This window comes from Microchirus variegatus (assembly GCF_963457635.1).
Source record: "Microchirus variegatus genome assembly, chromosome: 17".
In the NCBI taxonomy this organism is placed as follows: domain Eukaryota; kingdom Metazoa; phylum Chordata; class Actinopteri; order Pleuronectiformes; family Soleidae; genus Microchirus; species Microchirus variegatus.
In genome coordinates, this window is record NC_139818.1 from 13,763,425 (window position 1) to 13,815,157 (window position 51,733).

Consider the following 51,733-nt stretch of genomic DNA (forward strand, 5'->3'; position numbering starts at 1 on the left):
AACACTAATGGTTCCAGGAAGAACCATTTTGATCCAGAGAACCCTTTAAAACCCCTTTCCTGAATAAAGGGTTTTAAAAGGGTTCTCGTGGAACCCTCCAAAAGGGTTCCAGGTGGAACCTTTATAAAAATGTTCTACCTGGAGCCAAAAAGGGAGGACAAGCCAAAGAACCTTATATGATTCTACTTAGCACTTTTATTTCTAAGAGTGTACCCACAATGCCCTGCGCCAATCGGGACCAAGTTTCCAAGCAAAAAGGACTATGTTTGGATTTTAGAAGGGCTGGTGTGCACGCCCCAACCCTAAGTGGCGTGCACATGTGGCCCGCAGGCCAAGAGTTTCTGCCCTGTGAGCTAAATGATTCAGTCTTGTCTTGACAACTGTTGGCTGGATTACCATGAAGTTTGGGACAAATGTGTATACATTTTCTCCAAAGGGTAGAATCCTGGTGACTTAGGGCCCATTCTCTAGTAGCATCTTGTGTGGTTTTGCATCTGTTGGGTCCGTTGTTATTAAGCAGTCACAGCCTGGCAGCTGCTCTGATGATGCTCAAGGTTCATTTCATTGTAAATAAAGATCAGTTTAATCTACTTCTTTGGCCCAAGGGTCAAAAGCTGCATAGAAAGTGTTTGCTGCATTCCAGAAAGTGGAGATATTTAACCACATTGATGCACCCAGGGCATTATTGTGTTTGCCTGGATCTGGATTCGAGCACTGGTCAGAACAAGGGCCTTTCTGCATGTTCTCCCCATGTGTGTTTGTGTGTGTGTGTGTGTGTGTGGGTTGTCTCCGGGTTCTCCAGCTTCCTCCCACAGCCCAAAAACATGCAATATGTGGATTAGGTGAATTGGATGCTCTAAATTGACCGTAGGTGTGGATGGTTGTTTGTCTCTATGTGTGTCCCTGTGATGGACTGACGATCTCTCCAGGGTGTGACCCCACCTATCTCCATATGTCAGCTGTGATTGTGTGTGCATACGCTGCATGTGAACAGTTGATCCTTGTCATGTCATGGTGAATCGAATTCTTTCTTCTTTTTATTTCATCTCTTCATTTTCATTTAAACACCTGTGAACTGAGCACATACCCATCAGCCTCAGCTGTACCGAAGGTTGCACGCAGCCGAGCGTCGCTGTCATGACTGCGGACTTATGCTAACTATTCATGCACCTCGTCCCTGACTCTTTGAATCGCTGCAGCAGCAGCAGCAGCCTCTGTGAAAACCTCTGAGCTTCTCAGTCCACAACCTACAACCTGCAGCTGCTGCTGCCACCTCAGACTCCGTTTACGGAACGCACGTTACTTTATTTCGATAATATTTCGTGTTTATTCATTCCCATCATGAAAGGACAGTGAAGGTGCTCTCTGCAGCTGAAGGTCCGCTGACCCAGCTGACCCTGACAGGCTAAAAGAAAAACACATATGCCAAGAGAGCTGCCTTCTGAATGGCTTTGTTAGCCGCGAGGAAGAGGTGGTGTTTCTCTTTCTCCTCCTGTTAGTCTCCTGTCTTTTTTTCTCCCTCACCTGCTCCCCTTGCTTTTCACTTCTCTTCTTCTTCCACCCACTCCTGTCTTTTCACAGCGAGGTCGCTGCTGTGACCTTGGGTGACCAGGTGACTCGGAGCCTCTGAGTTTGATTGCAACGCTGCAAATGAGAGTTTAAAGGAGAGCAATTTTCATACATGGTGAAATATAAATACTGACGGCTTCCTGAATTGTGTGTGTGTGTGCGTGTGTGCGTGTGTATTAAAGCATATGATTTTTTGAATGGAGTAATTTAGCAGATGAACGGGTGGCCATTGTTAGAGGGATAATCTGGCTCTTGCTGCTCAGATACGTTAACATGCAGCAGATTAGACCAGATTACCCCCAACCACACCAGACAGTACAGAGGTCAGCCCTCCACCCTGTCCTCCCTCCCTCCCTCCCTCTGTGTAAAACCAATAAGTGAAAACAGGATCCTCTCTTCACTCATTCTTCATTTCATTTCATTCTCTCTGGCCTTGTTTTGTTTATTCTCATATGATTGCGCCCTGCGTTTTTCATTTGTTTCCTCACATCTTATTTCTGTTCTGCCTCCTACAGCCTTTATTTTACCCATTTAACCTATATTGTTTACCCTATTTGATATATTCTCTTTTAAATGTCAGCAGATTAACCACACCTTCTGTTTTGTTCTATACTCACCTGTTTATAACACAGGAGGATTTATTAGATCAGATTTTGAGGCTAAAACTGAGGCTCTGTTTTCTGTGTCAGATAAATCTGAAACACAGTTTTTCCTCTTTTAATACGTTTCGCATGCACATGTGTAAGTGTATTCGCTGTGTGTCTGAGCATTTTGTATCTAATGGTTACATTAGGGATGTATTTATTTTTCTATGAATTAAAAACAGACCAAAAATAGTGAGATTACGCTTACAACACACAGGATATTTTGATGTAATTACTGTCTTTAGGTTTAAATTGTTAATCAAATTGAATTCTAAATGTGTGTGTTTCTTTTGCACAAACTTCTCCCCTCCAGATGTTTGTCTCGGCCCACACAGCTGGACCAGACGTCAGCCCAATAAACACGGCAGGATTAACGTCGAGGTGCCGGGTTACAAACCAATCAGCGTGCAGGATTAGTTGCTCAGGTACAGTTACTTGAGTACCTGTCCTTCTCCCTCATGTTTTTTTTTGTGACGGAGGTCAAGATGTGTAGTGTGGTGACCACACACACACACACACACACACACACAGACAAAGAGAGCATCATGCAAAGCCACATCCATATGTTTACATGTAACCCATCTTTCCTTCCTGTGGACCGGGAGTCTTACTAAACTCTTTTAACGTAATGAAAACAGGATTAAATGCATTAGATTTGATTACATCCTTATAGTTTTGGATCACCTTAGAAAAAACACTGTAATTCCCTTTGTCCCCTTTGCACGATAACATGCATATAAATAAAATACACAAAAATGACACAGATTAAAATAAAACCTCCGCTATACAACAACTCTAAAATGAAGTTATGGAATGATGATTTTTATGGCATCTTGTGAAATAATTCACAGAGAAACAGAAGATCGGGAAAGTTTGTGGAATCTGACACCCCTAAATCTTCGCAACAACTCTGAGACGTTTCAGACGATCGCCCTCCCACTTTCTCCACATTTTAATTTTCATCCTCTTTGCCCGACACAATTTACCTCCCTCTTTTCCTCTTTTTGGGAGGGGGTCCCCGCAGACTCTCCTGGAGACCTGTAAGAGCACAAAAGCACAACAAGGACTCAGGAAGTGATTAGTGACTTAACGAGGAGGAGGCTTTTCGGGTGGGAGTTAGAGGGGGGAGTGTATGGCCTCTTCCATGGGTGAGGGGGGGTTAAAGTTTCAGGGCTTAAGAGGTCACTGTTAGGTTGTGGAGAGGTTAATTAGGAGCAAGGCTTTTGTTTGTGAGGGGATAGGGAGATGCTGAAGTGATTCACTTCCTCACCGTAGTCCTTCAGCCACCCCGGTGGTGTCACTCACCTTCTTTTTTTTTGGAGCCAACTCCGCATTCCCCCCTCCTCCCCGCTAATTGTTCTGTAGGTGAAAAGAGATGTAGCTGAATTGAAGTAATTGTCACCATTAAGACACTTGTCTCCTCATCACCGCACACACACACACACACACACCTCTAGAATGTGGTGTTCCTGAGTGTGTTTGCCGTGTCCTTCCTGCCTCGGCGAGAAGAATGTCTTTTCAACTTGGAAAAGCCCTGGCCATGACTGTCGCTCTGAGTGTGCTGTGGGTGTTTGTCCATTGTTCTGCTGTTACGACACACAGAGAAACACGCTGAGGTCCTCTCTGCAGACTCAGGCATCTCAAGTAGACCAAGAGGAGGATCTCAGCGTGAATGAGACAACACAGAAGTGACACTGAGTCTGAAACCACTTTCTTGGCCCGAGACATGCATCTTTGAATTCTTTTGAATCACCTTTGTAAACATTTCCCCTCACGTCTTGCACCTTCTTTCTCACCCCTGTACATTAAGAATTTAAACTCTTTTACTTGTAAAATTCCTTAGCTCAGTTAAAAACTACTCAGATCTGTAATTACAGATACAAAACCCTACAACTATCATACAACTTCATTCTAGAAATGTTATAAGTGCACGTATATGACAGCAGGGACCAGATGCATCATCCACGGTGAAATCTGGCAAACAACTCCTCACACTGACTGCACCACATATCGGGACATCTGTCTCTTGGGATAATTGGCATTAACCTCCTAAAGCAGGGTGACCCCCTTTTTTCACACCCCACACATCTGCACAGGGCCATTTGTAGAAGTGCAGTATGTGAGTGGAAGACGAAACACTATCCAAATGTATTTGTATAGCAGGTTTAAAAAGCAACCGAGTTGACCAAAGTGCTGTGCATCGCAGAAATATATAAAATAGACAGGATATGACAAAAAAAAATGCAATAAAATACACAGTAAATCAATAAAAATACAAAATATATATTTATAAAATTGCCAACATTGTCAGGGAATGCCAAATAAGAAGAAGTAGGCATTAGCTGAGATTTAAAAACTGGCAGTGCGGGCCACAAGTTTAATGTTTTCCCACAATAAAGATATAAAATAGTATTTTTTAAATGTTCTATCCTACTAGTTTTCCTTGCTTAAGTTATCAACCTGCACCAACATGTCATATACCAACCTGTTAAAACACAATAAACACTTATCTTTCTTACTCTAGCCTTCAACTCGCTCCTTTTTATTCCACCTTTTTTATTTTTATTCTATTCCACCCTATGTTGTATTTTTACTGTTTTATTTGCTTTTTTAAATTTTATTTTCCTTTTATTGTGAAGCCATTTGAGCTGCTCTCCTTGTATGAAAGGTGCTACACTAAAAAAGTCAAATTTATTTATTAAAATAAACACATTTTGCTATAAAATAATTCAGTTTGAGGCAGAATATCTGCTCTGTACTTCACACATAGGCCTCTTTACACACACACACACACCACACACACACACACACACACACACACACACACACACACACACACACACACACACACACACACACACACACACACACACACACACACACACACACACACACACACACACACACACACACACACACACACAGTTAAAGTTGATTGAATACGCTTCTTCTCTATTAGACTAATGTTAGCTGATGGAGATATTGTATATGGGCCTGATGTTAATCCAAGGTAACTGAATGGAGCCCGGAGTGTGGATTAGTGTTGCTGAATTTATGGATATTAGTGAACAGAAAACTGATTAGAGTGATGGGGCAACACTTTGAGAAACATATGCTTTCAACTCTGGATGATGAGATTTCCTGCTGTCACCCTGGGTACAATCCACATTACTGCCATTAATGATGCGAGCAGCTTTACAGGAGAGCACCGAGGGTTTATTTGTCACATTTTGTCAGGCATTCATTTCCAAATAGTCTCTCCTTTATCATCGTCGGCATCAGTGCTCCTTCTTCAGAGGGTGGTTTCAATGATGGAATGCCAACAAATGTCATATAAAACCTAAACATAGATAACTACATTTTTTTTAGGTTTTTCCAAAAGGTTAAAGTTGAAACAGACCAACAGATTAATGAGGACATTATGATTCCGTTGAACCCTGTTAAAAAGCCTATTTTAGAGAAAATTGAGCCAAAGTAGAATGTTTGTGTGCTTTATTATGTCCATTGTTCATCTTATCTAATACAGGACTTCTGTTGATGTTTAATTCCTTTTGTTAAACCATCTGTTCTGTGATTTATAAACTAGGTAACGTTAAAAGATCAGCTCAGATGGAACTCGGGTGTCCAGCCTGTGCACACAGGGATAGAGGGAGTGTTTGACTGACACTGTTGTTATGACAACCCCGCATCAGCTGCGCAGTGACCAATGAGAATTGAGATTTAGTGTCCCTCCCTGACTCCCAGGTGAACTAAAGAGTCCGGTTTGTGTCACACTCTTTCCAAAACTCGCTGCGTCCCTTTCCTCTCTTTCTCGGACTTTTCTGAAATCAATCACCAGATGGTTTTCAGGACGCCGCTCGACTTTTTCTCAGCATCCCGTCTCCTCCTGCCGCACTTCGCGGATGGGGCCCCGATTATGTCCCACTCCCGCTCCCCAGAGGACCCTCCATCCGCCTGCGCTCCCGTGGCTCTCCCGGGACTGTGCTTCTCTGCGGCGCAGATCGCCAGCGTGTGCGAGACTCTGGAGGAGACCGGGGACATCGAGCGGCTGGCCCGTTTCCTCTGGTCACTCCCGGTGACCACAGACGGTCGAGACTCTATCTCTGAGCACGAGTCCGTGCAGCGGGCTCGCGCCGTGGTGGCCTACCACACCGGGAGTTTCCGCGAGCTCTATCACATCCTGGAGACGCACCGGTTTACGCGCGCGTCGCACGGTAAACTGCAGGCGATGTGGCTTGAGGCTCATTACCGGGAGGCAGAGAAACTCCGGGGCCGCCCGCTCGGACCGGTGGACAAGTACCGCGTTAGGAAGAAGTTCCCGTTACCGAGGACAATCTGGGACGGAGAGCAGAAGACGCACTGTTTCAAGGAGCGCACGCGGGGACTTCTGAGAGAGTGGTACCTGCAGGACCCGTACCCGAACCCCGGGAAAAAGCGGGAGCTGGCGCACGCCACCGGACTGACACCGACTCAGGTTGGGAACTGGTTCAAAAACCGGAGACAGAGAGACCGGGCAGCAGCAGCTAAAAACAGGTGAGTTATGGAGAGAAGGCAACACTTGCACAACTTTCAATAAATTACTTTCTAGATTAAGTAAACTCCAAAAATATCTCTTCACTCTCTTTATCAACTACTCGCTAATTATTACTCACGCACTCACTGAAGTAATATCTTCTCCACCAGCAGCCAAGGCTGTGCGTAAAAGGGCCATTCATGCGTAAAAGCGCATGAACGTCCATTCAGCTTGTAGCTTTTTGTTTTCTCTCTGTCAATGTGCCCTGGCCTTTTTCTTCCCCCTTTCTCGCCCTATAATTTGCTTTAGGGTCAGTGTGTGGGGTCAGCCGCCCTGTTGGTTCAGGCAAACTGTGCGTGAATGGTGAGCAATTAAAGCCATTCACGCACTGTTGCTCTGACTGAGATCGTTACATTTCTGTGACAAAAATTACATCTAATTTCTATCTTAAGTAAAATTCGTTTTTACAGCTGCGTTAAACATCTCTTATTGTCTTTTATTTTCAGATTGCAGCATCACATGTGTCCAGGTGGTGCGCGCGCTCTCATCGGAGGAGATTGCAGTCCGGACGGGAGCGCAGAGCGCGCCGATGGCCAAACTCTTCTTCTCTCGGTGACGGACAGTGACTCTGACTTGGATGTCTGAGAACTTAAAAGCTGTGAAATGGACCTTTAGAGGCCTCTGGTGCCGTGGGAATAACGGATAGAGGAGGATGATGATGATGAAAAAAGTCTGGTCAGGGTTTGAAATCAACTTCACGAGTTTCATCAAACCAGAGCATCAGACAAAAGATGTGAATCATTCAGGTTTGTGTCAAAGCTGCTGGTTTCTTGCAACCATGGGGACCACCAGCTGCTCGTCCACTTTTTTTTATTTATTTCTAAACGCATCATTGGATGAAGACACATCTGTTGACCAACCTGAATGAACATACATCAAACAAACAGTTGGGCTTCAACTCAGGGACGAACACATCAGAGCTAATCACTCTTATTTTCTGTAATTGTGTGCTTTTCTTCTTCTTCTTTGTTGTTATGGAAATAGTTGTTTCTGTAGAAGCTTCTGTGGACACCTGGATATGCAGCTCTTGACAATCACACCACACTGAAGTCCACCTGCTGTTTTGTATGACGAATTTAGTTTATTGTTTCTTTACCTTGAATTTTACTTTATTTAAAGAGAGGTCACGCTTCGCTCTGTATGTTCTGTTCAGTTTCATTCTGGATAAATGTTTTTTTTTTTGTATTTTATATATAAATAAAATTATCTAATTTATGACTGAGATTGTGCCCTGTGTTTTAGTAACGTGTGTTTGTGGTCAGCAATTGGTGGCCCGTGGGCCAAAACTGAAATTATTTGCTTATCTTCACAAAAAAATTACATTTCACATCGAGTTCAGAGCTTTTATTCTGAAAAAAATAGGAACAGTTAACCTCAACTAAAGGTTGGAAAAACGCTGCTGTTGTCATGGACAGCCAGGTTTGGGGAGTAAATGTCCTTAAAAGATCTACTTGAATATGTTAAGCTTGAAGAAGAAGAAGTTAAAGGGGGTTAAGGCAGCAAATATGGGCTTTTGTTTCTGACTGAGGACGTTTGAAGACACTTTGCCTGATGTTTTCGCCCAAATATTCAATTGCTTTCAGAAAAATTGGCCCTCTGCCACATTTACTTGCTGATCCCTGGTTTGACTGCACCACTGAGACTTGTTTACTTGCTTTTATAGCAATTTATATCTCTATGTTTTTGTAACCTTTTCCCCCCCATTTTTTCCACAGTCCAAAAACATGCAGATTTGTGGATTAGACAAATTGGACATTGACCGGTGTGAGAGTGGATGTTTGTCTCTATGTGGCCCTATGATGGACTGGTGATCTATGCAGGGTTTTTGCCTTTAATGTCAGCTGGCATTCATGCGGAGGATAAAATGGTAAAAGATGAATGAATGAAGACACAGCAGTTACACTTATTTATTTTCTATAGTGCACTTTTATATGTAGTTTTATATTAAGTTGTAGACAAATATCTGCTGTGAAGAATGTAATGAGTGACACTCTGGCAGCTTGCTAATATATAAAACCACATTTCAGTCACTTTTCAGTCAAAATGCCAACGATGACATAATTTGAGAGACAGACAGAAAAAGTATTTTACTGTTTATACAGAATAATATGGATTGAGGCTATAAATTTGAATATGGAAGTGATGCTTTGATCAAATAAATGGGTTGTTTGCTTAAAAAAACAAAAATCAAAAACTGACTGAATGCAAAAATGTGTTTTAAAACTCAGTATTCTATGTGTGTGTGTTACAGGATCTAAGTAAAAATTTAATTTCTTCTCCCGGGGTTTAGTAACTGTGCTAACTGAAAGGAAAAAAAGGTTTAATGATGGGTGTGTAACTTCCTTGATATAGAGAGGTCAAACTTGACACAGACAACATTATTTATTTATTTATTTATTTATTCCTTCATTCATTCATTTATCCTTTATTTAGCCAGGACGGTCCCATTGAGATGCAAGATCTCTTCTTCCAGTGAGTCCTGGTCAAGAAAGCAGCACAACAAGACAATTTCAGAACTCACAACAGAATATAAAAGTTAAAAAGAAGTAATTAAAAAAAAAGAAAAGAAAAGAAAAAATCCCGGCACACATCATTCCACACCAACAGACATATTCATTCATTCATCTCTCAAACAAAACTGTCCTCTATTTTACTGATCTGCAGTGATCAGTTCTCAAGCACTCTAAACTCAAATGTGCAAACACACGTACATAGAGAGAGAAGATATAGCAGCACCACCTAGTGGTGGAAATGCAGATTGCGCACCAGTCGTAATGAATGAGCACTAAAATGCCCAATTTTCGTTCAAATCAATCTGGTTTCATTCTAGTATAATTTAGAGTTTTAACATTTATAATAATATACTTCTACATAAATTTATTTATATTTATTTTTTGTTCAATGTTTGAATAAGGACTTTTTCCAAAACAGTATTTAAATGTTTTTTTTATAGTTCTAATCTTCAAGGTCTGACTTTGTTCTACACCTTAAAACATTCATTTACAAGTATAACATACATAAACCAACAATACAGTGATGCAAAACAGCACATCGAAAAATACAGACAGACCAAAATACATTCATTCACGAGGCGCATGATTGGAACACATCGTTCCCCCAATACGTCACTTCCTGGAAGTGACTCGTCATAGGAACCAGCAGGTGGCGCAGCTGGGCTGAGAGTCATGGAGGATCAGTGCAAACACAGTGAAGTTAGAGCAAGCAGACAATAACAACAGACTTTAAGTCGAAACAGAAGATGGAGGAAGTAAAGCAATAATATATTATATCTTTCTTTTTTTTTTTTTACCATTTTACTTTTGTTACTATTTTACTGTTTTACTTCTATTTTTTTTTTTCAAATTGATTTTATGATTTATAACTTTTATGTTGCTGTGTCTTTAAAACACACACTTGGTTATCTTTAAATGTGCTCTACAAATAATAATAATAATAATAAAAATTATATTTTTGATTTAACGATCACAAGCTGTTATTTAAATAAAACAATCTTTATTTCAGTTTTTTAAAAAGTGCATTTCAGAAAACACATGACAGTACTTGTTTTGAAGTTAGTAAAAAAATCAGCAGTGCTGCAGCACATCACAAGTCCGAATGTAGTATAAATATACTGACATCATACGTTGGTATGCACTAGAACAATGTAATGATAGAGTATATTTCATGCTGCACTGATAAAGCTGTATATATATATATATATAATAATAATAACAGTCATGGGTTTCTGAGGCAGATCCTGGCCTCTTTCACAGTGATCTGATCATGTGAAGCAGAGTGACCGTGTCAGACAACAGGCAGGTTTGGAAACTAGGTTTTTGTCATGTTGTAAGACACTGTTGCAATAAATGTGTAATAGTGTTGCTATGCCACATGTGTGTGTGTGTGTGTGTGTGTGTGTGTGTGTGTGTGTGTGTGTGTGTGTGTGTGTGTGTGTGTGTGTGTGTGTGTGTGTGTGTGTGTGTGTGTCCAGATAGAAGAGGTGCTTTCTGACTGAGAGGGGTTATGGAATTCACCCGCAGGCATGGAGTGTGTGTGTGTGTGTGTGTGTCATCATGGCCAGACAGCCATGATGACACACACCCCCCCCCCCCCCACACGCACACACAAAACCAACCCTGACCATAAAAAATCTCCTGACCCCTAAACAGAGTTGTAATAACAAATACTTCGTCACTGTACTTAAGTACAAAATTCACGGATCTGTACTTTATTTGTATTTCTAGCAACTTTTAAGTTTACTCCACTACATTTCCTTTAACCCTTTAAGGTACTACTCAACCATTTGGTCGACCGCACTTTAAGTCACTGTATCTCATTAGGAAATATGCAAACCGGGTTTATTATGAACAGACGTCTCAACCGTTTGGTAGAGGCCTGTATCTGAAATACTGTAGGCTCTAATTTAAAAATAAATACATATTTATTGTCGTTATTGTTATCATAAGTAAATAAAATAATAAAAAATTAAACCCAGTTCCTCAAAAACTAGGTTCTACCTCATTAGGACCAGGTTTTGGTCTAAATGAGGACGACTGGTTTATGCCAGTGTTTATGCCTGAAAAGGTCCTGAAGAGGACACACACACACACACACACACACACACACACACACACACACACACACACACACACACACACACACACACACACACACACACACACACACACACACACACACACTCTCTCTCTCTCTCCCCCTCTCTCATCCGGCGCGAGAGCCCGGCAGCGCGGGTGACGCGTTTTGCGCATTTCCTGCAGCTCGCGCTTACTCGCGGATTCAGGAGAGTGGGGACGGGAAACGAGGGAGGGGGGCGCGCGCAAGGATCGAAAGCAGAGGAGAAAAAAAAAGCCAACGGGAGTGGATCACTGTGATGTGTTCAGGCTGATCGCGAGCCCCCACACAGCCGCTGCGTTCGGGCATTTTAAAGGCTCTGCAGTCCCGACAGAAGGCGCAGATACCGCGGCACCGTGAGGTCGAGCCAAGGAGCTTATCGCAGCGAAGAGAGAGGGACACACGGAGAGAGGGAGAGCCGCGACGGGCTGGACACGGAGCACCAATCCCGGATGGCTAGGCGCGGCAGCTCGCGCTCTCTCCCACCCTGACCTGGGACAGACACACAAGGACCGCGCAGAGGCTCCAGTGGACACAACCGGAGCCCGTTAACGTGCACCTCCCTCCCGCCCAGACGTTTGTATCCCGGCCCGTTTCCTTATTTACTTGAAATCTGGTCTGGCGCACTGGTCTGGTCCTGTAAACAAACAAGAGAGGGATAGAGGGAGAGGGGGAGAGAGGAGCTGTGAAGGGTGTGAGTCTGTGTTCGTACTGCGTTTTTCAGACCCGTCGGCTGTGTGCGTGTTTAAGTGTGTGTGTGTGTGGATAACACAGTGTTCTGATATGGCTGTACTAGACTGAGAGTCAAAGGAGCCAGCGGCATTATGGGATGTAGCAGGACTGTGCAGTGACCCCGCTCATTGGAAGGAAACAGTCTGTGTACAGGAGCAGGAACAGCCTCAACACACACACACACACTCGCACACTCTCTCTCTCACACACACACACACACACATCCCTGTATAGCCTGTAGCCATGCCTGTGTTCAGTGGCCTGTTGAAGGTGCGAGTGTGTGAAGCTGTGGACCTGAAACCCACTCCGTGGGCCCTGCGTCATGCTGTGGGAAAGAGCGGATCCTTCCTTCTGGATCCTTACTTGGCCCTGAACCTGGACCAAACCCGGCTGGGCCAGACCGCCACCAGGACCAAGACCAACAGCCCGGCCTGGCACCAGGAGTTCTGCACTGAGGTCCGCGAGGGAAGGAGTCTGGAGCTGTCCGTGTTCCACGATGCGCCCATTGGTTATGATGACTTTGTGGCCAACTGCACCATCCAGCTGGAGGACCTGCTGCAGAATGGAACCAGGCACTATGAAGACTGGGTATGTGTTGGCTGCAATGTGGTTCCTGAAAGTTAGGGATGAGCCCATACAATACTATCAGTATCAGTCCGATCCTGGCCAAAATTAGTGGAAAAATCAAAAGCCAATACAATCTGAAAACCCTTAATAACACACCTAGAAAAGCACAGGTGACATGTTGCCACATGTGCCACCACTGTCCTGTGGCCAGGATGTAAAATATTCAGTGAATTCAGTCATTACAAACGTGTTAATAACAGCTAAGTGTATGTAAAAGAGGTAAAAGACAAAGCACTGATTGGTTGATAATGACACTGCAGTCAGGTTCTGTGCCCGCGCAGGTGAAAGTAAACTCGATAAACACCATGCTGAGAGACAAACACAGGCCTCATGTGGTCAAACATCGAGGGTCTCCTGCTACAGACCTGCTCCTGCACTGTCTGCATAGCACATTATGTGGTGCATACTCTGTGCTTGCAGGCACTTGTAGGCATGAGACTGAGGATGCAGTGTGCAGAGGAACTGGGCCCCATATAGTATCTCCTCACCACGATAAGCATGTTTTATTGAGCATGCAGCAAAAATCAGGTTGTTTTAGACAAAAAAACCCCTCAAAACTGATCCTTCAGGGAAACAAACTCCGTACACAGAATTCTTCTTAAGAGGTTCATAACACTGTCGAGTGAGGTCATTGCTTTGCTCATGAGCAGGGATGAAAAACTGTGATGGAGCTGCACGATATATCAAAACATCTTTATCTAATATATCGCAAAGACTGCACACACACACACACACACACACACACACACACACACACACACACACACACACACACACACACACACACACACACACACACACACACACACACACACACACACACACACACACACACACACACACCCTTATACCTGTGGTTGGGCAGAGAAAAGACAATTGCAACTGGATATAAGTTGTTATTTTTCCATTTATATTTATATTTCCCTGATGTCACACAGTCCTCAAAGACATTATTCAGAATCAGAAGGATGTAAATGTCTATCGTGACTGAAAATCGTCTTAGTCGTGGCTCAGCACACAGAATAAACTCAAATAAACCTATACGTCTAAAACAAATACCTTGTTCCCAGCCTACGGAAAACATACCCTACATATGCCTGTGCGTGTATGACTGCCCTTAAATGTTTATTAAAACATGCTTAAATGCCTTTTCGAAGAAGCTTTGAACATACGCTTTACATTACACATGTTGAATTTTGTATGTTGCTGCATCCAGGAGTTAAGCGTCATTTATGAGAAATCTTTACTTCCATCAGCACCACCCTCTTCTCTGTGCCACAGCAGTGTGTTCATTAATGGTGAATTCAATTGTCTGCTGTCACACAGTATCTGTCCCTGTGTGGCTCAGCTGCATGTCCACCCTGGTCTGTTTCAGCACGTGACATGTGTGATGTTGTCTGCTGTCACTCAGACATTAGAAGCTATGGAGGAGCTGTTTCGCAAGTTTCTCGTCATTCCCCTTATCTGCGAGCCGTTTCGACTCGCTCTCGATCAGATATGTGCCCCAAATTCCTCCTGCTGTTTTTGGACGAGAAGAAATCAAATGTGCCGTTGTCTTCTCTGCTGCAGAATTAAACCAATCACGCTGACGGAGTTGTGCAGATGTTTGGAGATAGTGTGTGCTGTACATTAGCCACTGAGAATGATGGAAGTTCCTTTCATTTGTCATAGTTTCTTGTCATGTAATTTCATTTGTGCAGCGGCTGTATCATGTTGGAGTGCCACACGTGGATCAGTATACGAGGGCATAAAGAGCTAGTTGTTTTCGGGGTCCGCGAGTTTTGTCTCCAGTTCGACCATGTGATCTCTTTCCACTGCTTCGCATTGTTGCCGTCTCGTCTTTATGCTTCGATGAAAAGGCCCATGAAGGTGACATCGAGACGAGCATTGTGCGAGACGAGGACGCGCAGTTTAGATTACCACACAAACTGTGTTTTGTATGTAGACCAGTAGCTGCAAATGAACACATGATTTTCGCGTGTGTTTCCACTTTTAAACATGTTTTAAAACGTGATTATAAACATGTGATCATAACCTGTTTGGTCTGCGTACAGCAGTAGCACTGTTTCACGGTGATGTCAGAATGGCATTTTTGTTGCCTTCAGCTGGATTAACATATGACCAAAACAGATAGGACAGCAAAACAAAATGTTCATTGTGGTGAATTGATCTGAATTATGAAATCTTAGCAAGTTTTTTTCATACTGTGCTACAGTAAAAACTTGTTTATGCACATACTGTAAGTGTATATGAGCTAAAAGACTAAATGTGCATAGTATGGTTCCTCAGGGGAGGTTTTTAATTGATGTGCAATTATGTAACCTCACACTATATCATTGTACACTAGCATATACACAGTATGTGGACACAAACACACACACATCCATCCACAGTAAGGTCAGCATATGGATCACTCTGTCGATTGAGCGCATCCCATTGATCATATAGCGTCGATACATCTGCCTCACAGCGACATCGTCCCTCCAACTTCCCCTGCCTTCTCCTCCCTACATTACTCCATTACTCACTGCTTCTGCCTCCTGGGTCTCCCACTTCCTCCTCACTAACCTGCTCTCATCTTCTTCAAACTTCTTCTTCCCTTCATTTACCTTACTCACATTCACTGTTCAGTCTCCAGTAGACCTGTGCATCTTCACTGCTCTCTCAATTTTATTATGATTTTGATGATAATAAAACGACCCCGCGATCCTCATGTGGAGGATAAAGCGGTAGAAGATGGATGGATGGATTACATTGATTTTATAGTAAGTCATTTGGCTCTCGCTTTAATGCAAAGCGACTTAGAAGGGTAGTGAACACACAAACAGGAAGAGCACACATCTCTACATGGGGAGTTAGGTACAGTACCTTGCTCAGGGGCACCTCAGCCCTTGACCTGTCCTGGGATTTGAGGTTACAAGCCCAATTCTCTTCCTCTTGTTTGCTCTTCATGTCAACAATTCAATTTGAGTCGATTCCACGATGTATTGGACGCACTGCATCCCATCTATCATCAATCAACACGTATATTGAATCATTAAACGTGCCTTTACAGGTGAATTTGAAACATTCCAACCCCCCTCCCCCCTTCAAAATAAAGTGCTTCTGCAGTGGAGCCACAGCTTCCAGTGACTGGAAAAATCAGCGAGCAGGCAAAATTATTCAGTGGCTATAACAGGTTACGTGCTGTCAGTGCACCGACGCTGAATCATCCATGTCAGCGATGCAATGAACGAGCGATTCTTTTCCACACCCCGATGGTCACCTGTCAGGAAGGAGGAAGTAAAGTCAGCAAATGAATGTGAGCAGTATCATTTTAATGATTTCAAAATAAGGTGCATCGCCGCAGTTAATAAAAGTGAACACTGTCACTAATTACATTTAGAATTTAATTTAAAATTAGACCCTTATTGTGTAGGGGGTAAGGAGTCAGTTCATTAGTTATTTTTCATTATCCATTAATTAATTAGCCTTTATTATTATTATCATCAGGAAAATCTCTAAAAGTTGTAAAAACAATAAAAATCCAAGTGCGATCCCCAAATTTTGGCATCTTCAAATTTCATTTATTATCATTTATCCATAATAATCTTTCAATCTTTATCATGTAAATTCAAATGGTTTAAACGAGATAAGTCAAAAACGTCACGCAGCAGATATTAAATTGACAGTGATTTAAACCCGAGAAAAGCAGGCGCTCGATGCGTTTAATAAGATGAAAAAAGACAATGTTTTGGTATTTTTGCTTGATACATTTAATCTCCAAACCTTACTACTGACAATTTCTCTGGTGATCAAAGTATTGCCAGCACTCAGAAGATATTTCTTAAGCGTGGGGGTTCCCCCCCCCCGTAAATCTGTTTTGACAGTTAGGTTAAGAGGTCACACAATTGAGGGTTAGAAGCGGTTGCCAAGTGAACATACCGCACGTACTCTGGCATGCACACCCAAGTGACAGGTAACACAAAGAGGGCAGGTTTGTTTTCGTGTCTCAACAACGGCCACATTGATCGGAGTGAAATGTGTCACACGCATGTTCTTGGACCAACTTTTTCTCACTTTATGTAATCCTCTGACTTTTCCACTTCATGCCACCATCAACCGGAGTTACAGGTTATCTAATACTTCCCTTAACTGGTGACACTGCCTATGTTGTTTGCGTATTCCTTACTTTAAAATTGCCAATTTGAGTTTGAAAACAGTGAATCCTTTGTAGTGCTAATCGGCAAATGTTCTGATGCAGAAACGTTAGCGCGAAGTGCATTCCAAGAATTTATTCCACAGTGTTTACAGGCATAAATTGAAAATGTAAAAGAGTAAGAAAACAATATTATGATAAATAACCTTCCTCATTATGACGCCGTATAAGCCAACACTGACCCACAGTGAGAATCCGAGCAGAGCGTAAGCTTCTTTCTCTTCAGACAAACACAGAGATTCGTGTACCTCTGCTCTGTCTTTCTCACTTCCTCCGTCCTTCTGCTGTCTTTCTCATCTCATCTCATCATCTCTCCCTTGTCTCTGCACTCTGTTATTCCCATCCTCTGCTCTTCCTGTTCTCCTTTGTCTTCGTCCACCTCTCCCGTGATCCGCCTCCTGTGGACCAAAGTGCTGTGGGCCAGGTTGCTGCTCTGCTCTGTGCCCCCAGTGAAATATTAACCAGGCTTTGATGCTTATTAATTGTCCCACTCAGTAATTGAGATGCTCTGCGGAGCCCATCCCCATGGCGACAATGACAGCCTGTCCCCTTGGTGACAGCCTCTCACCCACAGGAACACCAGGGAGAAGGATGGGTAGGTGAGAGTTGGGGGGGGGTAAGATGGAGGGAGTGAGTGGGGATAAGAAGAGAAGAAAAGTGTAGAAGTAGAGCACGGTCTTGGTGGTGGTGTTTTTTTAGAATTCAGAATAAGATAAAGCTTCAGAGGTAACTTTTGGTGATATTATTGTTGTTGAAGTTATTATTCTGTCTGTCTTTGTTTTCTTTGAACAAATATGACGTAATATTATTTTGTACGCTGCGTCCTTCATTTGAAAACATCATCTGTCAAGCAATACTATCAGACCTGACTGAGGGAGCATTTGTGTGCTCATACAGCAGCAATGCAGGGGTGCTGAATGACTGGGTTATCTGAGCTGTAGAATTCAATACCGAAACTTCTTGTCGATCTCCATCCTGTTTGCAGTCGTCTCACTTTACCAGTGCAGTGTTGCTGTTGTCTCCGTGTCTCTTAACATCAAACAAATCACTTCCTGTGTCCAGTGTAGGACAAGATCTAAACACCGCTACTCTGAGAAAGCCAGAGAGAGTTGTGTGGAGCGGGACAACAAGCTCAAATAACCCAGTCTATATTCAGCGCCCTTGCAATGCCGCTGTATGCACACAGATGCTCCCTCAGTCAGGTCTGATAGTATTGCTTGACGGATGTTGTTTTAAAATAAAGGAGGCAGCGTACAAAATAATATTACATCATGAACATTGTGTGAACTTATTTGACAAGGGTTTAATTGTGATGGACATTTATTTGTATTTGATGCAATATGTGCCTTGAAATATTTCTATTAAATGTTAGAGACAGTTTTATTTTGACCCCTTTTACTGACATGCGTGCCCACATTTATATACCACCGTATAGGACAGTTATAACTTCTGAGGCAAATTCCCTATGAAACATCAGCGTGAAATAGGGAATATTCAGATCACTGCTGTTTTTTTGCCAAAGCTTTGCCAGACAACGATTCCATGTTGCTTCATGATGTCCTCAAACTAGGTCCTCGGTTATTGTTTTGATTGAGAGACCCCTCTACTAGCAGGAATCCCATAATATGTGTTGTAAAGTTCAGTCGTACAGTTTTAAACCAAACGGGTTCTTGTCACAATCGTTCGACTCACAGCGTAATTACAGAGATTGTGTGTCAGCGAGACGCAATGCCACATCATTTCTACTGGGCTCATCAAACTCAGACCTCAGACAGGTTGATACAAGTTCTCCAGGTCGAAGGCACAAAGACACAAAGTAGTTGTGAAGCTACAACCTTAGATATCCACTATAAATCAGTCGTGGGCTGTAAAGCCTACCATACCATAACATACCACTGCACATTTTACAGCACAACACAATGTAAACTGTCCTGTTAATCCATGTCTTGCTGCCATATATATATATATATATATATATTATCAGTTGGATATCTTATAATGTAAACAACATTGAGTTCACTTGCAGTGAAATGTGTTACATAAATACATTGCCTTTATGTCGAGGTGAGCCACATGCCACTGTAAACAAAACTGTGTCTGTGCATTCCTGTGGTAACAATGGTATGTCAGTGGCAGAGCAAGGCGGCGGACGATGGCAACGAAAGTCCTGGGTCACGACTTTCAACTTAGCACCTTTGAATAAGATGTTCAGGATGAATGGGTTATATTTGGCTGCCGTCACACAAGTTATTGCACAGATTTATGTTTTTAAAAAAAAACCCTCGAGGTATTTTGACTTGTATCCAACCTGTTGAATAACCCTTTGATTGGAGCGCACTATCTATAGACTCAATCAATCAGACTTTATTTATGAAGCACCTTTCATACAACACATTGTAACTCCAAGTGCTTCACAAGATAAATATAAAGCCCCGCCCCCAACTCACTCATCACCGTCCCTCACATTGAGCAGATGAGGAGACACTGGAGACTAGATATATGTGATGTTAATGGAAATCAGGAGAACTAAAATAAGAGATATAGCACTTTTATAACACATATATATTATTTTACATATATAGCACTTTTCTTAAAGGTGCCATATGTAAGAATGTGGCCAAAAACAGTTACTACATTCAAATTCAAAATTCAGAAGTCTTTTAGGATACGTTTTTTGACGTAACTAGCAACCCGAGGTTGCTCGGCAGCTGAGACTCTACTGACTGCAATGATTGGTAGACGGCGGTAGGTGGCACCATATGCCAAAACATGATTTCAAAACATAAACAAGATTTGCAGTCTGCAAAATATTTTTTTAATGCAAATATTTTGGCTGTACTGTTGTTGTTGAGTTCAGTTTGTTATATGAACATTATTCCTGAGTCTCTGTGACATATTAGGAGGATTTTATGGCCAGTTGCTTTAGATTTATTACATATTGCACCTTTAACTATTGCTACAAAGTGCTTAACAGTCAAATCAAACATAATCTTAATATTTCAAGGTGTTTTGCCAGGTAAGGCAAAGAAAGTTAGAAAGAAACCCAACAGTTCCCACTATGAGCTATAATTAGGCGATTAGAAATCTCTGTCAGAACCAGACTCAAAGATCTGCAGCCATCTGCCTCGGCCAGGTTGGGGGTCAGAGGAGAGAAAAAGAAAGACATTTTTAAAAATGGGGGGCAGAGGAGTGACAGGGCAGAGACTAAGGAGAGAGAAAGTATATTAGAAACACATAAATAAGTCAGATAAAACAAGAGAAGGGGGAAGAAAACATATTAACAAATTAAGGTCAGTAAATAAAGAGCACATAGGAATGTCACAAGGATAATAATTAGATAAGTAAGACAATATAAAAGGACGAGAGAACACACACCAGCACAAGAACGGCACAGCGAAAAGGACAAAACAATAAAAGCAAAAAGGTAGAAATGGCAAAGAGGAAAAATGGGGGGCAGAGGAGAGACCAAGAGATGTGAGAGAGGGAGAAAACAATTAACAGACGATAAAACCATAGAACAGTTAAATAAGTAAATTATGATCGTCCGTGCCTGCACAAGGAGAGAGAGATAAGTCTTAAGATGTTTTTTTTTAATTGCTGGGCAGCTCTCACATGTAAGGGAAGGCTGTTTCACAGCTTAGACAAAGGCTCTATCGCGTCTGTTTTTCAGCCGTGATCTCAGCACGTGCAGGAGTAGCTGGTCAGCTGAGATCAGAGCTCTGCCTGGAGTGAGTGACTTCAAGAGCTCTCTATGCAGGTATGTAGGTGTCAGGACATGAAGACATTTAAAAAGAAGTCATAACTGATGAAGACCAACACAATTACAGTGGTCTAGTGGAGAAAATCTTTCAATGGAAGGCAGACTTTCACCCTGACAAGGAGCCGTAATTTACTACAGAGCTTATCTACTCTTTCAAGTTTAAAGGTGTTGTCCACAAAAACACCAAGTTTCCTTGCAGCTGTGTGACAGACTGAGATGAACAGGCCAATAGCACTGTGATAAACATCTAAAAGTTAAGGTTTTCCAAATAAGATCACTGTATGCCCCTGAGACTGAATGGAAGCTAAGCTGTTTGATAACTAGAGGAGAAATACCCCCAAAAACTATTGGTCCCAGGATAGAGCCCTGAGGCATCCCACAGGTAAGCGTAGAACTGGTTGAGGAATATTGACCTAGATGAACAGAGACGCTTCTGTTTGATAAAAACCAATTAAAGGCTGTGCCCCTAATGTCCACACACAACTCACAGTGAGACAAAAGAGCGTTATGATCTACTCTATCAAAGGCTGCAGTCAGGTCTAATAGTATTAAGACAGCAGAGTTTCCAGAATCAACAGTTAAAAGCAGGTCATTAAAAACTGCCGTGGCACGGCTTAAACGCAGAGTGAAATGGGGGTCAAGATTCTTCTTCTTGATGTTTAGTGATAAGATTGTGATAAAAGGTTCTGGTTTCTGTTAAAGGAACAGTGTGTGCATCTATTGGCGGAGTTGAGCGTTGTAGGTGAAGGTCTGTCACCCCACCCTTCCCTTCCACATGTAGGAGAAGCTATGGTGGCCTTGAGTTGTTTTTAAAAGTCAAAGGATGTATGTAGAGTTTGTCCAGTAAAAACATGGCGGTCGAACACGGCGGTCATAAACACCACTTATCAGAAGACCTTGATGCTGGTGGGCTAAACAACAGTCCACAACAGTGGCAAGTTCACAGATCTGAAAAGAGTAGACAGTGAATATATTATTGTCAATAATAATATTACTTTAATTATCTGGCTCTGTCTAATGCTACACAACTAAAAACACTTAGATATTGGCGGTACACCGCAAGTGTCATTTGGAGCAGTAGAGAATTGATTTCCGGGTAAAGAAAATTGCAGTTATACTTTAAAAGAAATGGCATCGCATAGATTCACTTACTCTCCTTTGGCATTTCCAGCCAGAAGCATCTCCTGATACTGATATGAGAATGTGAACATCTCTCGTGAAAGAAGAGGGGGATTGAAAATGCTTACAGGAAGGAAATAAATGCAGGAAATAAATGAAGGGGCTGCGGATGAAAAGTGACGACGGGGCTGAGGTGTAGATGTGTCTGTGAGTACATGTAAATATTACAGGCTGCAGGTTTTCGTACTGTGAGGCGACTGTGAACGTGAGACGCGATGACCCCACAGTGTAACGTTTCCTCACAGGGACACAGGGCCATGTCAGATGTCAGCCGGCCGTGGCTTGACTCTTTGGCATCAACACACACACACACACATGCACTTGCACACACTCACATGCTTATACTTAACAGCAGCCAGGATTAATGAAATGACTCCAGTTAGAGCCAATTAAATCATATTACCACTCCAAAATGCTTCAAACTTTTTCCTTTGCACAAACTTTTTTCTTTCAGCCTGCAGTAAAACAACTTTAAAATGTGAAAACATGTTGTTATTTTTTTACTAATCTTGTCTCTAACCTTTATATGTGGTTGTTAACAGATACAGTGCTGAGTTGAATCTTTTATATTTGTGATAATATTGGACATTGATGAGCTTGCACTTCTTGCGTAGTTTCATACCTGCTCTGAAATTCCTGATTCCACAATTTTTCCCATATCCTTTTACATAAAGAATTCTGATGCAAGGATTTGCACGTTAACCAACATCAGCAGTTAGGATCTTTAATAAGTCATCCATGACATCAATATATTTGGTGTAGTCCTGTGAGTTGTCCCGACATCCTAATTACCATCATAACACTATTATACTGCTGTGAAGTGTAGTCATCGTCCTCGACCCCCGCCTTCCTACTCAACTCTTTTGAAGACATGAAATCATGGAGGTCACAGCCTTATTGTCATCTTCTCTTTCTTTATTCCTGACCCCGAGACTCCATTCTCTCACCGTGGCAAGTTGCCGGACGGTGACGGTGACACCATGGGCTCCGCCCCTTGATGACCTGGAGCTGGTTAAGTAGGACAGACTGGGTTTAAGATATGTGTGTGTGCAGTGTTGCCACAGTGACAACAGACACACACATTGTGTGGTGCACCGTTGATGCCAAATCAGGTCAAATTTTGGTGTGTGTGTGTGAGTGAGTGTGTGTGTGGGTCTGTGTGTGTGTGTGTGTGTGCACTGGAGGCTGTTTAATGCATGTTCTCAGTGAAAGGGAAGAAATGGGAGGATATTAGAGAGCTCTGGGACAGCAGGTGAAATGCACACTGTTTGTCCCCCTGTCTCTCTTTTTGAGACCCCAGCTGTGTTTCTATTTTTAGAACATTTAAATAAGTCTAAATGTTGCCATTTTTTTTATTTTATTTGAAAATTTGCAAACTGCCATGTTTTGGTTTTATTACAGAAATATATTGTTTTGGAAGTGATATGAAAATTACTGTATTGTTTTGTTTTTTTCCCAAAAACATTTCATTTACAGAAAATGATTGCAATTTAAATCACAATAATGGTAATAAAAGTGAAATTATTTAGTACTTACTGTCCTTTACTTCCACAGTCGTAGTACTCTTCTGGTTTTCATGACGACTCTAACCAGGAAGTAACAATTTATAGGATAGCCACAAGGGTGTGATACCACTGGTTGCCACTTAGAAAATGATATACATTTTGTAAATTATGTTCCCATTTAGAGGGAAATGTACAGTAAAGCATATCTCATATGAGTGGACACCAGTTGAATTGACAGATTTGTTAAATTCAATGCTTCAAAATGAGTTTGTTTTGAGAGTTTTAAAGGGGACATATTGTGCAAAATCAACTTTTTAATCATTTAAATCCTTATATTTGGGACTCTGGAGGTCCTATCAGTCGCCAAAGTGTGAAAAAAGATGACTCACTCATGTTTTTGTGGTCCTCCTCAGTCTAAGTACAGGAGATAAATCACGCGATGTTGACTTCCGCACTCATTGGGACGTCACAAGACGCTAAATTCCTGGAATTGTTGTCTCGAGGAGCTCCGCTTTGTCCGTAAAACACGTGAGAGTGCTGGCGAGGGCAACGGTATCCAAAAAACCGGAAGTCCGCGAAAAGTTCTATTCTTGGCTCCACAGTGCAGCACAGAGTTCTACACAAACTTCTAGCCTCAGGGGATTTATCTGTCCAGTGGATACATGTTATATATGACGGCAATGTGCCTGCTAGAGCCTGCAAATGATCACTTTTCCAATTGCTAACTGCTGTTAGCTCCCAGTAGCTTCTGTGGCTGATCCCTTCCTGTCCCTGTCCCTAGTTTAGTTTTACATTTTTTAAAGGTGGAACTTTAAGGTGGAACTAAAGAGATACTACTAAACCGAGGGTTCTGAACAGGGCTGTTTTGGCAGGGTGATTGAACTGCTGTGGTGCTTCATCCTTATGTTTTTTTATCCAAAGCATGTTCATTAGGACACAAGGGAACGAGGTTAACTTGGAGAAATAGGGTATAATATGACCCCTGGTCCACTTTTTATTTATTACGCTTTTTGTTTACTTCAGTCTCACTGAGATGTTTCCATTGATACAGCTTTAACACGGGTGACTGTGACTGTCTGATCTGATGTCACACACACACGTTGTCTTTCCTCCTCAAACCAATTCTTCTCCTGTCTTGTGTGTGTGTGTGTGTGTGTGTGTGTGGTGCTGCTGGACAGTCAGCCTCATCACTCATGACAGGGATCTGGCTTTGCTGAACCCCCCCCCCCCCACACCCACCACACAGCTCAGCTTCTCTTACATTATTAGCCGTCTGTGATGTTACATTAAAGATGCATGACTCTCACGCTGTCTCACTCAGCATGGGCCTCCTGCCTGTGTGTGTGTGTGTGCGCGTGCATGCTCGAGTCGCTGACTGATAGAAAGGACACGCGCACAACGGCGCACACACACACACACACACACGCCTGTTATTGTGCGAATGTGGTCAAGCTCACTCGAAGCCGAATTTTGTTATTCGACAGATGGATGTGGGAGGCTGTCACTGAGACTAAACGCTCCAGAGAGAGAGAGAGACACACACAGAGAGTTGTCTGCTTGGACAGAGATAGCGAGCTCGATGGACAGAGAGTGGGAGGGGGTTAGCTCCACAGTATTGATATAATGCAAGCTTTGAGTGGCCTGTCTGCTTGGTTGAGTGCTTCTCTGTGCTGCTGCATATGGTGTGTGTCTGTGTGCGAGTGTGTTGCATGGAGCAGCGTTTGTGTGTGTGTGTGTGTGTGTGTGGTACTAGCGGAAATGCAACAGAGTTAAGCTTGTGTGTGTGTGTGTGTGTGTTATTAACGTTAACTTCCCTCTGAAGTACATTTTAAAGTCCCCAGACACACACACACACACAAAGAAAACAGTGTAGAGAGAGTGAGTGAGTGAGGGCGTTTGTGAAGTTATCCGTCTCCCTGGCTCGATCAGTGTCCTAATTGGTCTAACAAGATTAATGAGAGGAACCAGATTCTCCAGGTCTCTCTCTCCCTTTCTCTGTCACCAGGCTCAGGGAGCTCAGTGAGTGCATGTGTGTGTGCACATGACAGGTGAATGCCTAGTCATCTCACAGCATAGTTAACCGGATTGCAGGCAACTTTATTAGTGCCCAAACAAAAAAAAATTTTTTTTGCTTGATGAATAATTCACTCCCGCTGAGTGAACAACACTACAATATTTATCAGTTAAAGGCGCAGTATGTAATTCCTGCCCGCTAGGCGTGTCTCAATCGAAACAATAACAAAAGAGCTACGTTGATGACATCAGGGGGAAGTAGCGTGGGACCGTGGGGCGTTGTTGTCTTGTGGATTTTGTTTAGTTCAGCTGTGCTTTATGGGGAGAGTTTTGATCCATCAGTGATAAATTCATCTATCTATATAAAGCAAGTTGTGTGTGTCTGTCTGTGACGACCATATCTCACTGACCGTTAGTCAGATTGCCCTAAGATTTTGGATATGGGTGTGTATCCTTGATTTTCACGTCATTTAAAATTTTGCTGATTTATCACGCTGCACTTTCGCTGATTCATCACGCTAGGTACACACCAGGTAGCGTCTGACGGCGAGTCAGGATTGCCAGAGTGTCAACAACGGGTAGGCAGCAGCTCATTTCACACGTTTCAACGCAGAATATGGTGTTACACTGAAACGACAAAGCCGGTGTCCATTCACCAATACGCAAGCACATATTTATTTAGCACTAGGATGCTACTGTTTACGGCTAACTTGGTAAGCTAGCGAGGCTACGATTAGCATTAGCTGTTTTGTGACTGTCAGCCACGCTGGAATCTTTTTCTAAGGCGCATTTGATTTGCGTTGTGCCTATAATGAGGTTGCACAGTGTTTCTATTATGTTAGCCTTTACGTTCCTTATCATGCATTACCATAACTGAAAAATCTTCTTCAGTTCCCACTATAGGAATACATACTTCCTACGGGCACTGCACTAGTATAGACAACACACTGTCTAACTAGTAGTACCAAATATTTCCTTCCTCATAACTTCATTGTCATGGTCCAGAATAATTCTAGACGAGTCCAGTGTTTGTTTCTAGTGTCTATAGAGGTTTTCTTTTTTATTGTTACACAAGGACGATACTGTATCTATCAGGTAGATGATTTCCTGTGAAGAAGAAGAGCAATATCTTTTCAAGTAAGAGATAAGATAAGATAAGAGATAAGATAGTCCTTTATTCGTCCCGCAGTGGGGAAATTTACAGCGTTATAGCAGCAAGACAGTAAAGATAAGGATAATACATAACAACCATGCATTAACAGGAATAAGTACAATATAAAAATATATTTTCACAAGTTAAATAGAGTTAAATAGAATGTAAAGTGTACATAATAGACAATTTCCAGAATGTATACAGTATGGACTAGATATTTACATTATAGACAGCTATTGAGAGTATTTTAATAGATATTTTCACGAATGTTTACTTATATTCACAGACTTCTTGTCACATTGGTGTGATAGAGGTCAGCGTAATAACATGGACTGTCTGCTTGAAGTTTAAATATCTTTGGAAATCTCAATCTCAATGTGAAAGTTGTCAAAATGCTAAAAGGTTTTTAGTTTATTTCAAGATCAACTAAATATTTCGATATGTAGATGCTGTGAACATCACTCGCATCTTCTGGGGTGTTTTGTTTTCTGAGGATTTTAGGATAATTTTGTGTTTAATGATTAAGTAATACTGCCTCATGTGGATAAGAGGAGAACTGGCACTTATTTGTACCATTTAATGCACTGCCTGCAATAAGTGAATGAAGTCATTAACAGGTGAGAAAATAACATTAAAAATAGCATTAGTCTAATTATTTTAAGGTTTTTTAATGCAGACATGTTATATAATATATATTTCCAAATATCTTATTCAGTGATCTTAGTTTCATGGCGTTGGCGATCGTTCAGGCAATAAAACTTACAGTTTACATCCATATCTGTTGTACATAGACCTTGGTGCTAATGCTGTCATTTACTCACATACTGTCATACGCACTGTAGTGGGCATTCAACGTCCATGTTATGTAATCCACCTCACCATGAATGCATAGTTTCTGGATTGATCTTGTGATCGCCGCATCTTTACATCTTCAGCAACGCTCAACAGGAGACGCAAAACGACGCGATATACCATAATACTGTACGTTCGACTCACAATTTAGTCTAAAAATAATCATATCACTATTTTACCGACAAAAGAAAGCGCGCCTGCAGTCCTGCGTTGATCTGTTGCTAGGATACGTGGTTACACTTGAGTAGAATGGTAACCATAGAAATGTCTGCATAGCTAACATCAATGTCAAATATTTGAGCAATACATTTGATTATGTCAATGAAGAAATAAACATTTGACACTTTTATTATCGATTCATATTTTATTTAGGCATTGACACATTTACATTAGCCGGTATTTTAGCGAATTTCTGTGATAACGCCCACGTTTATAGAGGTTTTCCTGTAATATAACCCATAATAAGTAAGTAAATCCTTGTAGAAGAACTGATGAATCATTTTAATGTAACTCCAGCAGTTTCAGTAGTCATGGTTTAACTAAGCTGGGATTCATTTGCGTTCGAGAGTTGGAGAATTATGAAGTGACTCAGCACAAATGTGTTATTAACAGCTTCATGGTTCATAAATGGTCTAAAAAGACTGTAGTTTGTGATATCGGACACAAAAGAGTGGCATCGTCTCATCCCTAATCTAAATATCTAACGTATCAAACAATGCAGTATTAAACGATTGTGTTTCATATTAGAAAAAACTGAACTGTGTCTATTTCATGTTTCTTTGGCAATAACGTGGCTCTAGTTTTTGAAGTGAAAAGAACAGTGGTGGTTTTTGTGTCACCTCAGAGCACAGCGCACTAACCCTAACAAAGTGATGGTGCCGTCCATGTGCTCCACTCTGCTCCAAATGACTCCGAGTCCATCTTTCCGCTGGAAACCTCGCTCAGATACATTGTTATGCAAGTGGTTTCATTTGAGGATTAGCACAACATTTCAAGGGTAGAATAATGGCTTTTATAGGTCACAACACCCTGCACAGTTGTTGTCAGTGCATCTACTATTTTTTAAAAGTTATATTTAGATAAAGAGATTTCTTTAGGGTTGCAACTAATTATCCTGTTATTCTTAGTTCTATAACGTTGCATATTTCCAATGTGTTTTCCTGCTAGGAAGTCCTTTAAACATCTTTTTTGTTCACTTTTTTGTCAATAGTTGCTGATAGTTACTTTCTTTCTGTTGGATTGTACTGACCTTTAAATGAAGGTGTTGATTTTTTTTTCCCTTTCAGTTCAACATTTGTCAACTGTGGTGTTTATACCAAGTAACACAAACTCAAACATGTAAGGCTGTGTTTGTTTTAGAATGCGTCATGACATGTCATGTCACATACTCACGTCTTTATTAGAAAATGCGTCAGGTAACATTTGACTTGAGTCACCGTGCACAGTGTTCTGTGTTTTAAAAATAACAACTATGGTATGGACATTTGGTTCTGTGCAATTTTTGTGTCTCATGTTCAGCAATGCAAGTGTGTGTGCGTGTGTGTGTGTGTGTGTTGCTGCCCGTGTGTCAGACTGACTGTTGCATAAGAGGATCTGCTGCTGTCCCAGAGCTTAACTAAGGATTTAAACCTCTCTTCCTCACTCTCTCCTTCACTCTCTCCATCTCACTCTTCCCGTGCTGTCTCGAGCACTCTCTCTCTAATCTCCATAATTGCATGTATATTGTCAGTGGGCGATGATGTCACCATTTGTTGAGTAAGTCTCTGTGTGTGTGCTAATCTTTTTCTGTGAATATGAAATGGTGACACCTGCACATACAAACTGAAGTGGTGCTCATTATGTGCTGCAATCCAAGCAGTTGTTAATGCATGATGATTAATAACAATAGTAAGGTAAATTGTTATACAGTCATCTGTATTTAATAATTCCATTAATTTCTACTTCATATAATTTAGACGTTTTATGTTGAGGATTAACAGATTATAACACATGCATATATATATGTATACAGTGGTGACATCATTCCTTATTTTAGCAGCTTTACATCCCCTTCAGTCATCCTCCTACATGTAGTCTGTGCTGTGGCAGCACAAAATATTAATTCTGGCCATTTTACAGTCACTGCACTCACTCACTCACTCACGATCTAAAAATAACAGGTTTGGATCAGACTCCACAAGCATAATTATGTCCAAAATGTAACACGGCAAATGTGTTGGCCCCAGACTCTTCACTCAAGTGACTTCACTCGCTGTTAAGGAGGGGATTTAAGTCATTTACTAGCAATAATTAATTCATTTTGTACTGTTAAACATGATGTAGAGTGTTTGATTGTGAGTTTGGCTCATAGTAAAGTCATATTAGCGATAAAAAGTGAATGTTTTATTATTTTATTAAAGACAGAATTGGTACAGCCGGAATGAGACGTCAGCACTTGTAACTCTACCGCTGCAAAGAAAGACAGGAAGAACAGTGTGACCTTAGATTGACAATGTTGAGGAAACAGGAATAAATATGACCCATGTATTCCAACTGCTCAACAGCAATTTAATAATAATGAACAATTATAAACCTTAATGGACTATGTTATGATGTATATCACTGTGAGAGCATTATAAGTATCATATCTCCTGCAGAACAGGGAGGGGTTGTTATCTGTTATCTATTGTATCTGTTAAGGAATGCTATAGTGGCCATAAAGTATAATTATTTCTCAATCACTTTATTGGAACACAACCAGAAAATATGGGTAACCGGTATTAACTCTTTGACAGTTTATTCATGTATAAGACCAACCACTGCTTTGCACAGTACTGTATATTGAAATAATATGTCATATTATTTGAGCTCTGAGTTGCCTTTCTCCTCATTTTCTCCTTTTGGCATCTTTATTGCCAAAATCAATTTTCTTCATCTGAATTTTCTTTTTCTTTATTTCTAAAAGAAACAAAAACAAAAAAATAACAATTGCAATTGCCCAATTTAATTTTCTTCTGACAATAATTAGTATTATTTAAACATGATGATGATGGTTTAATCTCCTTTTAACATTGATTTCAAACTCAGATATGAATGTTCACAGGATTCATTACTGTCACAATAAAAGAGCAAGTCCTGTCGACAAGGCAATGGGAAAGCTCTGTGTAGTTTAAATATTGTTTGAAATGTTAAGCATAATCTAAATGTACAAGCTGTCAAAATGCGAAATATGAGTTCAGTTTGTAATCAACTAAATATTTAGATAAGTAGATGCTGTGAACATCACTCACATCTTCTGGGATGTTTTCTGAGGATTTTCATAATTTTGTGTTGAATGATTTAGTAATACTGCCTCATGTGGATAATAGGAGAACTGGCACTGTTTATCTGCGTCGTTCCTTAATTATTTGCTCTGTTTCTCTGTCTTTGCCTGCACAGATTGACCTGGAACCAGAGGGGAAAGTGCATGTGGTCATTGATCTGTCTGGATCCTCCACAGAGGGTAAGACCATCACCACCACCACCACCACAGTGACACACCACTCTACTACTGTAAACACAGAAAGAGAATAAGAGAGAGGTTTAACACACATACATGCTGATATTATTGACTTTATCAGAGTTAAACCCTTAAAAGAAGACATTTGTTGTATTTTGTTTCAAGGGGGCAGACAGATAAGCTGTAACACTACATCCACATTTACCTCATGAGGATGAGATGATGACTCTGTTCTGTTGGCAAACAGTCACACAAACTGTTCATTTCAGAGGATTCATTTAGATTGTCCTCCTGCATCTGGTTTCAGTTTCCTGGAGCTCCTGGTGGAAACTCTCCAGCTGTTTAGCTCTTAACTGCTCCGTGTTCAACCCGTTAATTGTTAACGGCTGTCTGGTACAGGTATAAAGGGATCCTTTGCAAAAACTAAAACATTAAAATCAAAATGACATCAATGAGATTGATCAGTGAGCAGTGAGAGTGAGACAAAGTCATTACATGTAGTTATTTGACCACTTATTGGTTTATTGGTATAGTTATGTTCTTTAACACCTCTTATTCTGATGCCCAAAATTTTTAATTTATTATTAAAATATTTCTGTTTCACCATCTGTGCAGCAAGTGGAAGAATCGTGCAGGTGGTATGATAGAGAAAATGAAAATAAACCAGATTTATTTTACACTTTTTAACGTTATTACCTCAAGCCTTAGTTAACTGAATTTCCACAATTATTTTTTTCTTTTTGAGTGGCGATGATTCATCTTTTTTAGTGCCGACATATCAAATGAAAACAATCTAACAGGAGGATGTGTAGTGATTAAAAAACCTGCTGAGCATAATCAGCTGATTCTGCAGCTGCTTCTGAATATACAGAGTCTCATGAAGTGATAAAGCCTGGTAAGAACATTCAGATTCTATGATAACGGTTCACAACCTCATTCGTCTGCGTCTAAGTGGCTCTAGATTTAACACACTGTTCTTTTATCCTCTGCTTGGAACCTGCGGCCACAGCATACAGTGGGAAAATGTCTGTGAAATAGTCCAAATATGGCGCCCATGGCCTAGAAATCTACCGAACAGAATTTCTAGGAAATGTCTCCTCCACAGCTCTATGGTTCTCTTTTTTTTCCCCCTCCATCACCTTCATTTGTTTGTAACGTGGAGATAAGTTCTTACACGCTTACACTGGCTCACATGGTTTGAAGAGTGAGAAGAGCGCTTCTCGCTTGCACCTGTGCGTCCTCGCACCGTCTTATATATAGAAGCAAGCTCACTGTCTTCCAATTAAAGTCTGTATAGTGTATATAGTCATGTGCACTCAACTGCCACATTCAGTGCCCATCTGCTACAAGGACGAGTCTGTCAATCCGCCTCTTGGCATCAACAAGACAAGAGAACTGCAGATATTTTCTCTGTTCCGGTCACATTCTCTGCGGAGACGGTTGTGCGTGAAAATCTCTGTAGATCACAAGTTTCTGAAATACTCAGATAAACTTTGTCTGGCACCAGCAACCAACCATGCCATGTTCAAAGTGACTTAAAAATCGCCTTTCTTCCTCATTTCTCACGCTCAGTTTGAACTGAAGTCTCTGCTTCGCGATAGGCTGATTAAATACTTGCGTTGTTTCTAGCAAGCGGTCGAGCAGGTGCACATAATAAAGTGGCAGGGGAACGTAGTTTCTCCCCCGTGTAACGACAGATAAAGAGGGCAGCAGAGAGTGAAGAGAGAGTTAGTGGATTCTCAGAATAGTAGGTGAGATTGAGCCACGGATTACGCACACACACACTCAGGAGTCTGTGTCTTGCCTTCCTCATCAGCGATTGGACTCTCTGTTGTGACCTCTCGACCCACACTACACCCACTCCCGAACTTCCTCACGGAGTTCAGCCAGCTTGAGTGCTCATAATAATAATAATAATAATAATAATAATGTGTGTGTGTGTGTGTGTGTGTGTGTGTGTGCGTGCGTGCGTGCACTCATAGATAGATAGGGATGCAGAGATACAGGGTGCGCAGTAGAAACTAGAGGAAGAGGTGGTATTTTTAGCAGATTTATTTTTTCCCCTGGTGCAATCTGTTCTCTGCAGCTTCAGTCGTTGGAAGGACATGTTCCACTCCTCTCTTCTTCTTTGCTCTCCATCCCTCTGCATCTGTTGGTTTTAAGACGTAAACAATAATCCCACCTAATCTGATCCTCTGCAGTCCCCTCTTTCTCCGTCTTCATTCTTTTCTGTTCCCTTTAAAGCTGCCGTGCATAACATTTGGTGATATTTTCTTTTCTGTTTTGTCATCGTAAAACAGAAACAACGTGACATAATTTTTTTGCAGTCACTTTTACTAGCACAAAGTTGCTCTTGCCTCCACCTGCCTCAACATATGAAAAAAAAACAAATCACTTCCTGTGTGCAGCACATGAATGTTTTAAAAAGCACCTGCAATCGTGTTTAACATCTGAGACGCTTCTTCAATTTCAGCCACAGCCGTTTACTTCCTCCAGCTGCCACTGTTATCATGATTTCAGGAACTTTTTTTGCACAAGTTTCATGTTCTTGAGTTACTGTGAGTCGGTTTTAGCTGCACACACACACACTTATATATACTTGTAGTATCATTCATCATTAGAGAGGCAGATGGGCTCCTGCCAGAGTGGTATTGTTATTCATTTTGATTTCATATTTGTTTATACCACCATCTGCAGTTCAGTGTTTCCTCTGCTCTCTCTGCTGGTTATCTGCATATTTGTGTCAGATCGGATGCTCTGTCTACCCACGTGTGTGTGTGTGTGTGTGTGTGTGTGTGTGTGTGTGTGTGTGTGTGTGTGTGTGTGTGTGTGTGTGTGTGTGTGTGTGTGTGTGTGTGTGTGTGTGTGTGTGTGTGTGCTTACTGGACAGCCAGTTCCCAGGTGGGTCCATAGTATGTCTGTCTCCACGACGATCACTCCTAACCGTTGCTACGCCTTATCGCCCCCTCCTTGTCAGCACGTCTGTGTGTGTGTGCTTGTACATAGATCTACAAAAATCTGATAAAAAAACAACGGGAAGGGAGGACATTTTGGCTCACCCTCATGTTCTCATGACACCTTAAAAGAGGTCTTGGGCCCTTGGTTTTAGGTATGGTTAGGTTTAGGTTAAGGGACTTAATGGGAATGCATTATGTCTATGTTCTTACTAAGAACGCAGTACAAGAATTTGTTTGTGTGTGTGTGTGCTTTCATTCATTCATTTTCTACCACGCTATTCTCCACATGAGGGTCACATGGGCACTAGAGCCAATCCCAGCTGATAAAGACTGGGAACACCCTGGACAAGTCCACCATACAGGGATGGACAACCTGTAACTCTCACCTATGGTCCAATTAACCTAATATGCTAATATGCAATAATATTTTTGGTAGAGATAGACAGATATGGTTTTTTTTTCAAGGTCGATACATATTATTAGTAGTAAAAGAGGCCGATAATTGGAGCCGATATTCATTTGCAGTAAAAGTGAAAATATTGGCGTCAATATTTTGAATAATACAAACACTTAACTTTGTTTAAATGCCTTTAAGCATATGTTTATTAAACAGCTTTTCAGATTTGCAACATTAAAGTTTTTTTTTTATCTTAGACAATCTTTGATTTAAAATTTGAAGAAATTTGAATTTGCAGGAAGATCCCAGGCTCTTATAAAGTTAAATGAAAACTTAAACAAATGAATAGCGCCCTACATTTTTCTACAGTAAATTAAGTTTAACAAAAAGTGCAGGGAGTTCCCAGGGTCCATAGCATCACTTATAGAGTTAACAGAAATGTTAAATAAATAAATCGATCTGTTATTGGCCATGCGATTATCAGCCTGGCCGAGAATCGGTCTATCCCTAGTTTTTGGACTATGGGAACAAACCAGGGTACCCAGGAGAGAACATGCAAAGCCGCTTGGGTCAAACCGGGTTCCGTACCGGTGACCTTCTTGCTGTGAGGCAACAATCCTCCCCGCTGCATCTCTGTCTGCAATATGTGATGCTGTCCTGGACAGATGGATGATGTATTATGTAAAACAAAGTGATCCCACTAATGGCCTGTTTAGCCCCCTCTCCCTCTCCCCCCACCTCCCTCAACAACACCACTGTCTCACACTAACACACACACACACACACACATACACGGTCCCTAGACCTCCTGTCTGTAATCAAACTCTGGAGAGGCTCTGCAGTAACCACATCTATAACGCACCCAGGAGAGAGATGGAGGGAGAGGGAAAGAATAGCAAACTAGGACAGGAGCGCAGAGAGAAGGAGTGTGTGTGTGTGTGTGTGTGTGTGTGTGTGTGTGTGTGTGTGTGTGTGTGTGTGGGAGTGAGAGTGGAGGTGGTTCTCTTGTCTTAAGGTTACCCTCGGAAATCATTTATCTTTGTGGGGAGATGCAGAGAGGAAGGGAACGGCTGGTTGGATGTTGCACGCTGAGGAGGAGTATTTTATTATGCTGTCCTTCGTTTTAGTGCCCACACATGAAAGTATAAATAGTATGCACATGCACATACGTATGCATAGGCCTCTGGTAGGTGTGGGGTGTTTGTGAGGAAGGGAAGGAGGGAGGGAGGGAACGGAAGATGAGAGGCCGTTGAATGATTAAACATCTTGAGCAGCATGATGCAAATGGCCCTTATTTGGACAAGGTGAGGGAAAAAAAGGATGGACATAAGAAAACTTCTGTAGCAGCAGATGCGTGTGAATCCTTGTGTGTGCGAATCCTCATCTGAAACTTACCAACAAATGGAAAGAAGTTTGTTTTTTTTTGTTTAAAATCTCTCTGCGCACTTTAATATTCATTGACAGTCATGTGTTTTTCTGCTCACTCCACAGCCTCGGGAACCAACGACAATGAGGAGCGAGTGTTTCGAGAGAGGATCGGCCCGCGCCGAAGACAGGGCGCCGTCCGGCGACGTGTCCATCAAGTCAACGGACACAAGTTCATGGCCACCTATCTGAGACAACCGACCTACTGCTCACACTGCAGAGATTTTATATGGTAGAAAACACACACACACACACACACACACACACACATGCTAATTGATGTGCTGTCATGTTTCGTTAAAACAACTTGACTGAAATGCAAACTCGTCTGTGTGTGTGTGTGTGGTGTGATAGGGGCGTGCTGGGGAAGCAGGGATACCAGTGTCAGGGTGAGTACTTTTCTCTGGCCGCTTCCAATTTCTCAGGTAACATTACACACCATTTATTATTTAAGCGCGACGAGAACACAAGAGGGATTACGTCTTACTGAATGACAGCTGTGATTTGGGCTGAACCCGCCATCACCCGACAGTGATGAGCCAGTCAGGAAACTGCATTTTTCGACACATCCACATATTAAAACGCTGCAAGATGTGTGCTGTGGTTCTCAAACTTTTTATACCAAGTACCACCTGAGAAAATTGTGAGCTCTTGAATTAACACCGTTATCAGCAATGTTAAAAACATCAATGGTGTAAATAGGTTGAGCAAAGTCAGCTACGGACATTTCACAGGAGGCTGCATAATATTCTATGCAGTCAAAATGTTCGCTGCCATCTATCTATCTGTTAGCTTAAAGTTAGCTATAAGAAGACATTGCTAGCTAAGAGAAGACATTGCTATCTATCTATTAGCTTAAATTTAGCTAGAAGAAGACATTGCTAGCTAAGAGAAGACATTGCTATCTATCTATCTATCTATCTATCTATCTATCTATCTATCTATCTATCTATCTATCTATCTATCTATCTATCTATCTATCTATCTATCTATCTATCTATCTATCTATCTATCTATCTATCTATCTATCTATCTATCTGTTAGCTAAAAGAAGACATTGCTAGTTAGAGAAGACATTGCTATCTATTAGCTTAAAGTTAGCTAGAAGAAGACATTGCTAGCTAAGAGAAGACATTGCTATCTATCTATCTATCTATCTATCTATCTATCTATCTATCTATCTATCTATCTATCTATCTATCTATCTATCTATCTATCTATCTATCTATCTATCTATCTAACTGGCAGCAGTTGCGATCTGCTAGCGAGTTGTGCTTGCAAGTGACATTTTTGAAACAGATCCCTGGTCTGCTTCTATTTTAATCAGTACAGCTGACGATATTCACACTGTCCCTGCGACTGCGGAGCGTATTTTTACTCTTCGAGACTTCAAGTTTTCGACTGCCTACGGTGATCACAATTCGACATTTTAGTTACACACAGAAGTCTTGAAGATGAAAGCCTAAAGTACAATGGAGCAAAAAGTGCGTGTTAAATTTTATACTGACATTTAAAGCAGATGAGTCACAATACCTGACACCTTTAATAAGGTCAGTGTTTGCTCACGTACTAATTCAGTTTTGCGTCAGAACGATGTGAACACCCCTTTTATTTCTCTCTCTCCCAGCTTTTTCTGTGAACATAGACAAAAGAAATTCATCGCACTATGACAAATGACTCTCTCTCTCTTTGATGCTCTGCTTCCAGTGTGTACATGTGTCGTTCATAAGCGATGTCACGAGCTCATCATCACCAAATGCGCTGGGATGAAGAAGCAGGAGGACACACCGGAGGAGGTGAACACGCACACAAAAACACAACAAAAACTTCAACATTATGTGCTAATAAGTAAACATCTTCCTTATGTATTAACATTCAAACTAAGTGAGCTGAGGTTTGAACACTCCCAATCCATCCTGAAAGTGTCCCCCAGATCTGATCAGTCATTTCAGTTATTTCATGTTACAGAAGCACGAGCAGAGCTTTAATTCACTTTAATTCACTTTAATTCACTTTAATGCACAAAGAAGTACAAACAAACATGTTTACTTCATGTCACATGAGACGCATCCAGGGTGCTTTTTAATGTCAGATGACCAGGACTATAAACACACATTCAGTATGTTTATATGACATTAGAGCAAAACAAGTATTCGTTTTAAGAACTAAATCGAATGTCTCAAAGTTGGACTAACACACCCAGATAATGTGAGTGGCAGTTGAGCTACTACTTCACCAAGAAAACATAAAAAAAAACAAAAAAAACATGTTGAAATTCTAAATGGTACATTTGTTGAACTGACAAGGAGGCCGATTTAATGCTCCGTCAGCTTGAATAAATTAATATTTTAAAGTTCAAGGATGAGAGGTAGACCAGCAAGATAAATGGGAAACCACCTATTACTACAAGCTGAAAGAGGGTAGCGGATTGCTGCCTAGCCTAGCAGAGGCAGACACACTTCACTCCATAAATTGATTCCCCACTCGTGCTCTTGTACTGGGACACAAGGAGAACATGGCGTATTCGACCGTAGTAACTGAGCATGAAAACGTACTGACTCAACTATGTACTCGTGGACAAAAACCCCCCATTCAGGCCTTTTGTTTATGATCCGGGTTACTTAGGTAACGTGTACACTGCACACACTTGAGAAACATGTTTTATTCCTGCCATAATTTATTACCAACACCTTGTGTGTGTGTGTATGTGTGTGTGTGTGTGTCTCCCTCTCTGTAGGTGGGTTCACAGCGGTTCAGTGTTAACATACCCCATAAGTTCAGTATCCACAACTACAAGGTCCCCACCTTCTGTGACCACTGTGGTTCTCTGCTGTGGGGCCTCATGAGGCAGGGCCTGCAGTGCAAAGGTGAGCTCATGTGCAGCTGGGAATGATAATACAACTAATATGACCTTGAGTGTCTTGAAAGGCGCCTTCAAATATAATGCATTATTATTAGAGCTGCAACTAACGATTATTTTCATGATAGATGGATTAATCGTTTGGTCCATAAAATGTCAGAAAATGTTAATGTTGATCAGCGTTTGTCAAACCTGGAAATTATGATGTTCTCAAAATGTCTTGTTTTGTCCACAAACCAAAATTATTCTGTTTTAATGATTTTTTTGTTATGTGGAGCAAAGAAACCAGAAAATATTCACATTTAAGAAGCTGAAACAATCAGAAATTAATAAATCGATTATCAAAATAGTTGACGATTATGTGTCCATGATAGTCAGATGCACCAATGGATTTTAATGTTGGTTTTGTCAAGACTAGTTGTTTATTAAGTAATTTCAGCACACAATTTGTTTTTTTTTAATGGAAAATTCTGGGCTACCACAGTAGTAACCATATAAATAGTGTCTATAGGGATGGACACCCAGTGCAAGCCTCCTATATCTTTACAAATAGGTTTAATTTATGTATTAGTCAATAATCAATCTCTTGTTTCTAAGTCAGACTAAAGGTAAACACAGATTGTAGCTACCTGGTGCTGATCTATAGGGATGTACTGTATATACATCCAGGGCGTGACCTCATCCTCCTACATATTCATTTTACACACACATGCCTGTTTGTTTACGCATGTGTCAAGCTGATAAAACTAAATATGACAGCAGATATTATGTTGTGGACTGGTTTTGAGGAAGAATCATTTCATTGTGGTGATTTGAACCATAAGAAGCAAAATATAACAGACTGAATAGTCCTGAAGTCGCAATTGAAGGTGAAAACAACAATAATAATGCATATAGCCCATCTCGCCTTGAAAACTGGATCTCAGATCTCAGGCTTCGATTCACATGGAATTAAACTTCCATCTGTGCTTTTAGTGAAAATTAAAATACATTTCACAACTTCCATTATGGTTTTAAGATTTATCGTGTCTTCACCTGCGTCTGATATTATTTAAATTACGATTAGATTTAAGTTAGATTAGTGTAGTTAAGTAAATAAAATAAAATACATTTAATAAATTCAATTATTCTTTGATAACCTCCAGTGTGTATTCTAATGCATTTTAATACATCACTTATACAAAGTAAAAACAACAACATGGACAATCGGGTTTGATTTTATGACAGTTTAACTGCACAGTTTGATGGATGTAACCGCAAAACAGACGTATTAGAGTCAGAATAGCTTCCTTGGCGTCACCTGAATCCACTCAGGAGTTTTTTGCTCTTTTTCCGCAGTGTGTAAGATGAACGTGCACAGGCGGTGCGAGAAAAATGTAGCTCCTAACTGTGGTGTGGACGCCCGAGGAATCGCTAAGGTGCTGTCTGACCTGGGAGTCACGCCTGACAAGATCTCCAACACTGCACAGCGCAGGAGGAAGGTAACGTGTTTATTCACAAAGATAATTTGCATTATTGCATTTTTCAATTCAAATAACTGAAATATGGTTCAAGAAATATGTACGTTTTTACTGTAGAAATAGGGATATTTTTACTATTTTTCACCCATTTTGGCTGATATATGTAGACTCTAGAAACTCTGCTTGACAGTACATTATTTCTGTCTATAGTTTTTATTTTAGCAAATTATTAAAAAAAATACACATCAAATTCATCAGAATAACTTCCATTACCATCAATAGTTCCCATTCTGGGAATTTTTTTGCAAGAGGTGTTCAATTTTCTCGCCGGCGTACACTCTGTGTCCTCCAGCTGGCTCTTTCAGTTACATGTTATCACCCTGATCAGTGTATCCGTCTGCCAGCTTGTATTTGTGTGCACATCTATTTTATTTGTTTGTTTGTGTCGATCGTCGTGTTGTGAAAATCACATTTCACAACAAAATATGGCGGTGTCTGTGACACAAGAAAATGCTAACAGGTGCATGACACGAGACGAAAAAGTGTAAATTTATGTCACTCAACACATTTAAAAGTGGTGTATGTATTAAATTATTATTAAATTATGTTATTGAGAAGTTATATTATGGTACTAACATTTTATTTTTTAGAAATGGCAATTGAAAATGTGTGATGTATCGCTATATGATCGTCTTGCAATATATCGATTATCACAGAATCGTTGTATTGTGATATTATTGGTATTGTGGACAAGGTTCCCTGTGATTCCCAAACAATTTGATGTGATGATCTTTACCAAGCTATTTCCTGAATATGACCTGAGAAATAACAAAGTATTGTTGTTTTATTATCGCCTTATTACCGCACCATTATTATCATTTCCAAGCTAGAAATAGCACTGAAAATAAGACGGTGCTACCATAATTACCAAATGATTGCCATGTTGTTCCTGGACTGTAATGTACAGTTTTATTTATAGGACACGCGTGTACATCAGGCTTTATGTGAGGAAAATTGATACCATTCTCATACAGATGAGATGAGAGCCTCTGATTAGCTAAGATAACCATATTAGGCGACAGGGTTGAAGAAGAAAACGTGAGCTGAATCGCGCAGTGACTCTCCGATGCACGTTTTTTTGAAGAGCTCAAAGGAACGGTCATGTTGTCTCTTCTCTCTCTGCAGTTGACTCCAGGGCAGGACCCTCCTCAGTCTCCTCCTGAGCTCACTCAGACTGAGGAGAACAGCTTCAGTCAGCCAGCTGTCCCCACCTCCCCCTCACAGCAGGGTAACACTGAACACCACACACACACACACACAGCATCACACGATGCAGATCTGACACAAACACAGAGACATTTCAAAGTCCTCTGAGATGTTTTTACCAGCATGTAGTTTTACTGTGTTAATGTTATCAGCAAGAGACGGTCATTTGATTCCACTAATAATATTATTGCATCTTTTTTCTTTTTTTTTTTTCTTACATTGTCCTTTTAGATAAGACTATACGCATGTTTTACAGAGAGTAGGACTTATCCCCCGCCACCCACCACCATTTGTTACTTAGTCATCGTGCTCTGAAATGAAAGTTAACTTTTTCTTTGGTGGAAGGATTCCCATTTTTTTTTTACTGAGCCAACCTATGATGAAGCCACTTCCAGTTACAGCTGCTGTTTAATCCCTCTGGTCAGAGATGCTCACACTGAGTCTACTCAGGTTATAACAGAGGATGGAGGGACATTTGAAAAGACATTGTTGACAATTCTGAACCGAGCAGTGACATGAAAAAGTGCAGTCAGGCTGTTTTCACTGATGTCTGATCTGCTCTTCCGCTGACGCCCACAGACTTGGCAGAGTTGGAGCGCCTGCAGGACTCGCTTTCGCTCGACCAGCAGGGACCCCAACACTCCTCCTCCTCTTCCTCCTCCACCACCTCCTCTTCCTCCATGTCCTCCTCGTCGGTGGCCAGGGAGAACGGACAGAGTCAGAGAAGGACCCTGAAGGACTTCAACTTCATCAAGGTTCTCGGCAAAGGCAGCTTCGGCAAGGTGCGCCGGTGTTTACTCATCGACTGCAGATTTTTACATTTCACAGAACAAAGTGTTACTTCAGCAAACACAAACCTTTCACCACTCACACAAACACAGTAAATTAGGAGACAGGAAACGATGACAATATTATTGATATGAATTCATACATCTGCATGGATTTTGCATGGGATTTCTACGGTTTCCTTCCACAGGACACTCTAGATTGACCATAGGTGTGAGCGTGAATGGATGGTTGTTTATCTCTATATGTGGCCCTGTGACCCCACCTACCTATGTCAGCTGAGATTGGCACATCATCCATGCGACCCTCAAGTGAAGGATAAAGCGGTAGAAAATGGATGGATGCAAAGCTGTAGTGTGTTGTATATAAACAAGTGTCTGTCACATTCAAACCGCCGTCAAATGAGTTCACACAATGACTCCGTAATTCTCGGTACAGCTATGTTTAAATCTCGTGTCACACTGAAAACAGGAAGTGATTGTGAAGTGAGACTGTACCACTGAAAAACAACATTTCAGAAGTGAATTCTAGCAGTTTGATGGGATACATGCCACTTGCCCTGACCCGGCCCTTTGCTGCTGCTGCTGTTACTCAGAAACACACCCTCAGTCAGGTCTGATAACAATGCATTACAGAGCCTGTTTCCAGATAATGGACGCAGCAAACAAATCTGTTCGCAAAGTCCAAACTGAGGCAAACTACAACAACCAAAATCACAGAAAACATTTACAGTAAACATGAGCAGCACCTTCTTCATCGACCTTCTCCTCCTCCAATGTCTTCTCCCTCTCAGGTGATGCTGGCAGAGCTGAAGGGGACAGAGGAGGTTTATGCTGTCAAAGTCTTGAAGAAGGACGTGATCCTGCAGGACGATGACGTCGACTGCACCATGACCGAGAAGCGAATCCTGGCACTCGCCCGCCGACACCCCTACCTCACTCAGCTCTACTGCTGCTTCCAGACACGGGTAAAGAGAGCGAGAGAGAGAGAGAGAGCCAGACGGCACACAAACACGCTGACTTGATAGTTATTCTGTGTTTCCTCAGTCTCATACCTGTTTGTCTTTCCCTGACTGCAGGACCGTTTGTTCTTTGTAATGGAATATGTGAACGGTGGAGACCTAATGTTCCAGATTCAGCGATCCAGGAAGTTTGATGAGCCTCGCTCTCGGTTCTACGCTGCCGAAGTCACCTCAGCCCTCATGTTCCTGCACCGTAATGGGGTCATCTACAGGTACACACCTGCAGCACCGCTCGTATATTCACATTACTTTTCATCTCTTAAAAGGAAACAATGCATTGTCACCATATCTGGTAAGATGGCTGAACAACAGAACTGCATGATCAGTATTTGGAAGCTCTGTGTGTGAGGATGCACTGTAATAGGTCTATTTGTGAAATGAATGGTTGTTGTTTGGCAGTATTATTGTTGTTTGTAATAGGTGTTGCTGATGTGTGGGATAGATGTTAAATGTTGCGGTGCTGTTTTTACAAAAGGGACAATTAAATCTATCTATCTGCAAATATCAACACACTCTAGAGCTAGAAATATGTTTTATTTCAAATTGACTGTAGAATTGACAACTTACTTGAAGAACTTTTGGACTGTCCTGGAATTTCATTAGTGTGTGAAAGTTCATTAGTTGGACACAGCACACCAGAAGGTGTATGACACCACTTAAATTGCATAACGTGATGATTCTCGTGGGTTTTTCTCACGTTGCATGCTCACTTTTTCGCAGTGAGCACAACTGCTGTGGAAACCAGATGGTGCTCATTGTCTCCGTCTCTCTCTCTCTCGCTTGCAGGGATCTGAAGCTAGATAACATTTTGTTGGACGCAGAGGGACACTGTAAGCTGGCAGACTTTGGCATGTGCAAAGAGGGCATCATGAACGGAGTGACCACCACCACCTTCTGTGGCACACCTGACTACATTGCTCCTGAGGTGAGCTCAACTGTGTAACGTTCAAACGTTTGGGGTCACCTATAACATTTTTGGGGGGTTTTCCATTAAAAGTCACACTTTTATTCATCAAAAGAGTTGCAAAATGAAAAGAAAATATAGTCAAGACATTGATAAGATTAGAAATAATAATTTTTATTCAAAATAATAATTTTGCCCTTTCGTCAAAACCAGCAAAACTGTTTTCAGCTGTGCTAACATCATTGCACAAGGGTTTTCAAGGGTTTTCTAATCATCCACTAGCCTTCAAACATGATTAGCAAACACAATGTACCATTAGAACACTGGAGAGATGGTTGCTGGAAATGGGCCTCTATACACCTATGTACATGTTCCATTAAAAAACAGACATTTGCAGCTAGAATAGTCTTTTACCACTTTAACAAGAGTGTATTTATGACTCATTTAATGTTATATTCATCGAAAAAAAGTGCTTTTCCTTCAAAAATAAGGACATTTCTAATTGACCCCAAACTTTAGAACGGTAGTGTAGATTATAAGAAAAGCTCTAATAGTAAAAATAGCTTTGTTAAATGCATAAACAATAATTAAAAAATATATATATTTGTGTAGTCAGAAGAGTTGAGGGAAGAAGAAAATACAAATCTACTGTCAACAATATTTCCCATATATTGATACAGTGCTTCAAAGAATCCAAACAGTGTGACACTTTTTATATATAATATATTATTATATCTACATTTTCTTACACCGCTAAGATTTTACCCTACACTGAACTGTGTTGTGAACTATATGTAGCCTCTAGTCTGAAAAAAGCCAATCCATTTAAGGGGTATCAGCTCCTCTGAAGCTAAGCATCTCTAACTCTTACAGCAGTGGAGATAGAAAGGTGATGAAACGAGAGCTCCAGCACTGATAAAAGGGGGGGGGGGGGGAGCCTAGGACGACAAGCCTCATGCTGATTAGACAACAAGGTGACAATAGCATATACCAGTGATGTAAGCATGGAAAGAAGAAGGCAGCTAAGAAAGCCAGCTAGATGCCCATAAACACTTGTTTTCACCTGGGAAAAAAGTGGTTTAGGTTTGGTTACATTATAATGTTAGATAAAGAAAACAGTAATAGTCTTGATTTCGTTTTTCCTCTTTTCTCTATTTTTATACATTTGTACTGCCACATTCACCCGTCCAAAAACAAAACACAACATTTTGTGTGTTGTAAATTCACAGTGCAAACTGATGTACAGTATGTGCAGAGTTTGACACTAGAAGGGGGCGGTGCCCCCGCACAGCTCGACCTGTCAGTCACAGACATACGTGGTGTCATTGGAGCATTCCTGGTCGCTCACGCCAAGGCGATATCCCATAGTGAAACACAGAATCAGTAAAACATTTATAACTGTGTTTATAAACTACATACTAATGAGTATTCATGCATTATAAATGATGAATTCAATATTTATTAATGCTTAACGAATGCTAATAGTGTGTGTTTATTATAAAGTGTTTCCAAAATTCTGAAACGGAGAGCAAGTTTTGTTGAAGGTATGTGTCCTCATTTTCCCAGAGAGCCTCACCTTTATCTTCTGAAATCTTAGAGTAGAGGTCATACGTTCCATACATAGAATGATTTTAATGACAGTTATCCATTGACTGATTGTTGGAAGTTCCATAAAGATTATCATGATTTATTTGTCTTTTTTTGTGAGTTTCAAGTCCATGTTCCCTAAGTAAAAGGTAAATCGTAGGTGCTGACTTTCAAGGCACTGTGGACACCCACCTAGAAGGTTTCAAGAACTGTGCAATTTCTAAAATAAACGTGTATTGTCTGCCATAAATTGACCACATTTCTACAACACTCAGGTCTCTTTAGACTTTTGCCTTGGTGTAATTATCTAATGCATCTTTCCATATCTTATATATATCTGAATCCCTCTTTTAATTTCAGATCCTGCAGGAGCTGGAGTACGGAGCGTCGGTGGACTGGTGGGCCCTGGGGGTGCTGATGTATGAAATGATGGCCGGACAGCCTCCGTTCGAAGCTGACAATGAAGACGACTTGTTCGAGTCAATCCTCCATGACGACGTCCTGTATCCTGTGTGGCTTAGCAAAGAGGCTGTTTCTATCCTGCGAGCGGTACGTGTCGTCACCACACAGAGATACACCTGTTTTAGTATTTTCAGACCATCAGACCATGTATCGCAGGGGTCACCAACATGGTGCCCGCGGGCACCTGGTAGCCCGCAGGCAGCCAATATGGTGCCCGCGGGGTCACTTCACTTCACCTCACTTGCATGTATCCGTATGATGGCTCAGTAAAATATCTTTGATATTGTTTATAAAAACTGGTAATCGTTAGGAGTAAGCACTGGAATGAATGTGTATGCAGTTAAATGCATAATATTAATCATTTAAATGGTAAACAAACAAAAAAATGTTAACGTGGTAGCCCTCCATATTATTTTTTACCCTTAAGGTAGCTCTCATCTCAAAAAGGTTGGTGACCCCTGATGTATCGCATGATTTCTTTGGGGCTTTATTTTCCCCCACACGCAAACAAAACACAATGTCAGTGTGAGGATGTGAAAAAAACCTTTTATCTTATGATTTTATGTGGTCATTTATTATTTATATTTATTTGTTTGTGGTTTCCTTTTCTTGTATTTGCAAAAAAAAGTTTTCTTTTGTGTTCTGAAGAGGACAGAACATTTTACATTCAGATTTCTCAGAGAGGGCAAAGGAATTGTCAGCAGATGCAAGGGGCAAGGGTTTGACATATTCCTAAATGAATGGAAAAAAATTATAGGGACTTTGATAATAAAGTGCCTCAAAAAAAGGCCTTATTTTGCCTACTATGATTTTCTCCTATGAAGTACAGAAAAAGTCAACTTGTGCACTAAATACCACAGATGGGATGACAATATACTATAAAACAAAACTTAAAGGAGCAAGGGGGAAAAAAAAAAATCTTGAAAAAAAGAAGAGAGATTATGGAGCAGAAAGGATGAGAAATGATGAGGAGACAGACTATCAATAATCAGCCCAGTTCTTAAATGGTAAATATTAATTTATTGTGGGTTGGTGGGCCCGTCTAATATTATCTTGTCCCGGGCACAGGCAAGACTATCAGCAGACCTGGCTCTATGCTTTGTGTAATGAACAATCACTTTTTTTTTAGAAACTCACATTACAATTTGAGCACATTTTAAAACGTCTTTGTGAAGAGATTTCACTCGTTGTCTTAAGGAGTTTCTCACTCTATTGTGATCTTTCGATCACGCCGTCGTTTCTTCTTCTCTTCAGCATGAATCACACTCGTTTAAAGTGCAATTAACACGTTTTCTCGGATGCGGAGAAGAACAAAAAAAAAAAGTCGGTCAAAAAAAGTGATAAAGTATTAACAGTGGCATCATAAAACCCACAGTAAATGACAAAGTGCTCCAAGTGCAGTGATGTGATCGTGGATACTTTCAGTCACAGAAAATAACACCAGGCCTTTGCTGACCTCTTTCATCTCTCTGCCATTACACCACTTTGTTTGTATCGTTCACAGAGCCATTAATGCCTCCACTCTATTATTAGCGCTGAAATGCTTTTTGCTCATCCCTTCATCCTGTTTTTGTCCTCATTATTTTATGCATGAAACCTCAACTGGAAGCATCTTTTTTTAAAAGGGTTTGTTTTTGTCAGACAGGTTAATCTCTAAAAGTGTATAATGCTTTTGTGTGTGTGTGTCTGCGTGTGTGTGTGTGTGTGTATAGTTCATGACCAAGAACCCGGCCAAGCGCTTGGGCTGCGTAGTGAGCCAAGGTTGTGAGGAGGCCATCAAGACTCATCCCTTCTTCAGAGAGATTGACTGGGTCCTGCTGGAGCAGAGAAAAGTCAAACCACCCTTTAAACCCCGAATTGTAAGAAACACACACATTAAGACATATAGTCACACATACACCGATGTCTTAATTCCCTGCAAAACTGTAAATCTGAAGAAAATGTGCTTACTTTACATAATTCCTGCATTTGTTCACCCAAAAAAGTGGATCAGGCAAATTATCTGCAAATTCAACCTTTATTAATCCAGGAAAATCCCACTGAGATTAAGAACAAGCAACTCCTAGCCAAGATAGAGCACAAAACACTCAACAGTTACACATTTACACAGTTAAAACACAAGCAGAAAACAAAGACACATAATCCAGATTAAATTTATGAGCACATTATGAAAAACAAGTGCATGTTGTGGAGTCAGCCTCAAGAACCCCCATTGGCCTATGTTTGCAGTAAAAAGCTTTTAAACTACTGTTGTGGAATCTATAGAAATACTGTAGTGGCCATTTGTCATTAAACAAGTCAAACTAAACTTAAATCATAAGACCACTATTGCACCATGGGAATGTATCTCAGACGGACAGTTTTTTGTAGTTTTGTGTTTTTATTATCCAAAAAAGCTCTAGTAATCCTACATATGTAACTTTAGCTATGTTTTATTTAATTTTAAATAACATTTTTCATAATTTTGTATTAGGCCTGAACAATTTATTGAGATTTTATCGAACATTTTAGAGTTTTAGATGAATTATAGTCTCGATCTTTACACATCTTATTCTGCAGTCTGAAGGGGACATCTTTGTTTCTCACAGATCTGCACACGTCACACAGCACGCGAATCATATAAATTCCTGTCAAAATAATCGCAGTTACGTATATATTTATTTGAAGTCGTTCAGCCCTATTTTCTATGCTTTGGAATGACATCACATCAGTAATACATGGGAAAAATGAATAATTTTATCATAACATGCAGTACATCTTAATAGTCAGAAGGTGTCGCTCTAACATCACTTTCATGATACTAGACCTGGCAAACTTTCTTTTCTTAGACATTCATCAACCCTTCTCTCTCTCTCTTTCTGCTTTTCTGTGTGTGTGTGTGTCCAATGTAGAAGACAAAGCGAGATGTGAATAACTTTGACCAGGACTTCACTAAGGAAGACCCCGTTCTGACGCCGACAGACGAGGCCATCATCCGACAGATTAACCAAGAGGAGTTCAAGGACTTCTCCTACTGCGCCCCTGAGGAAACACAGACCTAACACACACACACACACACACACACACACACACACACACACACACACACACACACACACACACACACACACACACACACACACACACACACACACACACACACACACACACACACATAGTAACATGCATGCACACACACTTATACACACAACATTAAAACCTGGCACACATAAGTACACACACACACTGACACTAGAACCATGAATCCCTTTAGAAAACACTCACACACACACACACACACACACACACACACACACACACACACACACACACACACACACACACACACACACACACACACACACACACACAAACACACACAATCCTTTACTTTGAAGCTATTGGTTGTTGTTGTTTTTTGGAATATTCTTTACTTGCATTGTGTTGTTCTTGTTGCCTGGGTTTTATTATGAATATGAATTATGATGTATATGTATATGAATATGAACATGAATTCAATCACCTGCACATGCAATCGCACACATTCCCATGTGCACAGGATCTCACACAGACACACGCACACACACACACACACACACACACACACACACACACACACACACACACGCACACACACACACACACACACACACACACACACACACACACAATCTCAAATTTTCACACGCTTTCACATACCTACGAGCTACTGCATATGCACACACACTCGCACACAAATACCACACACACACACACACACACACACACACACACACACACACACACACACACACTCTGCTTCTCTCCCCAGCACCTGTATACATGTGGACTGTTGGTGCTGGGTGCAGAGCTCTGTATATAGCCTGTGTTGAGTGGCTGTATTGTGTTGGTATTGTCTGCTAGTAAAGGAGAATCGTGGCGCATGGACAAGCACCCACCTGTGTTATTACTGTCCTTAATGTGGACCAGCTAGGGCCAAATACCCTTTGTGCAATACCCTGACTATCTATATATTTTATGTTTTTCACGTGTTATTTTTTGTCCCTTTTGTTTTGTTTTTTTCTCCCCTCGAAATGTTTTTATTTGTGTCGGGTTGTGGTCTGATCGTTGTATGATTGTAATCTTGCTTTCATCTTGTCCTCCTTCCCTCTGTGTACAAAGTGAATGTCGAGCATACAAGATACAGGCTATTGAACTAATTATGTGGAGCAGAGTGTTACGGGTGGCCCGTGTAGCGGTGAAAAGCACGTGTTTTTTTTCCCCAGCTATCGCATCCATCTGCTAGTTTCAGAGTCCGCGTCGCTCCCGCCGGCGAGAATGTGCTGGCCTGTGGGCGTTGTTTTAACGTTTTTTTTTCTTCTGTGAATGTAAATTTTTTTGTGTGTGAATGCATCTTTATTTCTGTCAAGAGTGTGAATTTTTGTCCTCTGCATTTCTATAGTTACCATCAGTGTTTTCAGGACCTCTTCCCTCCCTCTTCCCCTCAAAAGCACCAATTCCCCTTTTCCCACTGTCAGCTGTCTCGCTCAGCCAAAAACCACTTACTTTTCTGACTTTTGCTTTTTTTTTCAAGAATGGCTTTCTTATTGCTCTCTCTCTCTCTTTTTTATCGTTATTGTTATTGTTATTATTATTATTATTATTATTGTAAAGTGTATCTGGAGGAAACCTTTGTGTATCATACTATATACTATTATAGGTCTGTTACAGTTGGGTAAAATGACATTTGGAGAACCAGCAGCTGAATTACCTCGCATTTCAAACACACTCACACAAAACACCACATACAGACTCTCTCTCTCTCTCTCTTGAACCTCTCCCTGCTCTTCTCACTGTTTTTCTCACATACACACACACAGACACAGAAGGACTGTTGTTGCGTTGTACTGTAGAGTGATCTGAAGGCGAGCTGGTTGCTCTGTGTGCAGTAGAGTCAGAGTGTAGTGAAGCTTCATGCACCCAGATGTAAGGCTGTTCCTGGTCACACTTCTTTAATTTTACTCTGTGCCAAAATGTAGTGCAACAGCCAGGCTAGTCCTGTCTGGTCTGATTCCAATAAAAACACTGAGCTGTCGACGTTACTCCCCAACTCCTGTGTGTCTTCTTCCCCTTCACCTCCTTCTCTGTTTATTTTATTTATTTATTTGGTCTACTTTGTTGTTTTTTTTGCTTTGTGTTAATCCTCAGAGGCTAATCTTAAAGGATGCTTGAAATTATGTGAAAGAGGAGAAGCAGAGAGGAGAGGGTGGAGGAAGGAGTGGTCAGGTGACCTATCAGTGCTCTCAGTTTTGGGTGCCTCTACTGTGTGTGTGATGCACATTGACAGAGAAGAGGAGGTGCTTCCTAGGAGTCTGATTAAGTCATCTGTGAGGTAGGGGACCACTTGCCTTGTGACATTTGGTGCCGCTAATTGCCTATGATTAATTCCACTGCCTGTGATGGTGCAAAGTGTAGTGGGGGAGATTTCCTGCTGTGCTGTGAACTCCTGCTGCCGCCTTCTTTTCTTTTTCTGAGCCAACGTTCACACCATGACACCGGAGAGAGTCGCCTGTTGGACACGATGACAGCCGACAAGGAGAGGAGAAGGTAAAGCTGCACGTGGCTTTTTGACACTGTGTCTCTCTTTTGAAAATAAATGTATTTACATGTTGAATTTACTTGTTTTAATGCTGGTTTTGGCCTGAGGTGATATCAAGAAGCCAAAGATGGTGTTG

General features: G+C 41.1%; 2 protein-coding genes across 2 annotated transcripts; both read left to right on the forward strand.

Moving 5' to 3' along the window:
* Positions 1 to 6,051: 6,051 nt before the first annotated feature.
* On the forward strand, positions 6,052 to 7,371 carry six3b (SIX homeobox 3b; the record flags this gene model as incomplete). Its single annotated transcript, XM_083903825.1, has 2 exons — positions 6,052 to 6,746; positions 7,233 to 7,371. The coding sequence occupies 2 exons, from the start codon at positions 6,052 to 6,054 to the stop codon at positions 7,369 to 7,371; spliced, it is 834 nt and encodes a 277-aa protein (XP_083759951.1).
* A 5,022-nt stretch (positions 7,372 to 12,393) lies between these two features.
* On the forward strand, positions 12,394 to 49,081 carry prkcea (protein kinase C, epsilon a; the record flags this gene model as incomplete). The annotated part of the gene is made up of 15 exons (XM_083903575.1): positions 12,394 to 12,738; positions 30,855 to 30,918; positions 35,761 to 35,926; positions 36,049 to 36,083; positions 37,402 to 37,490; positions 38,432 to 38,561; positions 39,893 to 40,035; positions 41,200 to 41,302; positions 41,860 to 42,062; positions 42,860 to 43,033; positions 43,145 to 43,299; positions 43,874 to 44,012; positions 45,939 to 46,127; positions 47,753 to 47,899; positions 48,932 to 49,081. The coding sequence occupies 15 exons, from the start codon at positions 12,394 to 12,396 to the stop codon at positions 49,079 to 49,081; spliced, it is 2,232 nt and encodes a 743-aa protein (XP_083759701.1).
* Positions 49,082 to 51,733: the final 2,652 nt, after the last annotated feature.